This window comes from Tamandua tetradactyla, chromosome 4 (genome assembly GCF_023851605.1).
Source record: "Tamandua tetradactyla isolate mTamTet1 chromosome 4, mTamTet1.pri, whole genome shotgun sequence".
NCBI lineage: Eukaryota > Metazoa > Chordata > Mammalia > Pilosa > Myrmecophagidae > Tamandua > Tamandua tetradactyla.
In genome coordinates, this window is record NC_135330.1 from 79,984,481 (window position 1) to 80,056,569 (window position 72,089).

Genomic DNA, 72,089 nt, shown 5'->3' on the forward strand with positions numbered 1-72,089 from the left:
CATGAAATATTCCTAACAAGCCCTTTACCACAATAAGGTGTCACTAATGAAGAGATGTTGTGGGCTACTTCTTCCAGAGAGATTATAAATATAAGGGGAAAGGACAGCATTAACTAAGGACTAATTCTCTAGCATGGAATCTCAGTGGAGTTGTGCTGGTGGAGACTAGATAGGTTTTCCTAACCCCTGCAGATTATACTTGCAGAATTTTCTATTTCAATAGAAATTGAAAAAACCCTTTTCCTCATCCTTCTCCCTTTCTTGCCAATGACCCTTTACCTCCCTTTCCCAGCCATCTTGAGTGGGACACAGCGGCAGGTAGTAGTCGTGGCCAGTGGCAAACTTCAGGTGCAGCTGCTGTTTCTCCCGATCATGTATGGAGATCTTCACTAATTTCAAGGGCAGGAGCCTGGTGAGGTCTAAGTCAGCCTTGCAGCCTCTTCCTTTGCTGATGTGGCTGTCACAGCTGGTGACCCCAGGCCAGCAGCATGACGTCGGGGAGGAAGAGGTGAGGGCTGGTGGACGTGATGCCCATGGTCACCGTTCCAACACAGGTGTGCAGGTCAGCCAACTCCCCCTTCCTGGTGACCTGTGTGAAGTCACTTTCAAACATGGGGGCATAATTCAGCATGTCGTACTCCCCCTTGTAGAGCTGGCGCTGCAGTTTTCCCATGGTGTTGTTGAACATGTTCACTGCAGGGCCCCTGTTTCCCGTATAACATGGAAGTAGACCGTCGCAGCTCATGGTAAGTTGTTATAGCAGAGCACCACTGGCAAGGCAGGTCACTGGCTCTTCCTTTCTCCTGTTGGCAGAAATCAGCAGTGCCTGGGGTCACAGAGGTGGCTCCCCAGCAGGTCTCAATCCCGGTCAGCCACCCCAAGGGCAGGGTGGGGGTGTGGGCACAGAGGTGGGGGCACAGAAGTGGGGATGTGGGCACAGAGTATTACCGGGGCACAGATGCTGTTGGGACGCTGAACCTCGATGCAAAGTCTGTTCGTTGCTGCAGAGCTAGAGAGTGAGTTCCCGACAGATTCACTGAAGTCCTGGCAAGGGGAGTAACCACTCGGCCTGCAGACCTTGTGCAGCCGTATTGATACTCTGCCGTCCTTTGTGAGCTGTCACTGTCTCACAGCCCTTTGTCCTTGTACCTCAGCTGTCCCCTCAGGGGAGGATCACTGCCCTCCCCCTCTCTCCCCGATCCCCGTGGCCTCCACAGAGGATGGGCTCACCCTGCCAGGGATGAATGCAGGCTGATGCCAAAATGGAATGCTATGTGCAGGTGCTTTTTCATTGTCCCCCAAATGTAAAAGATTTCAGCCACTAAACAATGCAAGGAATGCAAGATGATGGGACAAATTCGAACCGTTTGAAGTCATGATTAATTTTCTTTCTCTTTTGTTTTTGTAGGCTGGATGGCAGGTTCACGTGTCATTATTTTTACAGGTGAGTACCCCAGTATGGCATCACCATTTGTTGAATTTTTCTTTATTTGTTTTTTGTTTATTTGTTTTTATACCGGAGGTTCAGCACACGGAGGTCTGTTGCAATGTACAGTTAAGTCAATGGGACTTTCCCAGATGGGCTGAGCAAAAGCTCTCTCTTCACCACCCTTCACTTCCTTTTGCTAACCGGAAAACGCAGCTAGGACTGGACATTTTATTCCTTTATTCCCCTTTTTCCTTTCCCTCTCCCTCCCTCAGTCATTTTTTTTTTTCCTTCCTCCCTCTCCCTCTGGCCCAGAGTGTCCAAAATCAGCTTTACCCTATGTGCCAGTTTGCAAGGATTCATGGACCCTAGAAAAGCCATGTGTTAATCCTAATCAATCTTGCGGGAGCAAACGTTTCTTTGAACAGCTATTGAGTAATGTAGTTTGGAAACTTGATTCGATTATCCCCACGGAGATGTGGCTCACCCAATTGTCGGTATTTGCCTCTTATTACAGGAAGTGAAATGGGACTCCACCCATTCCAGGTGAATCTTACTTGGTTTGCTGGAATCCTTTCAAAAGGGAAACAGTTTGAAGAAAGCTTCACAATGATGGGAGAGCCACAGAGCAGAGTCACGAGAATGATCAGAGCCAGAGCTCATGCAACTGGAGATCTTTGGATATGAAGAAGTAATCCACCCCTGGGAGAGCTTCATGAAACTATAAGTCTGGAGAGAAAGCTAGCAGACATCCTCATGTTCACCATGTGCCTTTCCAATTGAGAGAGAAACCCTGGACCTCATTGGCCTTCTTGAACCAAGTTATCTTTCCCTGGATGCCGTAGATCAGACATTTCTATAGACTTGCTTTCATTTGGACATTTCCATGGCCTTAAAACTGTCGACCAGCAACCTATTCAGTTCCCCTTTTGAAAAGCTGTTCCGTTTCTGGTATCTTGCATTCCTGTAGCTAGCAAACTAGAACTGCTTGTTAATGCTGCTGGAAACACAATGTACCAGAAATGGGTTGGCTTTTATAGAAGAGAATGTATCAAGTCACAAGTTTGTAGTTCCAGGGCCATAAAAATGTCCATCCTAATGCATCCGGAGAAAGATACCTTGACTCAAGAAAGGCCTGATGATGTTCGGGTTCCTCTGTCAGCTGGGAAAGCACATGGTGCCATCTGCTAGCTTTCCCTCCTGGCTGCTCATTTCCAGTGGCTTCCCAGGGGCATTGTCTTTCTGCACCTGCAGACATCTCTGCCTGTGTCAGATCTGAAGCTTTCTCCAAAGTTGTTCCCTCTTCAAGGACTTGGGTAAGTGACCCCACCTTGAATGGGTGGAGACACATCTCCGTGGAAACTACCTAATTGCATGGTCCCACCCCCAATTGGGTGGGTCTCGTCTCCATGGAAACCACTGAATAAAAATGATGCCACCCAGCACTATTGAATCAGGATTAAAGAACCTGGCTTTTCTGGGGCACACAACAGTTCCAAACCAGCACATTTGTCTCATTCTTTTGGCCATTGTTAGCCAGTTCTCCCATGCCTGTTTATTGAAAGGACTATTCTGCCCCAGTTCAGTGGGTTTGGGGGTCTTATCTCAGATCAATCAACCATAGATTAGGTGGCCTATCTCTGTCCTCCCTCTCTGCTGAATTCTGTTGGTCAGGGTCTCAATGTTTTGTGTCAGTACCATGTTGGATTTATAGTAAGCTGCAAAGCCAGGAAGTGTTAATCCTCACACTTCGATTTTGTAAAAGTATTTGTTTAGGGATTTGAGATCTCTTCCCCTCACAAATAAATTGGCTAACTCGCTTTTCCACGTCTTCCAAGTCTTGGAAATTTGATTGGTATGGCATTAAATCTATAGATCAATTGGGTCGAATTGGCATCTTTCACCACATTCTCCTTCCTGCCCTTGAGCACAGAATGTCTACCTGCTTAGAACTTCTTGGATTTCTTTGAGACTCTTCGGTAATTTTCAGTGTCCTTGACATCCCCAATTCAGTTTATTCCTAGATACTTGATTATTCTAGTGACTTTTTTCAAAAGATTTTTTCTTTGTCTCCTAGTTAGATCATTCCTTGTATATTGAAACATTACTTATTTTATTATTATTTTTTTTAGGTGCCTGTTCCGGGAATCGAACCCGGGTCTCCCACATGAAAGGGAGGCATTCTTACCACTAAACTACCCATGCACCCATGTTACTGATTTTCATACAGTAATCTATTCTCATGCCACTTTGCTGTAGTTGGTCACTAGTCAAGGAGCTTTCTCAGAGTTTTCCAAGTACAGTACCATGTCATCTCCAAATAATGATAGTTTCCTGTACAAGGAGGGAGACAGTGTTGTGATGGATCTTCCCAACTCACAGCCCACCTTTCAACCACCACTTTCTGGAGCCAAAACCAGAAGTGAGTTGTCAACATGGGGCCTCTTATTGAGCCTGAGTATGTGGAGGGACGTCTTTCCCCTTGCTTGGACATAGCTACAGCACAGTTGACATCACAATCCACTGTGAGGTTGTTTCTAGGCTGCAGGACTTGGAAAAAAAGACACAGCATGCCATTCTGAGATCACAGGATTCTTTACATAATTTATTAGAATTGCATTAGGGAATAGGCCCTCTAGGGATACTCCCCTGAGCCTGTGTCCTCTTTGAAGCTATTTAATGGTCTTCAAAGGTCACTATTGTCTCTGGTGTTACAGCACTGTTAATCAGCCCCTGGTCATACTTTGCTGTCTCCAGGATGGCCTCCAGAAATCTTGGACTCCTTTCCCATGGGTGCACATCTGATGCCCTTGCAAGTGAAAGAGTGCCTTCTGCCCCCACGAATTTAGCGTTTCTTATAGAAAAAGTTTGCTGATGTAGAATTCTCTCTACCTTTGTTGTTTTGAGAATGTCTTTATTTTGCCTTCATTTTTAAGGCTGTTTTCCCTCGATGCACAATTCTAAGGCGGTAGCCTCTTTTCTTCTGTGACTTGTATCAGCTCTGGTGAGAAGTTCAGCACTGCTTCTTTTCATTGTTTCCCTGTGCATAAAACACCCTTCCCTCTTCTCGTGGGATATAGGATTAGTGTTGGTGTTAGCAATTTTATGATGATGATCCTTAGGTGTGGGTTTTTTCTGTGTCCATCCTGCTTATGTTTTGTTGAGCTTCTGGGAGGTTGACCTCTTGCATTCCTCTGCTAGATGATAAACTCCATGAGGGCAGAGATCCTGTTTGGGACCTCCATGACCCTGGTCCATACCAGATGCTTAATAAATAATTGTTGATGTGAGTTGTTAAATTTAAATGATCATGCAAATATACAAATATATTTGTAGTATGTTGAGTATTTTGAGGGTATAAGTGTGAGGAAATGGGAAGACTCCGTGGGATCCAGTGGTAAGGCATTTTTCAGCAGTTTTTTTTTTTATATTAAAAACTTCACCCATAGAGGGAGTCAGAGGGCAGAGTGGAGACTGAAGGATTCAGAGTTGAACAGCCAGGAACTGTCTGTGACACTCCTTATAGAGCCTTTGCCAAAATGGAGAGAGAACCAAAAAAATCAGTGTCAGTTTGCAACCCTCCTCATCTCTGGTTGATAAAAAAAAAAAAAAAAAAAAAAAGGAAATTGAAAATATTTGAAGTTCAACCCTTGTCCAGTTTGACCAGGGCCCCAGATAGGTCATTTTATATGCGTAGTACTTCCCTTCCACTTCAGTGAAATTGAAGAGGTAGTCACTGTGTTTGAGTGGACAATGTCCTCTTTTCATATTGAGGGTAAAGTATGCAGTTTATCTTTACATGGAACAGAGCAGAGCATGAGAACCAACTGCTTGATACTGCAGAGATTCTCAAAATGTGGAACAGAACCAAGTAAGGGAAGAAGTTGTGTCATTTGGTTTGATATATAGGTAGTATATATATAATATTAGGTATATGTATATATGTAATGTTAGACACAAACACACACGAGAGGAAAACAAAGCAAATATTGCAAAATGCTTTCAACTGGTGGATCTAATTGAAGGATATATGAGTATTCTTTTACTATTATTATAATTTTTCTATAAATTGTGAATTTTGCAATTAAAACTGCCAGCATGCTTAATAATGGCAGATCATTTTATTTTGAGTATATTATATTTAGTTCATCCAGAGGTTTATAGAAATTTCATTTACTGACCTGCACAATCCTTTCCCCAAGATTCCGGGTCTCTACTAGTACAATGCACAAGAATCCCTGCTGGAGGGCACGTACGCTAACCCTCTCCCCTTCCCACCCTCTCCCTCCATCTGGACAGTCCAGCTGAGAGCCACTGCTCTAAAGGCTGGTGACATTGGAGCCACTTACCTAAACAGGTGCACCTTCATTGTCCTGGAAACTTTTACATGCTTTGAAATTTTAGATATAATCTTTCTTAGAAGGTTGAACAGGTAAAGCCTTCCAAAGGTCCTTTGGATTATAAATTTGAATGGATACTAAGGAGGGAGAGTTTGGATTCTCAGGAGTTAGTATTACGATTCTCTTTCTTCCCCCCTTGAGATTTGTCTGAAGTTTTTTGTAGCTGGCACATAGCTTTTGTTTTGCTCTGCTTTGTTTTCTTTTCTATCTCTTGAAAGAGACATGCTCCAGGTGTGCCCAGCGAACTGCCAGTGGCAGCATTCCCAGAAGCACCTAACTTCAGGTGATGTTAGACCTCATGTGACCCAACCACTACGCATCAGGAAAAATTACAGGAAATCATTCTGGATGTGATTCCTTCTAATGCAGATCTTGCTATTACGGTGCTGCTGTTGCAAGCAGCAAGCCATAACCTCAGGCAGAGGCAGCTTTGTGTAGGTCAGAAACCGAGACAAAAGACTCACCTGAGGGCTATATTGCCCCACCAAAATGCAGTGACCTCTGAAGCAGGCCACACACCACATTAAATATGCATACAGCATTACCCAATTTAAGATAAAGAAGTGTTGCATTTTCTTGGTCTAACATGGTAACATGTGTTACATGGTTTGTTAGATACTTGGGTGTGTCAAGTTTGGGTTATGTGGGCAGATGTTGGCATGCATTGTCACTCTTGAATGGCCAAAGGAAACTGATTCCGAGGGTTGGGACTGATATATGGTCAGGAACGGGATAAGAAGACTTTAGTGGGCATTAAAAGAAGAAAAGGCCTACTTTGAAGACATTTATAATGCTTAGTCACCTCAAAATGATTACAGAGGAAAAGCCTTGAGGGTGGAAGGAAAAGATGAATAAGACAGTAATAATAACAATGATAACAACTTCCTGAGCTCTTGTCGTGTGCCAAGCATGTGCCAAGCAAGTTTGTGTCCCTGCGAACAGCATGACTGGTGAGCAGAGCCTTTACCTTAGAGTAGTCTTAATGATGAGACTCTGAGGTCTCCATACTAACACCCTGATGGGACTCCCACCCATTACCACTGAGCTTTCTTGGATCAATCTCTTGCCATGCAGAGCTTTTCAAATGTATCTGCATTTGGATCTGCTTGAGGGCTTCTTGGTGACACATTCAGGCCCAGGAAACAGAGTTTCAGACAGTCATATAGATCTTAGCCATCCTGAGATCTGGAGCCTGCAGATCCGCTATGTCAGGCCTGAGGAATGTAGGAAACTGGAAGTCCCAGTTCACTTGGCCAGGAACTTCAATTAAAATTACTTCCTAGGTATTCATCTTCTCTAAGCAGTAAGTCTGCAGTTTCTCTCCTATCTACAGAGCCTCATGCAGCATTCACGAGGTGCTTAATCTTAGATTCCTGCCTCTCACCCATAAGCTCTTCCCCAAAATTCCTCTCTTCCCCCACCCCCCCCATCCCACCCTCAGTTTTACTTTAACTCAGCCTTTTAAAACTAGACCAAGAGTTCAGGAGGAGTATTCGCCTCTCAACTCACTCAACTGCTGGGTTCAGTTTCTTAGCATCCCCTACCACCTAAGGCTGGCTTGATCACTGCCTGCTACCTCAGGCTCCCAGTTTCCTAGCAACCCTTGACTCTTCACTGTTTGGGAGGTAGGTTTGACAAAAGGAGTCTGAATGGCAGAGGTGAGAATGTGAGGGAAACTTTCTTCCCCAGGCTTAAAGTACAGAATTGTTGCTTCACTGTAATTAGTATTTCAGAAGAAGGAATTCACTTCCTTAGGCATTATCTAGGAATCAGCCCCAAGGGTAGTATAATTTGCCAAGGACAGCAGGGCTGCACTTTGGAGCCAGAAACAGAGATGTCTAATTGAAAGATACTTAGGGATACTGCACCTGGTTTGCCCTAAGGACTGATTTTTAAAAAAACCCCACAGCATGGTTAAACATGTTAACCTTTTGGCTCAAGAACACTTTGACTGACCTGCCATTCATAGATGATGCACATAAATAGATCTTAGAGAATAATACAATTTTAGAGCCAGAATGATGTCACTCAAGTATTATATTTTTTATAGACTGGTAAACTGAGGCCCAGAGAAGTTAAAGGACTCTCTTGGAGGTCTCCCAATAAGAAAAAGATGGAGTTGGGACTAGAGTCCTATCCCCCAAGGTTTGGGCTATGCTTCTTCTCTGCCCCATGCTGCCTTCTAAATTGAGAGAGATACACACTGACACACTAGTTCACATTTTAGTAAAGGGTCTGTATTGCAAAACAGCTGAATGCTTTTCAGAGCAAGGCTTGCATTGTAGACAGAATCACATGAACTGTGCTTTTTGCTTCACTAGCAATATGTTCTTCCTGTTGAGCGCCAGGTCAGACAATAGTGGGGAAACACAAAAATGAATTGCTTCCCGTGCATGAGACTCATGTTGAAAGGTTGACTCTCAGCCTGACCCTTTGTATACAGGGTAACAGGGAAGGTAATAATATCCTATAACCACAGTGAATATAGAAAATCCACTTATTTAAAATAGGAAGGAGTTTTGGGGTAAGCTTTTTTTTAAATTTTTATTGTAAACAACAAACATATTCTTGACATACAAACATTCTTGACATGGTTACAATCAATGGCTCACAATATCATCACCTAGTTGTATATTCATCTCCGTGATCATTTTTTTGAACATTTGCATCTCTCCAGCAAAAGAAATAAAAAAGAAAAAAGAAATGACTCATACATGCCATACCCCTTACCCCTCCCTCTCACGGACCACCAGTATTCCAATCTACTCAATTTGTTTTAACCTTTGTTCGCCCTATTATTTGTTTATTAATTATCCATATTTTTTACTCATCTGTCCATGCAGTAGATAAAAGGATCATCAGACACAAGGTTTTCACAATCATGCAGTCTGAGGTAAGTTTTAACTGTTATCTTTCCTAGCCAAAATTCTTTGTCCCCAATAACAAAAATTCAACTCAAACTAACTTTAAATCACAAAAGGGAGTTGATTGGCTTGTGTAGCTAGGGATAATAATGAGGATAACCCAGGGAGTCTGAGGAAAGCTGTAGGAGTGAGGGTTTGAGAATTGGAACTGGGACTCAATTCTCCATCTGTTTTAGCTCTAGGTTTCTGCTTAAATCTCTTATCTCCTCCTAGGGCAAGTCTTCCCTATTTGTTTAGAAAAATGACCACAGTCTTCTCTGACTTCTAGTCCTATGGCACCATGTCCACCCTAAACAAGACAGTTGTTCCTCCAATTCCAAACTGAGAATTCTCTTCAAAGGACCCTCAGTTGAACCATCACCATGTTGGCAGGAATGGGGAGCCATGGTTACCCAGACCTGTGTTACTGGCCCACTTCCCTGGGAGTGGCAGGTAGAGAAGGAGGATAGTTATTAAAGGGTGATAGAAAAACTGACTTGGATGACAAAAGACATCAGTTCATTCTGTCCACTACATCTTGTTTTCCACAGGTATCAGCACTCAGCACACTTTCCATGACCTCATGCTACTCCACCCTCCAGCCCCATGTTCATACATATGGATCATTAATAAGCTTTGATGATGACATTATGGTGTGAGGAACTCTTAGTAAGTTCATCAGCCTTGATTAACTTGATCCAGATCAGCATACCCTACAAGAATCCTCTAAAGTCTGGAAGGCAGGAGGCAGTTTGTTATGGTGAAGAGTGCTGGAAGAGAAAGCAAGAGATCTGCATTCTAGTCCTAGTTTAGTCACTAACAAATTCTGTGACAGGCAAACTCCTTCATCTCTGTGTCTCAGTTTTTTCATCTATGAAAATGGAGGAAGTTGGCCCAGAAGATCCACTGGTTCTAATATCCTACACGTGCAATTCAGGTGCCCCCTTTAGTGTCTAATTTAAAAGAGGAGAGGCGCTCAGTGTAGGAGTTAACAGGGTTATTGTTTAACCTAAAGCTTGCAAACACAAGTCTGTGAGGAAATGCAGACTTGAGCTTTCAGGATCTGGAACTTCAGTAGAAGCTGAGATATGCAGATAAAGCACAATGAGGTGTGGAAGAGACTTGCTTAAGGGAAATCAACATCCTAGCGTTAAAAGTGTTTACTCCCTGGAACTTACTTTAGCATTATATAGCTTTTGCATGCAAACAACCTTTATTACCTTTCTTTCTAGTATGTAATTTTGTACTTGGCTGAAAATAAACTTGTCTGAAGAAGGTGTCTCCGGATCCCCTGATCCCAGTCTCTCTCTCGTTTTACTTTAACATTCCTTAGGGTCATAGCTGCGGCCAACAGATGGCGGCCAACAGATGGCGACCACGAAGGGACTCTAAGAAGGGACTACTCCGCTTTTGTGTTAAAGTATCCAAGGAAATTGAGTGTCTCCGGACGCTGAGGATTCACCACAAGAACAGACCTAGGTCATTGCTGTAAGTCTTTTTAGAGTTTAAAGTAATTTTAATCTCCTTGTAGCATCAGGGTAATGGGAAATCATAGTGGGCGAATGGAGGAGTATATTTGTGTGTTGAAAACATTGTTAGAAACTACAGGGGTCTCAATGAAGACTTCAGAGTCACTAGAGCTCTTTTTTTGTTTGTTTTTTTTACATGGGCAGGCACCAAGAATCAAACCCGGGTCCTCTGGCATGGCAGGCAAGCATCCTTGCCTGCTGAGCCACTGTGGCCCACCTTAGAGCTCTTTTCTTTAGTACAGAAGTATTGTTATTGGTTTCAGCCTCAAGGCTGTAATGTTTTCTATTATTATGATAGATTTAAAAGATTGCTTCTTTACCATACCTTTAGCAGAGCAAAAAAAAAATTAATTTCTGAGCTTGTTCTTAATGAGCTGCCTTTCTTTATATAAAAACTCATATACACCTGAGTCAGAAAATATTCAATAGGAACAATACAGAACAAGAAATATTTAATGGTTCCTGTAAGAATTTGAGAATCCGAGAGTTTTGCCACGCAAAGGAGAACTCCAAGAGACGTTCTCTCATGCAACATGCAAGGGGTTTATTTTCCACACATGTGTAGGGCTCCCTGAACACGCAGGAACAGAGAGCCCCGAACTTAAGTTTGCAAAAGCTTTTTAAAGGGTAAGATGAGGGGGGTGGGGGTTGAGCATGGGTCACAGGTGCTGTTTAGCAAAAAAGCAGATAAGAACAGTTTTACAATAAGCATTTCTTAACAGTTTTACAACAAGTAACCTTGGCGCCAGGATTGTTTATCTTCAGCCTGATGGGGCCCATAATTCTTTTCTTTATAATTCTTAACTCACACCAAATGCATAGCCGTGAATATAAAATGACACAAATGCTTTTGCTGGATATTTCAGAAGCTAAAATATATGTAAATAGCTAAATTAAGCAGGAAAAATTAGCTACTGTTAAGCTTTGTAAAATTCCCTTTTACATTCCCCACTCCTTTTCATATATATCTCTAATCTTAGAGATTTTCTGGATTATTTAACACTGAGAACTGTTGTTTGATGAGCATTAATTTGACATTTTCAATCTGCCCCTGTAAAAACTGTATAATTTTATTTAGAATACATGGTCCTATAGTTATTATTAAAAGTAACACAATTAAAGGCCCAACGAGAGCAAATAATAGCGTTGTTAACCAGGGGGACTTAGTAAACCAAGATTTAAACCATCCCTGTTGTGCCTCTTTTTTTTTTTTTTGGTCTTTCACGAAGGTGCTCTCTGAGTTTTGTCATGGACTTTTTAACAATACCAGAGTGATCCGCATAGAAACAACACTGTTCTTTTAAAGCTGCACATAGTTTCCCCTCTTTAAGGAAAAGTAAGCCAAGTTCCCGCTTATTCTGCAGAATTACTTCTGAAAGGGAGGTTAGAGAGTTCTGAAGGGCTGAGACAGATTTTTCTATTTTTTTTAAGTTTTGATTTATCGCGGCTTGTAATTGACTGGTTTGTTGATTGCTACGTACAATGGCAGCAGTCCCTTTGCCTATACCGGCAGCGACAGTTACCCCCAGAGTGGTAAGATTACAAGGGGGTACCAGGAACGAAGGCTCCCCTGCTCCCTCCCAAGTTTTTATAGTCTTCCCATTTTCCCATCTGGATATTGTCCATTTCCAAGGCTTATGCGGGTTGGAATTGGGTTCCCGTGGGGGAAGAAGGAGAAGGAGTAGTAACCCTACGAACCCGCAGCTTGAGAGGATTGTCAGTCCTTTCCAGTTTTCATTGGGACTCAGAGGGCGAAGGCGCAAGTTTGAGATGAGACGCATGGATCCAGGATGCGATGCCATCGACCTTGACTGCGGTGGGGGTGGTCAAGAGTACCTGATACGGTCCTTTCCAGTGAGGTTTAAGAGTCTGTACCTGGTGGCGGCGGGCGTAGATGAAGTCTCCCACCTGATATTGATGCGGAGTTCTGTTGTCTCCTGGCTGGTAGGAGGTGGAGAGCTGCCGCCACAGGAACCGCTGGGCTTTTTCCAAGGCTCGCAGCCTGTCAAGCAAGGGGGTATGAAGGGAACTATTAATTTTTAGAATGGAGGACATGTCCTTGACTGGAGTTGGCGCTCCATATAAGATTTTATAAGGGGTTAGATGACACAAGAGAGCAGAGTGGGTATTTCTGGCTCTGAACAGGGCATAAGGCAGGAGCATGGTCCAATTTTTCAAGCCAGTCTCTATAGCTAATTTGGTTAGGGTCTCTTTAATTGTCCTGTTCATTTTTTTTTTTTTACCTGTCCTGAGCTTTGGGGTCTGTATACGCAATGCAATTTCCAATTAATCCCCAATATCCTGGCCACACCCTGACTTACCTGGGCTACAAATGCGGGTCTGTTATCTGACCCTATTACCTTTGGTAGACCGAACCGGGGAAAAATTTCTTCCATAATTTTCTTGATTATGACCTGGGCTGTTTTTTTCTTAGTTGGGTAGGCTTCAACCCATCCTGAAAAGGTGTCTATAAAAACTAGTAAGTATTTAAGTTCATATTTTGCAGGTTTAATTTCAGTAAAGTCGACTTCCCAGAACTGCCCAGGTTGAGTTCCCCTTAGTCTTTTTCCATTAGGAGCTTTTGTGGGGTAGGCGTTTATAATTTGACATGCCTGACATTCTCTGGCTACGCGATCTGCCAGCTCTTTCCTTTTTGAGGCTGTCAGAGGGTACAATTCCCTCTGGTCTTGCAGGAGCTGCTGTAGTTTCCCTGTCCCCAGGTGAGTGAGCTGGTGGACCTGCTGTATGTAAGCTAGGGCTTCCGATTCTCCTAGGGGTGCAACTTCAGATAGTGTTTCAGGGGGTTGCTGGTTTTCTTTGGTTACTAGGACCAAGTTTATAAGGTCCCTTAATGCTGCCGCTTTTGCTTCTTCATCTGCTCGCTTATTACCCAAGGTTATTGGGTCAGAGCCTCTTTGTGTTTGATTTTTTTACCAGCTGAGGTTAATAGCCCTCTTTGTTGGTAAATTGCCCCATGTACGTGGGCAGTAGCAAAGGCAGAACGGCTATCTGTATAGATAGTTGCTCGCTTTTCTTTTGCTAATTTTAGAGCTTTTGTGAGGGCAATTAGTTCAGCCTTTTGGGCAGATGTTCCCTCCGGGAGGCTAGAAGATCAAATAACTTTTGTCCCACTGACTACCGCCGCTCACGTTCGCCTCTTACCGTGTTGGAGAAAGCTGCTTCCGTCCGAAAACCAGGTTACCTCCGAGTTAGGCAATGATTGGTCTTTTAAGTCTCTGCGGATTCCGGTTTCTTCAGCTAATATCTCTTGGCAAGTGTGCTGCACAGGTCCCGCGGTCTCGTCCGGGAGCAGGGTAGCGGGGTTTAAAGCTGACGGGGCCCCGAAAGTCACCCTGTCTTTGTCTAGGAGGATGCTCTGATAGTGGGTAATTCTGGCATTTGACATCCATCTATCTGGAGGATGGCGGATTATGCTCTCCAGGGCGTGAGGGGCTATTATGGTCAGCTTCTGTCCTAGAGTGAGTTTGTCTGCGTCTTTTGCCAGGAGGGCAGCTGCCGCGATGGCCTTGAGACAGCGTGGCCATCCGCTGGCAACTGAATTTAATCGCTTGGACAGATAGGCCACCGGTCTTTTCCAGGGGCCTAAAGCCTGTGTTAGGACCCCTCTAGCCATGCCTTTCCTTTCTTCTATGTAGAGCGTGAAAGGTTTATTCACATCTGGGAGGGTTAAAGCTGGAGCTGACAGGAGCGCTTTCTTAATGCTGTCGAAGGCTTCCTGCTGTGCTATTCCCCACTGGAAATCAGCGCTCCCTTTGAGCAAGGGGTATAATGGGGCAGCAAGGGCTGCAAACTCTGGGATTCACAACCGGCAGAATCCCGCTGTCCCTAAGAACTCTCGTAGCTGCTTTCGGGTCGTGGGCAGGGGTATTTGTGTTACAGTTTTCTTTCTAGCCTCGGTGAGCCATCGCTTTTCATTTTTAAGAGTATATCCCAGGAAGATTACTTCCCTTTTACAGATTTGGGCCTTTTTGGCTGAGGCTCGGTACCCCACTGCGACTAGCTCACTTAACAGTTTTTGGGTCCCATACTCAGTCTTCCTTAGTGTCTGCTGCCAACAGTAAGTCGTCCACATATTGTAGCAAGGTGACTCTGGGATGCTGAATTCTGAAGGAGCTTAAGTCTTTATGAAGAGCTTCGTCAAAAATGGTGGGGGAGTTTTTGAACCCCTGGGGCAAGCATGTCTAAGTCAGTTGGTTCGAGGATCCCGTCTCTGGATCGATCCACTTGAAAGCGAATAAGGGTTGGCTGTCTTTATGCAAGGGCAGGCAGAAGAAAGCATTTTTTAGATTAAGCACAGTATACCAAGTCTTTTCAGGAAGGAGAGTGCTGAGCAGGTTATAGGGATTTGGCACCGTAGGATGTATGTCCTGCACTCTGCTATTTATTTCCCATAAGTCTTGCACCGGTCTATAGTCTCTAGTCCCTGGCTTTTTGACCGGCAATAAGGGAGTGTTCCAGGCTGATTGACAGGGCTTAAGTACTCCCAAGCCAAGGAATTTCTCTATATGGGGCTTGATTCCTTCCCGGGCTTCCTTGCTTAAGTAGTATTGTTTTACCCGAATTGGAGAGGCGGTGGGCTTTAGGGTCACTACTACTGGGGGCTGATTGACTGCCAACCCTAACCCGGCAACTTCTGCCCAGGAATTAGGGAATTTTTTAAGCCAGGCCTGAGGAATAGAACTGTAGAGCTGTTCTGGTTTTACATACAGCTGATATATATATATATATATTTTCAACTGGCAAGGTGAGGGCAGTTATTACAGGTTGGCTTATTAGCGGGTTTAAAAATTCCACCTTTGGCCCCTTAGGATTGAAGGTGATTCTCGCCCTTAGTTTAGTTAACAAGTTTCTTCTCATAAGCGGGGCAGGACACTCAGGGATAACTAGGAAGGAGTGTTGAACCTTCCCCTTCCCCAGGTCCATGGTTCTTTTGGTAGTCCAGGCGCAGTAGCAACTGCCATTTGCTCCCCGCACTAAGGACCTTTTTGTAGAGAGCGGGCCTATAGGTTCTTGGAGGGCCGATATTACTGCTCCCGTGTTGACTCCAAAATTAATTGGTACCCCCTCCACATTAAATTTTACCCTGAGCTCGGGGAGGGGTGCCGAGCCCTGACTCCCCTAGTCTTCACTTTCTAGAGCCAACGTGGCCGGTTGTTGCCAATTTGGGGGCTTAGTACCCCTCCGTTTTTTGTTTTGTTTTGTTTTGTTTTTCGGACAGTTTTTGGCCCAGTGCCCAGTTTCTTTGCAGTAGGCGCATTGGTCTGGACTAAGAGGGGTATGATAATGCCGACCCAAGGGATTTTCTTTAGCTTGTCCTCTACCTTCAGTGTTTCTTTTAACTACTGTGGCCAGGATCTTTGTTAATTCTTTCGTTCTCCTTTTCTCTCTTACCAACTCTTTTTCCTCTCTCTCTTATAAAACATTTTTTCAGCTTCTTTGATTACATTTCGCAAGGCTAGGTCCTGCAACCCGTCTAAGCGCTGCAGCTTGCGTCTAATGTCTGGAGCTGATTGGCCAATAAAGGCCATGGCCACTGAGGCTCTTTGATCCTCTGATTGAGGGTCAAATGGAGTATACCTACGCTATGCTTTCATTAGTTTTTCTAAAAAGACTGAGGGAGATTCGTCCGCTCCCTGAATAACCTCTCTTACCTTGGCCAAATTGGTGGGCCGGCATGCGGCTGCTCGGAGACCCGCTACTAGAGTCTGGTGACAGATGGACAGATGCTCCCTACCTTCAGAGGTGTTCGGGTTCCAATTAGGGCGGCGCAGCGGGAACCGATCGTTGATGACATGCTGGAGTTGGGTAGGTCTCCCGTCTTGTCCAGGAACTTGCTTCCTGGCTTCCAGTAGGATTCGATCTCACTCCTCCGTGGTAAACAGAGTCCCCAGGAGTTGTTGACAATCATCTTAAGTGGGCTGGTGAGAGAACATAAGGGACTCCACCAATCCAGTCAGCCTAGTGGGAGCCTCGGAAAAAGGAGGGTTATTATTTTTCCAGTTATATAAGTCAGAGGAGGAAAAGGGCCAGTATTGTAGAGCGGGCATTTCTCCCCCGTGTCCATCATCCACTGGAGGCTCGTACGGTCTGAGGGGGAGAGTGACCGCCACATCAGATGGGCTTAGTGCTCGTCTGCTTCATGTACTATGTGCCGGTCCTGGTTCATCTGGGATTGTCTCTTGGTGAACCTGCGAAGAGGAAATGGAAGAGAGCGGGGAGAGAGAACTAGAGGAGGGAGAAGGTGAGCTGAGAGAAGGGGGGTCCTGTACCAGAACTGAAGGGTAGGGAGGAGGGGAAGAAGGACCTGCGTCGAAGAGGAGTAGATCCGATTGGGATTCCGGTAGGACTGCAGGAGGTAAGGAAGGATAGAGTTTCGGAGCTTGAGAAGGACCCGGCACCTTGACTGGGAGTACAGAGGGAGAGTCATGTTGACCAAGAGGAGTAAGAAACGGCTTTACCCATGGAGGTGGGTTTTCACACAGGTCCTGCCAAACCATGATGTAGGGCTGCTGGTCCGGGTGGCCATACGGGTCAGGGCGGAAGATGACTGACTTGATGGCCCGAATCAAGGGTAGATGAAAAGCTCCTTCACAAGGCCATTTCACGTTAAAAGAGGGCCACCCGGCTGAGCAGAACGTCTGCTATTTGCCTTTTTTTTTTTTTTTTTTTTTAATAATAAGAGATAGATTCTGACCTCTTTCCCTGACCTCAGACCAGTGTCTTAAGGTCAGAGAAAGTGGAGTCGACATTCCCTGACCCATCTTTGGTAAAACAAAAACAATTCCCAACACACAAATACAGACAGACACACACAGAGCCGGCACACCACGTTTACAGTTTCAGAGACACAGCTCAGACTGGCCTGATGACTGTGATCGAGTCTCCCCCGTCAGAAGGGAAACAGAATCAGAGTCGGCCCTGTAGGAAGCCTCCAGGCGTCCCCGGAGGTCCCCCAATCCCGAGGCGTCCCTCGGGAGAGTGACCTGCAACCCCGGACACGTCTGTCGGTTGCGGTCGGGGAGTGCTCATGCGACTCTCCGACAGTCACTGCCAGTCTGACAGACTAAGCGATCGCACTTCAGACAAAAAGGCCTCACTTACCCCAAGAGAAAGAGCTGTTGGAGCCTCCCCTTACGAAGAGCCGATCTCGGTGGGACCTCCAAATGTAAGAATTTGAGAATCCGAGAGTTTTGCCACGCAAAGGAGGACTCCAAGAGACGTTCTCTCATGCAACATGCAAGGGGTTTATTTTCCACACATGTGTAGGGCTCCCTGAACACGCAGGAACAGAGAGCCCCGAACTTAAGTTTGCAAAAGCTTTTTAAAGGGTAAGATGAGGGGGGTGGGGGTTGAGCATGGGTCACAGGTGCTGTTTAGCAAAAAAGCAGATAAGAACAGTTTTACAATAAGCATTTCTTAACAGTTTTACAACAAGTAACCTTGGCGCCAGGATTGTTTATCTTCAGCCTGATGGGGCCCATAATTCTTTTCTTTATAATTCTTAACTCACACCAAATGCATAGCCGTGAATATAAAATGACACAAATGCTTTTGCTGGATATTTCAGAAGCTAAAATATATGTAAATAGCTAAATTAAGCAGGAAAAATTAGCTACTGTTAAGCTTTGTAAAATTCCCTTTTACATTCCTATGGAATTGTAACAGGTTGGTCCCCTAAGGGGTATGCAATTCAGGATTGTAGTTCTGACTTGAAGTGTTCTGTTAAGTTACCTTAGTTTAATCTAAATAATTATTCTACTGAAATTTATACCAATGCTACAGATAAAATCCTATGACTCAGAATGGGAATGGCAGCCCCATCTCCTTTTGTTAACTTAGATCCTCGACAAACAGCAGTTTGGAAACTGGCCATGAGTTTATCTCCTATTCATATTTGAAAAGGAAATATATTTTAAGAACTTTGAAACTGAAAATTCTTGTTAAAAACTATATATTGATAGTTAATGCATATTTGAAACATTAACTGAAGTATTTTAAGTATTTAACATTCTAAAATTTAATTTTGAAGGTAATTATATGTGGTAAAATATTTGTTTAAAATAATGATTTAAGTATGAAAAATATAAAAGGTATTTTTATTAATAAAAAAGAATAGTTTTATCTTAAGATAAAATGAATAACTTATGAAATGAGAAAAAAAAAGTAGGACAAAGCCTGAACTAATGTAATAATTGCTGAGGCTTATAAAAATGGAAATTATGGTCAAAGTTGAGAAAGATTTAATGAATCTAAAATTATGTTTCCTTGGACTCTTAATGAAAAAATATAAATTTTTTTTCTAGATAATCAGTGTAAAAGGCAAAGAGCCTGTGTTTTATCAAACTAGCTTACATTAACTTTTATCATGTCATTATCTGTATAAAAAATATACTGATCTTCTCCTGAGTATCATTATACTGGCAAAAACAAAACAAAACAAAAGTTTCTTTTCTTGCCCTAAACCAGGTGGCTTAATCTACTAATCTAAGTAATATTGCTATAAATGAATCTATTACTCACTAAATAATATTCAAATCATATAAATGATTTAATGCCAAAATATTTTAGTGTTTTGTCCAGTGTTTATATAAACTACATATGTATAAACTAAATTTATCCCAAAATAAATTTATCCCATGAGCAGATCAGATTTGAGGGCTGAATGCAAGGAAAAGATATACTTGTGGAGTCTTTTTTGTTCACCTGATGTTGCCATTAAATGCACCCGATGTTGCTGTCACATGACCTTGGTAAGAAACAAAATATGCACTCTAGCTGGGAGGACTGGCTATCCTCCCAGAAGGAGGTGTACTTTAATAAAGATATTTAGGTCCCAGGAAGCTCCTCTTTGTCCCTAGCCAGTTCCCAGAGGACCTTACTGGGCCCAGTCATGTAAACAAATTGGAATTTGGCCACTATGGTGAAAAAATATCATAAAAACTGTATGCAATAAATTTAAAATTAGCAGAAACACACAACCAATTATAAAAAATCCTCTTTCCTGCATTCCTTTTCAATCAATCAAATGAATTCATTTAAAAAATCTGGTTATTTGCTATGGGTATATGTCACTATTGATACTTTATGTTACAAAACCTGTTTGAGATTTTACAAGGAGATTCTGATTTATTAAGCAAAAGGCAGTTAACAGCTGTAGCTTAACAAGAATTAAAATTAATTGAACAATGCATTCAAGAAGGACAGCTTGTTCAAATAGATCTAGAAAATCCTGTTGATTTTATTATTTTCTTTACCGTGCAATCTCCCACAGGCCTATTTTGGCAAAATAATGTTTTAAAATACATTTTTTACCAAATAATTGACAAAAATGTGTAAATAGATATCTGCAAAAAAATCATTTCTTTAATAGCCAAAGGTCACCAAAGATATCAATTAAGAGGTCACAATCCTAATCGCATAGTGTGTGAACCTCACAAAGGAAAAGAGGTTCAAAGTCCATTTATCTTCAATACCTCTTGGCAAATAGCATTTAGTAATTATAAAACACAAACTGATAATCATTTGCCGATGTCAAAACTTTTATAATTTCTTAATCATGATGATGAATGTGCAACTGTGTGATGATATTGTGAATTACTGATTATATATATAGAATGGAATAATATGTTGGAAATGTTTTTGTTCATTTGTTAATTTTTTTTAAAATAAATAAATAAACTTTTACAATTTCTAAAAAGAACATAATGGATTTTGCCTAAAATAGATCAGGCTTCCCCACTAGAAAAAACCATTACCGTCTTTACTAATGGTAATGATAATGGGCAGGCTGCATAGGTCACCCCAGGGAAAAACAAAAGTTAGAAAACACCTTATACCTCAGCCCAATGTACTAATTTAGCAGCTGTAATTCAGATATTGCAAAATTTTCCATAATCTCTTAATATTGTTTCTAATTCTGAGTATGTCTGCCAAACGGTTACTTACATTGAGACAGCTTCTTTGTTTAAAGGAGATGAACTGTCCCAAATGTTTTTACATTTACAAACATTAGTCAGAAGTTGAATTACTCCCCTTTTTTATCATGCATATAAGAGCTCATACTAATCTTAAAGGTCTTTGTCATTACAAAATCAGCAAGCAAGATATTCTTGTGAGGGTAATTCAAGATCCACAGCATTTCACAAATTGACTCATATCAATAGCAAAGGGCTTTTTGGGGGGGGGGAATTTCCATCTTTATCTAAACAGCAAGCTCAGATCATTATTAGGACTTGTCAAACCTGTGGACCTATAAATGCACTCCCATTTGCATCAGGGGTTAATCCTCGAGGTCAAAAAGCAGATGAATTATAGCAAATGGATATTACTCATATTTCACATTTTGGTAAAATGCAGTATGTACATGTTATCATAGACACTTGTTCTCATTTCATCTGGGCTACCACACAACCTGGAGAACATTTCTGCCATGTTCGATCACATTTACTTAATGCTTTTGCTGTTATGGGATGCCCTCAATCTATTAAAATGGACAATGGTCCTGCTTATACAGGGAAGCAATTTTGTAAATTTTACACTACTTTTCATATTACTCATATCACAGGAATTCCACATAATCCCTTTGGGGAAGGAATTATTGAACAAGCAAACCAGACACCAAACTACGTTCTTGAAACAAAAAGGGGGAGATGATGATCAGGAGGATGATGTTGTGAAAATAAGTACACCAAAAGATCAATTAACAAAAGCACTGTTTACTTTAAATTTTTTAAAAGTTTATGATAATTCATCACAGATTCTTGCATAACAACAATTTAGTAATTTGGAAAGGAAAAATGATATAACCCAAACAGAACTGCAGCTGCAGCCGATCTATTGGAAAGATGTTAAAGATGAGTTATGGAAACCAGGCATGATAAAGGTGTGGGGTAGGGGATTTGCTCTTGTCATTGCAGATGACAGAACATTGGTTTGGATTCCCTCGAAGAGAATAAAACCCAGACATGTCAACCTGGATGAAAATAACTAAATGGGTAATGTCTATTATAGGACATATAACTTTAATTGCTGAAGGACAGGGACATAGTCATACTTATTGGGCCTATATCTCTAACCCACTTTTGCTGCAGGCCCTAACATGGGCAGATCCAACTTTACCAAAATATCTGAATACTAGTTTAGGATCCCAGGTCCAGTAGATTCTAGGCTTCCAAAAATAGTTAAGGAAGAAGAAAAATGGTATCAAATTTAACTTTTCCAGTTTTAGAAAGACCCACATGCATAACTCTAGGGAATCACATGATGCTTGCCTGTTAGATGGGAAAGAAAGTTGGTATGGATGGCAGTCATGTCATATGGATCGAGCAGTTATCATAATTAATGATTCCTATGAAATTGTAAGAGATGCAGCCCCTGTGGGGTCGAAGATAACTGAGACTATATGGACGGGGAAGCTAAATCAGAATTTAATACATGGAGGATGATTTGTGCCAAATTCATGGGATAATAAATATAACATTGGTCAAAGAAATTGACAGAAAATTTTCCTAGTACTGAAACCAATTTTTATAGCAAATTCTAGTAACTATAACTTCTCTTTAAGTAGCATCGATAAACACTATATGCAAATATGTACTAAAGATCCATATGTATTTGTTAAAATCATATGCATATAAGAAATCAAACTCTTAATTGTGAGAATTGTTCTCTATTCACTTGTCTCCAAGCATTTATGTTGTAGGAAAATGAAATGATTGTAGCAGCAGGGAAAAGAAGAGGTACGCTGCTGGTGCAGATGTCAAGATCCTGGTAATCCTCTCCAGAAACACAAGTCCTGATCCATTTGGCAAAAGAATATCTGAAAAGGACTGAGAGACTAATTGGACTCATTATTGCAGCTGTTATTGAAATCATTGGAATTATCACAGTGGCTGTGGTCACTGGAACTGCACTGCATTAAACTATACAGATGCAGTATTATGTTAAAGGATGGCATAAAAACACCAATGAACTGTGGCATAGTCTATCTTATACTGATGAGCAAATTAATATAGACTAAATGATATAGAGACAGCATTGGTTCATATTGGAGATCAAATGTATAATTTAAATTTCTTACGAAGTTTGAAATGTGACTGGAATAAGAGCAATTTTTGTATTACCCCTTTCTGAAATAGAATGGGAAAAGATAAAAGAGACATCTTTTGGGGCTTTCAGATAGTTTAAATCTTGGTATCTTAGAATTACAAAAATGGGTATTAGAATTATTTCAGAATAATTTACATGTAGCCTATGGAGGTGATGTTATAGAATCAATTACCCAAGAGCTAAAAAATCTTAATCCTATTTATTGGTGGAAATCTTCTCATTTTCTGACAACATTGGGAAAAGGAATTTTACTTTTTTTTACTATTTCTTTTTCTTTTAAGTGTCCTGAAGCACCGTTTGCTATCTGTCATATCTTCTAATCATAAACAAACACAAGCTCTCAACTTAATGTTTGTAAAAGCTTTGAACTCCTCCCCTAAATAAGCTATAGTGCTTGACTGGTAGTCAATGACGGGTAAGACCCTTACTTCAGAGAATAAGTGCAACCTAAGACAGGCACAGTCACCATAGCTTTACAAAAAAAGGGGGAAATGTAGGAGTTAAAAAGGTTATTGTTTAACCTAAAGCTTGCAAACCCAAGTCTGTGAGGAAATGCAGACTTGAGCTTTCAGAATCTGGAACTTCAATAGCAGCTGAGATATGCAGATAAAGCACATGAGGTGTGGAAGAGACTTGCTTAAGGGAAATCAACATCCTAGCATTAAAAGTATTTACTTTCTGGAACTTATTTTTGCATTATATAGCTTTTGCATGCAAACAACCTTTATTACCTTTCTTTCTAGTATATAATTTTGTACTTGGCTGAAAATAAACTTGTCTGAAGACTGATGTCTCCGGATCCCCTGATCCCAGTCTCTCTCTCATTTTACTTTAACATTCCTAAGGGTCATAGCTGCGGCCAACAGCTCAGAGTACCTCAATTTCCAAATGAATTGAAGAACAACCTTCTCCACAGAGCCTAACAGGCAAATTCCCACCGAACAAGGTTAAAAGGCAAAGTTATGGTGGCAAAAGGAATTACCACTTCATCAGTTGAATCCCCAGAGAAGTGCAAAATAAAAGGGACCACTCTCCTGCTTAGAAATGCTACAGCCTCCCTTATGTCAATTCATCATGGCAACCTGCATCCATCCAGAAGGTAATGGAATTAGAAAATGGACAAAACATAGTGCAAGTTGGAAATAGCTATGAGGAGAATAGAAGATAAGAGGGAGAAAGAAATTAGTCTTGTAAATGCTACTAATCAAGATTCAGTCATTCCGGGCGGGCCACAGTGGCTCAGCAGGTAAGAATGCTTGCCTGCCATGCCAGAGGACCCAGGTTTGATTCCCGGTGCCTGCCCATGTAAAAAAAAAAAAAAAAAAGATTCAGTCATTCCACAGGTTTATGGAGCATCTATCATGTCCTAGGCACTGATTGCAAATTATAGCACTGGGGATAAAGCCATGAAAAGACAATTAACATTCAAGCCCTCCTGGAGCTTATTTTCAAGTAGAGGGCACAAACATTACAGAAATACAAGTATATTCAGCGCCATAAAGTGGTAATGGGGGTGTTCTCTGAGCTCATAACAGGGGGGCCTGGGTATCAGGGAAGGTCTCCCTGAAGGAGTGAAATTTACGCTAAGTTTTGAGGGGTCAATGTCAAGTGTATGGGGTGGGTAGTACAGAGCAGAGTGTGCAAACAGTTTGAGAGCAATATTTAAAAATTTTAAAAGACATTATTAAGCTGTATATTACATGCAAGACCCTAGGGATGCATTCATGAGTAAAATACAGCTTTCTTGCTCTCATGGGCAACAATTTGTAGCTGACAGAGGAAAAGCTCTGGAGCCAATAATAGCTGAAATTCCCAGAGGTGTGTGGTTGCAAATCCAGGGTTGTTATGCTGTTAATAGAAATGTGGAGATAAAAAAGGCAAAGTCTTTCTTAATAGCCACTGAACTCCAGGAGTTCAGATCTTTCTGGATGTGGAGTTGGCAGTGTGTCCTCCTGCAACAGCTGAGGAAGTGGGGCAGCCTGTGTCCTAGACCAAGCTGCTTATGAGGTGCCACATCCTCGAAACTGCACACACTGCTCTTTTTTTTTTTTTTTTTGACCAACAGATATTAGTTTATTACTGAACTCTCACATACATAAAAACACTATCCATGGGTCAATAATCATCAGGCCACATGAGCTTGCCATCAAAACTGTGTCATTGTTAACCTACCAAATTCAAAATATTGGCATGTGCAGCAGGACTTCATCATCAAATGGTAGGTTTAAAGTTTCCCTGGAATTTGGGTACATGTGTGACACTCAGGCTTGAAGGACAGTTCTGCAAGTTTAAAAGACAGCATTGCCACATACAGCAGCCTCTCCATGGGCTTGGATGGGTCCGCTCTCCTGGCCCGAGGCTTCTTGACTTCAGACCTCAGTCCCCATGGTTTTGCCTCTGAAGTTATTTTTCCTCCAATGTGTCCCTTCTCTGAACCCCTCAGTCCAGACTGGCAGCGGCTCTGTTTATACAGGTCCCACAGCACCATCGTTGGCTTTCTATGCAGTAGCCTTGGATCATGCCCATCAGACATAAGGAGTTTCCACAAATCCTTCCTGGAGAACTCCATGTCCAATCCTGGCTTTCTCTGAAATGGCTGACTGGTTCCACATTTGGCCAAGACCTCATGTGGGGCACTATTCTCTGGGGTCTCCCTTTCTGGAGGCCCAGAATTTTCCAGGACCTCAATTTCTGGTTTCTTTTTACTCAAGAGTTCAGTTTTCAGCTTATCTCTCTCCTGTCACATTTCACTATAAGCTGTGAGGAGAAACCAGGCTGCACTTTCGACACTCAATTTGGAGATCTCTTCTGCTAAATATCCAAGTTCATGGCTTTTAAGATCTGCCTTCCAGTCAAAGTCACTAGTCAACTTTGCCAGATTTTCTGCCATTTTAAAACAAGGATCGCCTTCCTTCCAGTCTGTAATAGCACATGCCTCATTTCTGTCTAGAGCCTGGTCAGAGGTATCTTTAAAGTCTACATTTCTACCAACAGTCTCTTCAAAATATTCTAGGCTTTCTCTATCAAGCTTCTCACAACTCTTCCAGAATTTTCCCCTTATCCATTTAAAAAGCCCTTCCAACACGTTTGGTATTTGCAAACTGCAGCAGCACCACCCCACTCTCCAGTACCAAAATCTGTTCTAATTTGCTAGCTGCCAGAATGCAATATACCAGAAACAGAATGGCTTTTTAAAAGGGGAATTTAAAAAGTTGCTAGTTGGGTGGGCCGCGGTGGCTCAGCGGGCAAAGTGCTTGCCTGCTATGCCGGAGGACCTCGGTTCGATTCCCGGCCCCAGCCCATGTAACAAAAACGGAAAAACAAAGTACAATAAAGCAAGAGAGTGTTTGGAAATGTTTCCCTTTCTTCCTTCCTTCCTTCCTTCTATCCTTCCTTCCTTCTCTCTGTCTTTAAAAAAAAAAAAAAAAAAAAAAAAAAAAAAGTTGCTAGTTTACAGTTCTAAGGCTGAGAAAATGTCCCAATTAAAATATGTCTATAGAAATGTCCAATCAAAGGCATCCAGGGAAAGATACCTTGGTTCAAGAAGGCCGATGAAGTTCAGGGTCTCTCTCTCAAGTGAGAAGACACATGGCGAACACAGTCAGGGCTTCTCTCTCATCTGGAAGGGCACATGGCGAACATGGTGTCGTCATCTGCTAGTTTTCTCTCCTGGCTTCTGGTTTCATGAAGCTCCCTGGGAGGCGTTTTCCTTCTTTATCTCCAAAGGTTGCTCGCTCGTGGACTCTCTACATCTAATGGCTACATCGTTCTGCTCTCTCTGAATCTCCGCACACACTGCTCTTGATGAGTAAATGAGGTAAGTGGTTACTCTGAGACTGTCCAGCCTATTCTAGTCAATGCATTCAGCATTAAAAGCCACATGGATATGGGACAAGGAACAGTGAAGGTATTAGGCTGGTGAGGCAAGCTTTGCCAGCAAAGAAGCAGAAGGGCACTTAGGGTACAATTGAAAATGTCTGGAGACATTTCGGTTGTCACAACTGTTTAATTGTGCCATTGGGATCTAGTGTGTAGAGGCCAGGGATGCTGCTAAACATCCCATAATGCACAGGACAGGATAGTCCCAGGAGAAGAATTATCAGGCCCAAAATGTCATTGGTGTTGAGGATGAGAAACCTTGCTGCAAAACATTTTCCTAAATTATATTCTGCGGTGCACATAATGGTTGGTGAGATTACTGAATGTTCCCATATCACTAACGTGCAGTGCAGTGACTAAGGACAGTTTGGTGTTTGGCATTCCTGAGAAAGTCTTCATCCTATCTGAAAATATCAAACTTTAAAAAACAGACAACTAAAGTTTGAAATAATAAAATTAAAATTTGGGTTAAAAAATCTGTCAGCAGACAACATTTCAGGAATATATGTACAACATAAACAGGGGCTATGTATTTCATGAAGCCACATTGATTCTCTTAAGATTTCTGTTCAGAAATCATCCTGACAATCTTTTTGAAGTAAGAAGTCCTAATAAATACAATGAAATCTGACTCAGGGTATGGTAAATACATTTTAGCTGCTGAGTGTCTTTACACTCTTAATAAAGGTACTTCTAAAAAACATTCTTAAAGTGTCATTGTTATGTTTATTAGTGACTTCTGTTTAATATTTTACCTATAGGTTCATGATCAACAAGACTAAATACTTTACATTTTAACATATAAAACATTCAAAGAATTTCACTTCCTAAGATATTAACGTACATTAACCAGGACTCTGTTCAGCACTGAAATATTTATTAACACATTATTGAATTATTCATTCCCTTGTTTTATTCATTGCTTCACATTTCAGCACTTTTGAGATTTAGTTTCTTTGAAGAAACATACACATATCAAGATGGATGGTTTACAAAGCTTAATGCCATACCTTAACAAAAACTTATTTCCTTGAAGGGCAAATTTAATGAGGGAAAGTGATTTAGTTAGAATGGCCGAACTTTACCAGGCCTGCATATAATATAGTTCCATACACACAGAGAGTATACAGTTACTGTGTGAAGGTGAAGTTGATGGAAGTGGGGGGGGGGGGTAGGTAGGCGTGAAGAAGAAGAGGAGAGACGCACGTGAGCAGAGATGGTTATGGATTACAAAGAATTATTACTATGTAGTTCAATTAGCTAATAAAATGTGAGATGAAATTACATATATTTTTAAAAATGTGGCTGGCTCATTCCCACACAAAATCCATATTGATTTTGTGTCATCATTAATGATGCTAATTTTAAAAATTGACATACCACACATTCAGAGTCTGCTTTCCTGTTAAATGAAGGGTGGCAAATCGTTTTCTTATCTCAGAGGATAAGGGGTAGTGGTATATGAGACCTCTAAGGTTACATAAAGCATAATCTAAATAATAAATATCCTTTGTTTTATCCCTGTTCTATCTATAAATTACCACTCATAAAAGTTCGGTTATTATTACTGATCTCTTTCAGAACTACATTTTCAAATTTTTAAATTTTTTATTATATATTATATACTCATATACCATGTAACCATTCAAAGTGTAAAATCACATAGCTGTGCATCATCATCACAATCGACTTTTTTTTCTTTTTAATGAAAAATAACATATATCCAAAAAAGCAATAAGTTTCAAAGCACACCACAATAATTAGTTGTAGAACAGGTTTCAGAAATTTGGTATGGGTTATAGCTCCACAATTTTAGGTTTTTACTACTGGCTGCTCCAAAACACTGGAGACTAAAAGAAATATCAATATAATGATTCAGCAATCATACTCATTTGTTAATGATTCAGTTCATCATACTTCTCGGTATAACTCCACCATCTCCTTTGATCTTTTTCCCCCTCTTTACGGTTATTTGGGCTATGCCCATCCTAACTTATCATGTTGGAAAAGGCTGGCAATAATATGGGATGGGGGATGGAACTAGTCGATGTTCTGGAGAGGCTGGCTGCTCTGTGTTTCAGGACTTATCTGGCTTAGGAACCCACCTGGAGGATGTAGGTTTCTGGAAAGTAATCCTAGCACATGGAACTTGTGTAAAATCTCATATAAAGTCCTAGGTGTTCTTTAGGATTGGTAGAAATGGTTTTGGCAAACTACGATAGGTAGCAACGTCTAGCGGAAGCTTTCATAAGAATAGCCTACAGAGTAGCCTCTCAACTCTGAACTCTCTCAGCCACTGATACTTTATTTGTTACACTTCTTTTCCCCCTTTTGATCAGGATGGGATCGTTGCTCCCTCAGGGCCAGGATCAGGATCATCCTTGGAAGTCATAACCTGCATTGCCAGGGAGACTTTAACCCCTGAATTTCATGTCCTGTGCAGGGTGCGGTGGGGGGAGGGTAATGATTTCACTTCCAGAGTTGGGCTTAGAGAGAGAGAGTCCACATCTGAGCAACAAAAGAGGTCTTCTGGAAGTAACTCTTAGGCATACTTATAGGTAGGCTAAACTTCTCTGCTACATAAATAAGCTTTACAAGAGCAAGCCTCAAGATCAAGGGCTTGGCCTAATGACTTGGGAGTTCCCAGTATTTGACATAGTATCAGGGGTTTCTCCAGTGATAAAGTTTAATAGTTTCATATATTTTTCTCCCATCCCTCAAGGGACTTTGCCAATACTTTTTAATTATCTGTTCAACACACTCTGGGATATATCTGGGCATTACACCAAACCATACAGGATTACAGACCCTCATTCTTATTCTGGTATCCTTGTGTTTGGGTTGTTTAAATGATGTGTCCAGATAAGTTGAGCTAGACTATGTACCACAGAAAATTTAAGTTCTGAACAAAATAAACTTTTTTCCTTTGGACTCGTAGAGTAGATGAAGCTCTAAAATACTCAAAACTAAATTTTTAAAATTCCTAGTCCCAAAGGAAATTTTTGGACAATCTAAAAGTCATAGCATTGGCTTTTCAAATTTTGCAACAACAACAAATGATATTTTATTTCCTACTTACAAATAATTGAACATTTTGTCTTTTAAAACACAAGTCCATATAGGATAAATAGTTTTCACAATGGATTCAATGTTTCTATTTACTTTGACTTTTGATCTCTCATGAAGCAGTATTTATTGCTTCCTAGCCTTTTCTTTTGCTTTGTACATAGTTGCTTCCTTGCTTGAAGTTTTGTTACTATTGAGCCACCCTAAGTTATCTGGTGATCATTCGTAGTTTGAATTAAGTGAACATGCAGTTTATGTAATCTCTGATGCTTGGTCTCCTGAAGTGTCATGCTTTAAATTTTGCCGTTTAAATAGAGGTAGATCAATCACTAAAATGGTTATTTTCCCAATATGCTATATATCTCCTAATTGGTAAGAAAGACAACAAAATATTTAATCTGTGTTTTTCTTCTTCTGTTATCAATAAGGAATTTACTGTGCCTCTCACAGAAAAATTTGAAATCTTCTTATTTTCTGTTACCATTTAAGTTTCACTCAGGGGAGGGGAGAGGGCTTCACTATTAAGGAAGAAGTCATTGGTAATAAACACCGCTTGCAATTTTATGTAAGCCAATTATTAGGTCAGAATAAGTTATTACTTGAGGTGCTAATGCCAATAAACTAATTCATTAAAGACTTTTGAAAATATCATTGGAAAGTGTGGTGTTATCTGCATTTTTTTAAAAAAAATGAAAATGTATATTTGTTCCAGAAGTGTAGAAATAAAAAAAAGAAACTATCATAGAAATACTTAAATAGGAATGTGACAAAATAACTCCAACAAGATCTCTTTTATATGCGCTTCATATTGTCTTTCAATTTCCTGAGTCTCTGCTCATATTTTTCCCTATAGTTTCTGTTTCTTGTCGTATTTCAGATGTTCTGTCCTCCAGTTCAGAAATCCTATGTTCTGTCTCTCGAAATCTACCATTGTTGGTTTCCATTGTTTTTTTCATCTCTTCCACTGTGTCTTTCATTCCCATAAGTTCTGTGATTTGTTTTTTCAGAATTTCAGTTTCTTCTTTTTGTTCTTTCCTTGCCTTCTTTATATCCTCCCTCAATTCATTGATTTGGTTTTTTGATGAGGTTTTCTATGTCTGTTCGTACATTCTGTATTAGTTGTTTCTGCTCCTGTATGTCATTTGAATTGTTGGTTTGTTCCTTTGACTGGGCCATATCTTCAGTTTTCCTAGTGTGATTTATTATTTTTTGCTGGCGTCTAGGCATTTAATTACCTTAATTAGTTTATTCTGGAGATTGCTTTCACTTTTATCTAGGGTTTTCTTGCTGGATGAATTTGTTGTCTATCTGTTCTTTGACATTCCATTCAGCTTTATCTGGACCTTTAGCTTAAGTTTTGTTTAACAGAGGAGAATTTTTCAGTTCTTGTTTTCTTGTTTCTTGCCCTGCTTGTGTGGTGTCTTCCCCCCACACACACACTTAGGAGTGTCTACTTAGATATTATAGACCCCAGCCAGATTTTCCCAGACCAAACTGGCCTCCTATCAGGAGGAAAGAGTCACCTGTGTCAGTTTTCCTGAGGGTGAGACCCAGCAGGTTGAAAGACTTTCCTGTGAAGTCTCTGGACTCTGTTTCTCTTATCCTGCCCAGTATGCGGTACTTGTCTGCCTGCAGGTCCCACCAGCATAAGATGATGCAGTACCTTTAACTTTGGCAGACTCTCCCTGCTGGGGGCGTGGTGGAGACAGAGGAGAGGTTGTAGGCTGGTTTTAATGGCTTCAAATTACCAAGCCCTGTTGTCTGAATTCCTTGATGGAGGGATTCCACCTGGGTGGGGCTTCACCCCTCTCCTGGGGAAGGCACAAGCTCCAGATAACCCCCCAAAAGAGCTCACTTCTGTCTATGCCTGGGGCAGTTGCAGCCTGAAAAGTCCTGCCACTGTATCCAGAGGCAGTCAAACCTTTGTAGATACACAGTCACAAAAACCTCTGTTTCCTTCTTTTTTTCCCCCCCCTTTTTCTCAGTCTTGCCCCCTTGGTGCTGGGGCAAAAATGAGCAACCTCCGCTTTGATCAGGTTCACCTAAGCTGGGGACCTATTTTTAGTAGTCAGAATTTGTTAATTAGTTCCACAGTTGGCGTTTGATTGTGCCCAGTCCCTGCTGCTGGTCAAGTCCTTTCCTTTCCCCTCTGGGATGCTGCCTGTGGGGGAGGGGCAATGGCCTTCGCAGTTTTGGGAACTCACAGTTCTGGGGGGTGCTCCGAGCCAGTCCAGCTGGTCCAGACTGGGGTACCCTGTGTGTCTGGTCACTATCATGGCTCCGGGAGCTGTTCTGTACTGTTTCTGGTTATTTAGTAGTTGTTCTGGAGAATGAACTAAAATGCGCATGTTGTTAAGCCGCCATCTTGACCTGGAACTCCAATAAATTCCCTTTTTAAAAGTCATTCCATTTCTGGCATATTGTATTCTGGCAGTTTACAAACTAAAACACTCTCCTTTTAGCTCCAGGCAGGCTAAAGGAATATTCAATTCTCCAAATCTGACCTCTCACCTCTCGGGTTTTGAGTTGGGTCCTTACCATCTAAAAATGCTTTTACTTTCCTTGTGTCTATCTGACCTTCCACCCAGTTTGTATCTGCAACTCCTACTAAATCCTATCATTCTTGTTTTAGATGTTACTTCCTCCAGGAAGCTCTCCCTCTTGGTTTGCTGAGGTTTGATTGATTGCTCCCTTCTACCATCCCAAAGTAAGATATCCTTCTTATGTGCACCCTTGTACTTTTTCCAATGTTGCACTTTTAAATAGAATGACAATTGCCTGTTTATTTGTGTCTGTCATTGGAGTGTAGCACCATTGGACAGATGCCTGCCTCTTTTTTATATTGGGCATGAGGCAGGTGTATGCTTAGCTTCTGGTACAAACTGGGCATTAAAAATAATGTGTTGAATAAATGAATGAGTGAATGTCACCAAACTAAGCAGGACATAATCCCTGCCCTTTAGTACATCACCATCTAGTGGGGGAGACAGAAATTCAAATAGATAAACCATAGTCCAAAGTATTAAGTTTTAGAATAGATACATAGCTAAGAAGTTATGGAGGTTCAAAGTAACTAATTTTGCCTGGAGACGTTGGGTCCTTCACAAAGAAGGTGATATTTGACATGGGTTTTGAAGGATTTCAAAGTTTGCTGGGTGGAGAAGAGGTACAGAGCAGATGCTCATAATCAACTACTTTAGCATGTTCCAGCATGCTGTAGGCAGGCCCATCGTCTTGAATGCTTCAAATATTCAGGTTCCTTTTGGTGCAAAAAAAAAAAGAGAAAAGAATAGAGCATGGCTACAAAAGAAGGATTCAACTAAGGAGGACAGTGGGGAGGGATCATATTTGTAAAAAGATTTAAAAATCCAAGATGTTGCATATCATCAAATCAGTGGCTGCTGGCAGGGCTGTTATTATTGACTTCATTGGCTGGAAAGCAACTGCATCAGGCAGAGTAAAGCACCTGTTCACTAATGCCAGCCAACTTAATGAAGAGAAATTCGGGAGGCTCAGAGGAGATCCTTAGCTAAACACGGGAGGAAAAGTCCTCAGTTGTGGAATATACTAGCCTGCTAAAGTTTTACCAAGGAAGAAGAGAAAGCCAACACGACACAAATCTAGTCTGGGGTGTAAATTACCAAGAATGTCATCAGGGACCTGATTAACATGTTAGGACACTGACAGTGGACAAACCCTTATCTCCTTCCTGCAGCAAGATGTGAAGAAAATGAACAAAAGGAGACTTTTCTACCTTTAGGCATGTTGAATAGACCTTCATTTCCTGAGTAAATGAAATTTGAGAAGGTTTAAAATCACTCTCTAGTCTGGCCCAGGCCATAGTGCCACACTTCCCATTCTAGAAACAGCTGTGTGTGTTTCTCTGTACATACACGTTATTTCTGGTCCCAAGCCTTCTATCAAGTTGTTTCCTCTGCCCAGGATAATATTCCCCTTTCCCATTCATCCTCATTAGCCAGCTGCAATCTATTCAGTCTTCAAGACTTAGCTCAGAAACAATTCAATTAAAAAATGGGCTGATGTAATATTTTTATGGTTTGTGTGTTGGTAACTGTCATGGTTAGGGACAGGTGTCAACTTGGCCAAGTTGTGGTACCTGTTCATCTGATTGGGCAAGTGCTGGCCGGTCTGTTGCAATGAGGACATTTCATAGGATTAGGTCATGATCACGTCAGCTACATCCACAGCTGATTCCATTTGTAATCAGCCAAAGGGGAGTGTCTTCTGCAATTAGTGATGCTAAATGCAATCATGGGAAGCCTTTTAAGGAGGACTCAGAGGAGACAGGTTCCATTGCTGCTTTGGCTGGCTAGCCTCTCCTGTGGAGTTCATCCAGGCCATCCGTTGGAGTCATCGGCTTCGCAGCCTGCCCTGTGGATTTTGGACTCTGCGTTCCTATGGTCATGTGAGACACTTTCATAAATTTTATATTTGCAAGTGTTCCCTGTTGATTCTGTTTCTCTAGAGAACCCTAACTAATACAGTAACCCACCATCTCCACCAGTACTGGGTCTTACTTATTTATTTTATTTATTGTATACTATAATATATATACAAAGCAAAGAAAGAAAAAAGTAATAGTTTTCAAAGCACTCTTCAACAAGTAATAAGGACAGATCCCAGAGTTTGTCTGGACTACCATACCATCGTCTCAGATTTTTCCTTCTAGCTGCTCCAGAACATTGGAGGCAAGAAGGAATAAATATTTCTTTATCATCACAATCGACTATTTTTTTCGTTTTTGTGTGTGAAAAAATAGCATATATACAAAAAAACACTAAATTTCAAAGCACAGCACAATTAGTTGTAGAACAGTTTTCAGAGTTTGGTATGGGTTACAATTCCACAATTTTAGCTGCTCTAAGATACTGGAGACTAAAAGAAATATCAGTGTAATGATTCAGCAACCACACACATTTGTTAAATTCTGTCTTCTCTGTATAACTCCAACAACACCTTTGATCTTTCTCCTGTTCTTCAGGAGTATTTGGGCTATGCCCAGTTTAACTTTTTCATGTTGGAAGGGGCTGTCAATAATATGGGGTGGGGAGATGGAACTAGCTGATGTTCTAGAAAGACTGGCCCCTCTAGGTTTCAGGACTTATCTGGAGGTTGTAGGTTTCTGGAAAGTGATCCTAGTGCATAGAACCTTTGTAGAATCTCATAAAGAGTCCTAGGTGTTCTTTAGGATTGGCTGGAATGGTTTCGGTTGGAGTATGACAAGTTCTGATAGGAAGCAATGCCTAACTGAAGCTTGTGTAACAGCCACCTCCAGAGTAGCCTCTCGACTCTATTTGAACTCTTCCTGCCACTGATACTTTATTAGTTACACTTCTTTTCCCCCTTTTGGTCAGGATGGAATTACTGATCCCATAGTGCCAGAGCCAGACTCATCGCTGGGAGTCATCTCCCATGCCACCAAGAAGACTTTCATCCCTGGATGTCATGTCCCACGTAGTGGAGAGGGCTATGATTTCACTTGCAGAGTTGGGCTTTGAGAGAGTGAGACCACATCTGAGCAACAAAAGAGGTCCTCCAGAAGTAACTCTTAGGCAGACCTATATAGGTGAGCTAAAATTCTCCGCTACCTACATAAGCTTCACAAGAGTAAGCCTCAAGATCAAGGGCATGGCCTATTGATGCCAATACTTTTGATAATCTGCTTAATATATTCTAGGATATACCCAGGCATTTTACATTAAGCTATACAGGATTAAAGGCCCTCCTTCTTATTCTGGGCTCTTTGTGTTTCGATTGTTTAAATGAGCTATCCAGACAGGTTGAGTTCGATTATGTGTCTCAGAAAATTTAGGTTCCAGACAAAATAAACCTTTCTTTCTTTGGTCTCATGGAGTAGATGAGGTTCTACAATATAGACAATGACTTCCTTGACCCTGTGTTCTGAATTACCTTAATCCTGATCTGATTGGCTTTGTTTTTATCTCTAAATAAAAGGTTATACATATATAAAACAGCCTCTCAAAATCCAGAAATAATATTTACCACTCTAGACTAAATGTGATTGCTATAAGACCTTACAATCTAGGCCCCTGTTTTCTTATAAGCATTTTCTAAAGGAGACCATAGAATAATTGCTTTTTTGCTTCTGGCTTATTTTGCCTCACCAAATGTCCATTGTGTTCATTCACAATGTTGCATGCCTAACAACTTCATTCCTTTTTATAGCAGCATAATATTCGATCATATGTATACACTGTAGTTCGCCAATCTGCTTCTCAATCAGTGCATCCTTCAGCCATCTGCATTCATTAGGCATCATGTAGAATGCCCAAAGTCTACAGTCCATCAACACTGTCAATTTTAGATCATTTCACTGTTCCCAAGAGAAAGGTAACCAATAGGACATCTAAGCCTCCCCTTAACTCTTGTCTCTCCCCCCATTATTTACCCCTGGTGTTGCTATGGTACTGTTGATATTTTCCTGTTAAACATAGCCCATAGCAAGCAGCAGTAGGTTTCCCCCTCTATCCTGAACTTAAACACTCTTTATACAAGAATCATACCTTTGAAGTAGTTCATACAAGCACCTTATTTATTTTTGTATTGTTAAACAGTCACTACACAAAGGTCTATACAACCCCTTTCAATCATCTCCACCTTCATTGTGGTAATATCACTTATAGACCCACTAGAGAATGGCCTTCACTTCTATCTATTCCCTTATAGTTGATTTCAACATCATTAGTTAACTGTTTACCCATCTCTAGCTTCTATGTATATCTAAGTCCCCTATACCCTGTGTTATAAGCCTCCAATTTTACCTTTACCACAGTCACAAAAGTGGAGTCATACAGTATCTATCCTTTTGCGTCTGGCTTATTTCACTCAGCATTATGTCCTCAAGGCTCATCCATCTTGTTATGTGCTTCAGGATGTCATTTTGTCTTACTGCTGCATAATATTCCATTCTATGTATCTACCACATTTTGTGAATCTACTCATCTGTTGATGGACATTTGGATTGTTCCCATCTTTTGGCAATTGTGAATAATGCTGCTATGAATACTGGTGTGCAAATATCTGTTTGTGTCAGTGCTTTCAACTCACAAGTAATGCTATTGCTGGGTCATAGGGCAACTAGATATTTAGTTTCCTAAATAACCACCAAACTGTCTTCCACAATGGCTGTACCATTATACATTCCTACCAGCAGTTTATAAGTGTCCTGATTTTTCCACATCCTCTCCAATATTTATAGTTTCCTATTTGTTTACCAGCAGCCATTCTTATACTTGAGAGGTGGTATCTCATTGTAGTCTTCATCTGCATTTCCCTTATAGCTAATAGAAATAAGCATCTCTTCATGTGCTTTTGAACCATCTGTATTTGCTCCTCAGAAAAATGCCTATTCATATCTTTAGCCCATTTTATAATTAGGTTGTTTGTTCTTCTATTGTTGAGTTGTAGGCTTTCTTTATGTATACAGGATATCAAATCTTTGTCCAATTGTGTGATTTCCAAATATTTCCTCCCATTGAGTTGGCTGCCTCTTCACCTTTTTGACAAAGTCTTTTGAGGGACAGAAGCATTTGATTCTGAGGAGTTCCCATTTATCTACTTTTTGTTTTGTTTCTTGTGCTTTGGGTGTAAAGTTCAGGAAGCTACCTCCTATTACTAGGTCTTGAAGGTATTTCCCTATTTTCCTTCTAGAAACTTTACGGCACTAGTTCTTATATTTAGGAGTTTGATACACTTTGAGTTAATTTTTGTGTAGGGTATAAGGTAAGGGTCCTCTTTCATTCTTTTCACTATTGATATCCAGCTCTCCCATGTCCATTTATTGAAAAGACTATTTTGTCCCAGTTCAGTGGATTTGGTGGCCTTGTCAAAAATCAGTTGACCATAGGTTTGTTGATATATTTCTGTACTCTTGATTCAACTTCTGCATTCTCAATTTGGAAACCATATGTCTGATAAGGGTTAACTATCAAGAACATATAATGAACTCCTGTGACTCAACACCAAAAAGACAAACAATTCAATTTAAAAATGGGCAAAGCACTTGAATAGACATTCCTCTAAAGAAGATATACAAATGGTCATAATGAAGACGTCATGCTAAGTGAAAGAAAGCACACACAAAAGGGCAAATGTTGTATGATCCCACTTACATGAAGCATGTAGACTAGACAAATTCATAGAGACACAAAGTACAGTATAGGTTACCAGGGGTAGTTAGGGGGGGTGAGAATTAATGCTTAATGGATGTAAAGTTTCTGTTTTGGATGATAGAAAAGTTTTAGTAATGGATGGCAGTGAGTGTAATTAATCCCACTGAATTGTATTGAAGTGGTTGAAATGAGAAATTTTATGTGGTATGTACATTTTTTACAATAAAAAAAGTGAGACTAAAGAGATGATGACAATTAAATACAATACATGATCCTAGAGTGGATCTAATAATACAAGAGGAGAAAATGTGAGAAAGGACACTGTGGACTGTGATTGTTTGGAGGTTGTATGTAGCCCAGAAAAGGCAATGTTCTTTTTCTTTTTGGGGGGCAGTAGAGGTGCATGGGCTGGGAATTGAATCCAGGTCTCCCACATGGCAAGCAAGTATTCTACCACTGACCCACCCATGCACCCCAAGGTGCCATGCTCTTTTAATCCATTCCTGTGGATGTAGACCTACTGTAGGTGGGACATTTTCATTAGTTTATTTCAATTGAGATATGACATACCTCATTCAAAGTGGGTCTTAATCCTCAGGAAATCTTTGTAAGAGGATAAAACATATACACAAGCTAAGAAATTAAGTTCATAGAGAAGAGCACCAAAGAAACTGAGAGAGGGAACCATTGAAGCCAGAAGCTGAAAGCAATGAAATACAGAAGAAAAGGACCAGCAGACATTGCCATGTGACTCGCCATGTGACAGAGGAGCCACAGAGGTAGGCAGCCTGTCTTCAGAGTCCAGGTATTGTCCTGTTGATGCCTTGAGTTGGACATTTTCACACTCTAAGACTGTAAATTTTAAGTTAATAAATTCCCATTGTAAAAGTCAATCCATTTCTGGTATATTGTATTTTGGCAGCTTTTACAAAACCAAAAAAGACATTACTGGGACAATTAAAAAAATGGAATATAGACTTTATGCTTTATATCAATGTTAAAGTTCTTAAACTTGATACTTGTATTAATGAGGTTATATGAGTGAATATCCTTGTTCTTAGGAAATACACATGAAGTATTAAATGCTCAATGAACATTTAATGTATGATGTATGCAACCTATTCTCAAATGTTTAGAAGATAGACAAGCAGACAGATAGGTAGGTAGAATGATATAACAAATGTGGCAAAATGTTAAAAGTAGTTAAATCTGGGTATCTGGGTAGAAGGCATATTGGAATTCTCTGTATTTGTTAAGTGCTATTTTTGCAACTGTTCTATAGATTTGAAATTATTTGAAAATAAAAAGTTCTTCTAACAGGTGGGTGGGACAGATAATGGGTAACTAGTTAACCTCTTCTAGAAATGTCAATTCTCATTGTTTAAAGTATGGTGGCTTATTTAGCTAACAAGTCCTAAATTTATTCAAGTCAACAAGATGGAGACTTAAAAGCACTAAGGCACTTACATTTTTTTAAGCTAACTTCTATCTTTGCTTCTTCTGCTATAATAAGTCACATTTTGACTGAAATTATATTTTTTGGTTTCAAAAAAGCAATAAAAGAAATAAACATTTAATTTTTTAATGAAGCTAATCCTTCTATTCACATTGATAAATGCTGACAAAGAAAAAACTCTTCTCTCCCCCTCTGAAAAATTTCTTCCTGAGTGCTGAAGAGAAATAAAGGCATAGCTAGCCTCTCTGGCTGTTAGAAAAATAACCTACTTCTTAAGAGAGGGGTGATAGTTAGATTTAGTTGTCAACTTGGCCAGGTGAAGGTACCTAGTTCTATTGCTGTGGACATAAGCCAATGGCATGTGAACCTCATCTGTTACTGATTACATCTGCAGTCGGCTAGGGGGCATGCCTGCTGCAATGAATGATGTTTGATTTAATTGACCGGTGCTTAAATGAGAGCGCTGAACGTAGCACAGCCCAAGCAGCTCAGCATATCTCATCTCAGCATTTGCAGCTCAGCCCAGGCCTTTGGAGATGCGAATCACCACAGGGAAAGTTGTTGGAACCCAGAGGCCTGGAGAGAAGGCCAGCAGAGATCACCCTATGCCTTCCCACATAAGAAAGAACCTCAGTTGAACGTTAGTTGCCTTTCCTCTGAAGAACTATGCATTTTTTAACTAAATAAATCCCTTTCTATTAAAAGCCAATCCATCTCTGATGTGTTGCATTCTGGCAGCTTTGATAGACTAGAACAAGAGTTAACATTTTTTTCTGCTAAGGAAACACTTTGACTGTTCTGTGAGGGGAAAATCACTTGTGACTTCCTAACCAGCAAATGCAATCATCTCTTCTCAGCCTTCACTGTGCTTAAATTCTTTCTTGGATTCAAACAACAGATTCATCTGTCCATGATATTTTCTTCTATATCCTTGTCTTCTGTGACATGGTTGTACCACATATGGTTTTCCTCTTTGCTTCTTTTCAATCTCCTTTGCTAGGGCTTCTTCCTCCATCCACCCCTAAAAAAAAAGATAGCCTTCCCACCTACCCCTAGCTTCCCCCCAGCTGGCCCAATCCTTCTCTCATCCCATTTATAGTCCAGTGGCAGTGCCTTCAATTTATCCTAACTGTGGATGACTTCCATAAGTAGCCTCTAGCACTGGCCTCTCTAATCCCACATTCCTTACTTCTATCTATGTGCTGGTTTGGAGCTGTTAGGTACCCCAGAAAAAAAAAGTTCTTTTAATTCATTCTTGTGGGTGCAAACCTATTGTGGCTGGGAACTTTTCACTATTAGGTTGCTTTCATTTGAAATATGACCCACCCAATACAAGGTGGGTCTTAATCCTTTATTGGAGTCCTTTATGAGAGAATAAAGGACACAGAGAAGCCCAGAGAGCAGATAGAAAGACTCAGAGAAGTCTGCAGAGGGCTTAAAGAGAAAAGCCCCAGAGATGCTAAGAGAGGATCTACAGAAGCTCAGACAGAGAGGCTGCTGCAGTCAGGAGCTAATAGCAATGAAACATGTGAGCAAAGGTCCAGCAGAAGTTTGACATGTGCCTTGCTAGCTGACAGAGGAACCCTGGGTACCAAAAGTGTTTTTTCAAGAAGGTATCTTCCTCTTGATGCCTTAATTTGGACATTTCCATGACCTAGGAACTGTAATTTGCAAGCTACTAAATCCCCATTATTAAAATCCAGTCCATTTCTTGGTATGTTGCATTTCTGCAGCTTTAACAAACCCGAACAATCTATAAATAGCAACTTTTAAAATCTGGTGTTCTAGTTTGAAAGCTGCTGGAATGTGATATACCAGAAATGGAACAGCTTTTAAAAAGGGGAATTTATTAAGTTGGAAGTTTACAATTCTAATGCCGTGAAGATGGCCAAATTAAGGCACCAACAAGTGCCTTACTCAAGATATGCCGATGAAGTTCAGCATTTTTCTCTCTCAGCTGGAAGGGCACATGGAGAACATGGCAACGTCTGCCAGCTTTCTCTCCAGTCTTCTTGTTTCATGAAGGTTTCCCAGGGGATTTCTCCTTCTTCATCTCCAAAGGTCTAAAGCTTTTTCCAAAATGGTTCCTTCTAAAAGGCTTCAGTAAGCTATCCCACCTTGAATGGGTGAGTTATATCTCCATGGAAATAATAAAAAAATCCTACCCAGCAATATTGAACAAGGATTAAAGAACTTGGCTTTTCTGGGGTACACAACAGATTCAAACCAGCATCTGGCTTTTCCACAGGCACTTCAAATTTAACAAACCCAAGACTGAATTCACCCTATTATGGCTTTCACCTAAACCAATTCTTTTTGTGTTTTTTATCTAGGTTGGTGACATGACATTGCCACCTCCTCAGTCCCCCAAGCTGAACACTTGATCATTTTGGATCTCATCTTCCCTCCACACCACTTATAACTAATTGCATAACAAAAATCCATTCATTCTGCCTCCATAGTGCCTTTCCATCATCATTCCATCTCATTTAGAATATCGGTATGAGGTGTTATCTCTCCCTTCAGTCTTCCCACACATGGCTCCCCTATCATGTCATATCTCTTGTTTAAAAATCTTCAATTGGTTATCCCTTGCTCACAGAAGAAGACCCAGATTCCCCTATGTGGACTTTGAGGTTCTCCATAATCTGTGTCTAATCTAGTGATCTCATTTCATCTCCCTTTCCTGTGACTGTTTTTTCCTCATGAGACAAGCTTAGCAGTCAGAATTAATCTCTGCCTTATTTCTCTCATTGCCCTATAGCTAAAAGTCGCTCATGGTACAATTCACACTCTGCTTTTTGTTAGAGTTATTTGTGTTTGTGTCCCCCATAAGGTGGTGAGTTCCTGGAGAACTCGTCCTTTTCTTACCATAACACCTTTATGTAATGAGCTGTTCATAGATCTTTATTTATTTATTTATTTATTTTTCAATATTCATTATATTTATTTTACTAAATAGTAGGTTTGAAAAAAACACAAACCAGAAGACTTCTACCTAAAATGAGTCCAACTGAATGGATGGGGCTGATTCCATCCCATCCTTTTTACCATGTATATGGAGTTGGAACCATATCAGACAGTAAGCACTAATGAACATTTTGCCTTTCCTTTTGAGTATGAATGACTTCTTTGAACCAAGAGAGACAAACGAAGTTTTACAAGATACAGGCACTTTATGTTCCCAGTTTTAAAAATAAGCCAAGTGAAAAATATTTAATAAAAGTAACTGGGACAGAAAGCTTTAGGAGTCCTAACCATTACTTCTAGAGATTTACACTCAATGCAATCAGATAGCATCAAACAAGTAAAACAAACAAACAAAAGTTAAGCTGGGGTAAAAGGTATATAGGTAAAAAAGAATTCCAATTTGCTGCAAATGGAGAAAAATGGTCATTTGAATCCAACTTAAATTTATGCCAATAATGTGCATTAAATCTCACATAGCTATGCATTTAAATAACATCTGAGAGCTTAATGTGCAGTTAGTGAGAAAAGCAAAAGGTGCTTTAGATTCCACAGTATCTGACTAAACAAAACAAAGCAATTTACAAAAAAGTACCAAATGATACTTAAAAATAAATATTTCATCATTTTGATGAATATATACATGTATAGTCCAGTTTTGGGGGATTTAACTATCTAAAAGTGGCATATCACTATCCAGAGGTGCAGGAGCAAGTTCACATAAATAAAACAGTGTGGCTTCACTAGCTTCAGCTTCAGTCAATGGCTCCAGACTAACAAACTTACTTTGGGTTGGTTCTGGGTCCAGGCTGCTGTCCAGAAGCTCATCCACTTCTATGGGTTTATCTACAGAAGACATAACTTCTGATGATCCTGTGCTCCCCTGTTCAACAGTAGAAGTGGGGTTCCCATCAAGGAATGCAAGAAGTGGAAAGGCAGTGTACTGGACAAGCTGTTTATCTGGTTTGGGTTTAGATTTTCTTCCTTCTTCTGTAACTGGCTGCATTACATTGTTCTTGGTAGTTTCTAATCCCTTATTCTCTGGTTTTGTATTATTGATGTAATCTGTGGGATTCATCTGCACAGAACTAGTGAAAAGATCAACCAGCAGATCTGGGTCTATGCTAAACTGTCTTCCTGACAGCATGGCTTGGAAGTCCTCTAAACTACAATCAATACTGTCAAGATAATCCAACAGTTCAACCTTTCCCAAAAGATTGATGTTATCATTCAAAATGGAATCCATCATGGTCACGGGATCATCTGTGGTCAGACTGGAAGAGCCATTTAGCTGGACAGCACTAGACATGAGTGGGTTGGTGCCATCATTTTCGAACTTAGGGACTCACTGGGTGGTTCACTTTGATCCCCACTCTGAATAACGGGTGCATACTCATCTTCATTGTCGTCTTCAACAATGACAATATCAGGGTACTGGCTACAGCTAGAGGGATCAGATATAACATCCTCATTAGTTTCTGGAATAACTGGAATATTTTCTTCATCTGTATTATCATCAGTGACATCATAAATAATGATGTCATCAGAAATTCGCTCCCTTGGCTTTAAGCCTTCAGTCCTGTTGTGTGGAACTTTATGATGGTGATTATCAGCTGGTTCTTTGACTATGTGCTGAACCAGATTCTTCTTTTGGGCTCCATTCGTGTTTAGAAGTAGAGGCCTTTTACGTTTTAAACTCACAAGTTGGTTATTCTGAACCAATGTCACAATAAACTGGACAATCTTTCGAATAACTTGTTGCTGTTGTGCATGTTTTGCTCGTAATTCCAACACCTCCTTCCAAAGTGACTCATTCTCACTTTTCAATTCAGAAAGCCTAGACTCAATAGTCTCTTGTTTTATTTGAACCTTCTGAGCACTGCTTATAATTTTTGTTAAATCTTCTTGACGAATTTTATTTTCTTCTGGTTTTGAAGAGGAAACCTTCCTTTTAATGTTTTCCAGCAAATCATCCTGGCCTTGCTTGAAGTAAGGATGCTGAAATTCAACAGGACCATCTCGTTCCTGCTTTACAATTCCCGAGTCGATATGTACTACTTTACGGAAGCCATACATATTCAGTTGCCTCACAAAGCTTGCCATGTTATTGTGCTTGAAGTACCTGGGAAGAATTTCTTTTGCAAATCTTTGTTCATCCAAAACCAGAAAACTTCTCCATTCTGGCTCCAGGTGATGAACTCGTTGGTGTGGGCCTCCTCTACCAGAGTCCACAGCTTGCTGAGGAAAGCCGGCACGTTCGAACTCTGCTTCATTGTTAACGAGGCGCAGGGATTCCGAATTCTAGCCCCGCACGTGGCGGCGGCAGCGGCAGCTGCTCGCTGAGAACGCTCATAGATCTTTATTGAATAAAAACTAGTTGTATATAGCCCTTGCTTCTGTCTTCACAGACGTCAATACAAGGATGACCTTCAGCAAAGCCATCAGGTAAAGATTCACTGACCTTCCATTCCCTTTTCTCTGCTCTTTTTTCTTTCACTTAGAGATGCTCTGTGCCTTCAAGTTCACCCCTTCCCACCTGGCACTCTTAATGGGGTGCCTGCATAATCTACTCCTTCTGGGCTACTCCAACCATTCTGGGTAACTCCAACCAGACTTTTTCCTTCCTTTCAAAATCTACACATCCTTGGGATGGACCTTAGAGCCCAGCTTCTTCATTTTTTTTTTTTTTTGCCTTTTTTTTTGTTTTTGTATGCTGTATGGCAGGGTCACATTTCATTATTTTCCATGTGAGTATCCTGCTATTGTAGCACCATTTGTTGAATTTTTTTTTTTACATGGGCAGGCACCGGAAATCTAACGCGGGTCCTCTGGCATGGCAGGCGAGCATTCTTGCCTGCTGAGCCACCGTGGCCCCCAGCTTCTTCATTTTATAGATCAAAGAAGATAAGGCCCAGAAAGGCAACATAAATGAGCCTGATTAGTGGCAGAACTTGGGACAGCCCTAAGTCTCCTGAGTCCAAGTCTGTTGCTATTTCTTTCACACTTTGCTTCCCATTCTGCCTCTCGACCCCTTTGGCTTTGGGGTGCTGTTAAAGATTAGCAAGGACCTGATGTTAACATCCTCAGAAAGCCTCTCTCAAATTAATGACCTAAATTAATAATGAATAATGGAGAAATTCCATGATAGTGTCAGCAACTCTCCAGTTATTATTTTGGACAAAACCCTTTTCCTAACTCCTGAGCTCACACCTCAGAGAGACACTGTCTACACTGGGATATATAAAGCTTGCGTGTTTTCTGCAAAGTCCTTTCTAAAGACACTGTAGTTGGCGAGGTTCACTGTCTGACACAATCCTCCCACACTCCCCTGAACCATGGCAGCAGAACTCCAGAAGCAGCCCCTGTAGCTTTACAACTTCCTGAAGGCTGAGTTCAGTTCATGCTTCATAATTTCCGTGAAGGGTATCTTAAAGTCCTTAAAAACATTCATGAATGAATCTTTTCAATGCCTCTTGGAAGGACGTCAGGGACTTCACCATTGAAACTGAGCTAACGCAATAATGAAACTCAATGACTGCCACATCAGAAATAAATGAATGCTTCCAGGCAGAACAAAGGGCAGCAGAATTAGCCATGGGGAGTTATTTCCACAAGATGCATTTACCTGAAGAGGGACTTGAATGATTGTCAAGGAATGACACTGTCTTCTTCTAAAAAGTGTCCTGTATTCCTATTCATCCAGTAAGGCTAAAGATCTAAATTTAAATTTTATTTTAGTTCAGTATTTTGCACATATTTTAGGGGATCATCATCAGAACTGGATTATTCTACGGAGTGGTGATCTAAGAAAGCACTGCATTTTTTCAGGTGGAAAAAAGGAACACTGGAAACTTGCCTTTCTGCATGCTTTGATGATAGAATTACAGAGCCCTCATGCTAAAGAGGACCCTCTAATCCAACCTGTAATAGGACATATAATCCAACCCTGTAACCCAATTTAAAAATTATCTACATTCTTTTGTGAAAATCATTTTTTCTACAAACAGGAATTAATGGAGTAGGTACCTAAGTATTAAATATAGTTGTTATGTGAATAGGACTAAGTGTGTACACAGGCTTGACAGAAAAGAATGCTCCAGACCCATCTATTTGCCTGCAGTTTATCCCTGTGTGATTTTCTCTCTCATAAAAAGTAGATTATCTCTTTAGGTTTCCTTTACGAAGAGTATGAGTGCTTATAGTCCTTTGTACTAAGTAATTTCTTTTTTGGTTTTTACTTTTCAGAAAAATAACTTAAATGGGTTCAAGAATCCTCTCAGACACTTAGATCAATTTCCTCATTTAAAAAAGTAGGATAATATACATTGTTTCACAAAGGCAATGTGACCATATGATGGAACAATATACAAGGAAGTACTTTAAAAGATATAAAGAGTTTTGTAAAGGAAAGAGGTTTTTACTTCATGCACAGATTCCATTTCATTTATTCCTTCAACAAACTTTTATTGAGAACTGGCTATGCAGCATGCCCTATGCTAGATATTAGGGATACAAGGTAGAGTTAAATGAGAACCCGACCCTCCAGTACTTTACAACAACAAAAATCTGTTCCTGATCCTGACATCCCCCGCCAAAATCAAATCAAAACAAATAAAACAAAGCGAAAGCAACTAGGCAGGCCTCCCTGTTATACCGTCATAACACTTCAGACTTTTCTTTCTCAACTTTACCACAATTTCCTTTAATTTTTTTTATTAATTAAAGAAAAAAAGAAATTAACACATTTAGAAATCATTCCATTCTACATATGCAATCAGTAATTCTTAACATCATCACATAGATGTATGATCATCATTTCTTAGAATTTCCTTTAATTTTAATTTAATTTCCATTAATTGCTTAGTGCCTGTGTCAGTCACTAGAATTTTACCTTCACGAGAACAGGTACTTCATCTGTTCTGTTCCCTGCTCTACACTCAGCACCTTGCGTGGCTGACATAAAGAGACTAGCCACAAACATTTGTTGAATGGATGGATGAACGAACAAATGAAAAAGCAACCAGAGTATATAACACAGTACAACACACACCATATCGGGCATGCACAATACTAGGGGAATTTATAGGTGGGTCATTTAAAGCCAGTCTGGATGGAATTGGTTTCCGGAAGATAAATCAGTCTTGTTAGAATTCCATACTTGTATGATACCGTTCCCCACTGTACTGTCATTGACTTAACCCGAATTATTTTCTGTGAATTATCACGATCGTGCCAATAACAGGACATCAATAAGACTGGTTGAATGACTCAAAAGCTCTTGTGGCCACCATCCAGGGAGCTCAACTCTGGCTAACAGCTGTGTTCCTGGGTCACTTCCCGGCGTAGGCGGAGAACGGCCACGGAACGTCTGCTCCCAGCCGTCACGTCCACGTGAGACCCTCGGGAAGGACGCCCTCTTGTCACGTGACTCAGACCTCGCCTTCCGGGGGGCGGGCCTCGGCGCTTTGCGCACGCGCAGTGCTCCGGGGCGGTAGCCGGGGAGTGCGCCGACAGCTTCCGGTTTGCTTTCCCCGCCTCCTGCGTGGCCCGAGTTGTCCGGGCACCGAGGGAGTAGCCGAGGGGTGTTGGGGGTCGTGGGTAGGTGAAGCAGCGCCAGAGCGCGGTTTCCTGGAGCCATGGCCTGCTCCTTGGTCCAGTTCTGCTACTTCCAGGACCTCCAGGCCGCCCGGGACTTCCTGTTCCCTCACCTGCGGGAAGAGCCCCCCAGCGGTGGAGTGCGGAGGGACCCCAGTAAGTGCCCCTCACCTGGCCACTCCTTTTCCCGTCGGCCACCCCCGCCGCGCCCGCGGCCTTTGCTTGAGGGATTCGGGTCTCTGTCCGGCCCTGCGCCGCCCGCCTCTGCCCTCTGGGCCTCCGGGCCTCCCCCCTTTCCCCCTTCGCTCCTTGATAATCTCCTGCCGCCGCGTCTTCAAGCCCCGTCGGACTGTCGGCGTCGGGCTGCTCGCTCGCTTTTTTCAGCTTTTGTCCGGAACCGCCTCGCCCTCTGGCCAACAGCTGCGCCTTGCTTCCTGCTCTCGCCTCTGCCTAGCCTGCTTCCCCACCCCCTACTCCAAGCTTTCTCTCCAAGTCTCCTCTTCCTCTCCCCCTCCCTTCAAACCCAGGGTCTCTTGTTCCTTACCGACCCCTCCGTGGTCACATCCTTCTCCCCATCACTTGCCAGCTGTCAGCGCACGACCCTGGCAGCACTCCAACCCAGAGGCTTCTCCATTCCCGGGGCTGTGGCTTTCTGCCACCTCCCTTCTGAAAGTGTCGTTATCGGCCCACCCTCGCCGTTCTTCTATTCCCTTTACCCCATTCAGATTTAGAGAATAAATGGTGGCCAAGTGATGACTCCTAAGGCGGTGAGTGTCTCCCAAATAAGGAGAATAACCTGTTAGTTTAGAGGAATGAGAATTTACATCAGGAACATAAATTACAGTAATATGACCGAGAAAAGTTGATTTACTTTATTGACGTGAAAAACCTTTCACTCATCGCCATCCAGTTGTGTTCAATAAACACTTGCTTGTTTGAATGTAATATAAAATTCCAAGGCTGGTTTATTAGATACTGCGTTCCTGAGAATTTCCTGCATTTCTCTTTTGCAAAGGAATGTTTTCTGTGTTTTTCTTCATATTTCCATTCTGAATGTTTATTTAAACAAATAAGGTTGGAGGTCCCTGGCCTCTAGTAGGGTTAGTGGGGAAAACAAACAGCAGTTACCATATAATATGATTGAGATATATGTGAGGTGCTACGGAAGCCTCCCTTGAAGTTGTGATGGTTAAGCCTTACCTTTAAGTTGTAGTTAAATGAATAAGGGAGAGATAATAGCATGTGCAGAGGTAAATGAAGTGATATATAGAAAGCTAAGAAAAGCTGCATGGGTGGAGAGGAAGATGAGGGGAAGAGTGTGGGAGGGAAAGCTGCAGTTAGTAAGACTCTAGATCATGGGGAGTCCTGTGAAAGTTGTGGGGTGTTCTGAAAGATTTAAACCAAAAAAGACTTAGATTTGTACTTAGTGTAAGCAACAAAAGTTTACTGATACTTATTATGAGCCCTGGCAGCAGTGTGGAGGAAACAGGGAGATGGTTGTGAGGTGCTCTCAGTAATCCTAGGAAAAGATAGGATGTGAGCTTGAACTAAAATAGCCGCAGCAGGGTTTGAGAGGACAGGTCTTGATTAGAGAGCGATTAAGAAAGTAGAATCTGCAGGACCTACCTAGGGAAGGTCTGGTGTGGAGTAGGATGGGGAGGTATCTGGTAAGTGAGAAGGAGTTTAGCATTCCTTTACTTTGGCAAGGGTATACAATGAAGAAGACAGACTTGGACCCTTTGCATTTTAAATGTTTTGGCCTGTTCAAATGAGGAGTTCAAATAGAACATTAGATATAGAGGTCTGAAACTTGGTAGGGAATCCAGGACCAGAGCTTTTAATTTGGGAGTTACAAGCAAAGAAGTGTCAGTTCAGTCTCTCAAGGATTATATATACCATGAAGTGAACCGAGCCCTGAAGTTGGAACCTCCGAGGAGCACTGAATTTTAAGGGTCAAGTAGAGGTTACTGGGAAGGTGAAGGAGGAGGATCAGAGAGGAAAAGCAGGTGAACGTAACATTCCAGGTGCTGAGGGAGGAGAGAATTTGCTGAAGGTGAGGAGTGGTCAGCAGTTGTAAATGCAGCAGAAAAGCCGGGTGAGTTAAAGATAGAAAAGTGTTCCTTGACTTTGGAATGTTGGAAGTGACTGGGGCCTAGGACGGTTTCAGTGGAATGTTGGGGGTAGAAGGCATATTGCAGGAGTTTGAGGAGTTAAAATGAAGGTGATTGTTTTAAGAAGCTTGGCTGTCAAGGAGAGGATTTATAGGAATGTAGATAGAGGGAATTTAGAGAAAAGGAACACATTTTCTCTATCCTCCTGCTACTCCCCTGGTCCAAATCATCTTCTCTCACCTGTGCTATTGTACCAGTCTTCTGACAGGGCCTCCACTTCCACTCTTGGTTCCTTGTAATTATTACAAATTAGTCACAGTGACTATTTAAGACATTAATTAGATGACATTTCCCTGTTTATGACCCTCCATAGCTCTCCATTGCTCTTAATATAAATCCAGAGTTCTTACATAGCTTAAAAGGTCCTTGAGATTCTGCCTCCTGCCATTTCTTAGGCCTCATCTTTCTTTTGTGTCAGGCACTCTTCTTGTTTTTGAAACAGCTAAGCTTATTTGTATGAGTCCTTTGCTGTTGCTTCTGCTTTGGATACTCTGCGCAAATCTTTGCAGCCTCAGCTGCATCTTGTCATTCAAATTTGAGCTCAAATATTGACTCTTCCAGGTGATCTTTTCTGACCTTCTTTAAAGTCAGTTCTACCCCACTGACTTTGTGGCTCTCTTTTATTTCTTTATTACATCACTATATCTAGTACTGTCAAGTATGAGAACCTCTAGCCGCATGTGTGTATTGAGCCCTTGAAATCTGGCCAGTGCAACAGAGGAACTGACTTTTAAATTTAATTTAATTTTAATTTAAATAGCCACATTTGGCTACCATATTGTATGGCACAGTTATAAATGTTAAAACTCAGACACACACCTATTTGATACTTCTCCAAGATCACATAATGAAGGGTGGACCTGGAATATGAATTTAGTGCTGGCCAGTGAGAATGTAATCACACCCCAAACACCAGTGTTAATTAGCAGTATGTTTACAGGTTTGGAACTGTTTATTACTCTCTTAAGTCAAATTCTTAGTTTTAAGAGTTTTGGTGTTATTGGGGCTACCTATTGATTCAAGAAGAAAATAAACAGGAAGAATCTCTTAATGAGCCCCTTTGCAAAACCTATATTTTGCTGTTAAAATGGTGGTTTAATTTATGAATAAAAATCAGAAAAATAGCCTGTCCTGCTGTGGATAGTCAACCGGAATTCTTGGAATCACATGGCTATGGATTTCTTTAGCCATCCCTGGCCATCTTTTAATTTTCAAGGTTTTTTAAAGAGCTGTCCATCAAGTGTTTTAGTTGTCTGGCTGCTAAAACAAAGACCATGCTTAAACAACAGGAATTTATTGGGGCATGGTTTTGAGGCTAGAATTCCAAAATCAAGAGTCCTTCAAGGCAGTAGGTGACTTCCTTTCACTAGAAGACAGTGGCATTCAGGGACTGACTACAAGCAATCCTTGGTCCCTTGGCTTCTCTGTCACATGTCAGTGCAGTAGCAGGCTCTCCTGGCTTTCTGAGTTCTTCGCATGGCTGTCTCTCTCTCTGGTCTGAATTTTATCCTGTTTATAAAAGGACTCCAGTAATAGACCCATCTTGATTCAGTTGAACTACACCTTAATTAAAGTAACCTCATCAAAAGGTTCCTATTTACAATGGTTTCACACTCACAGGAATGGATTAAGATTAAGAACATGTTTTGAGCACCACATTAAGAAAACATAGATTTTTCTTAGGGTAAAGTTTTACTGAGTAAAAATAAAGTTAGAATGGATAAATACTTCCTGCCTACATTGAATTGTGATGGTGTTTGGCATTGTTTTTCTTTACTTTATTAGTATTATACATGGTTATTTGACTGAGAATCAAGAATCGTGAGATCACTTTTATTTTCCTAGTTTTTGTAGTTTGAGTTTCTTATCCCAGCTCATTCCCTATCCCAGGGAATATGTAAAACAAACAAACACCTTAATTACTTGCCATGAGTTATTTGTGCTAGGTAAGTGGGTAATTTTTTAGTTTAATAGCACTTTGCTTTTTGGATTTTTTTTTTTCATGGGCGGGCACCAGGAATCGAACCTGCCTCTCCGGCATGGCAGGTGAGAACTCTGCCTGCTGAGCCACTGTGGTCTGCCCAGTAGTACTTTTATTTTAATGTGAGCAGCTGCCATAGGTAGAGTGATAACTGGACCATGGGTACCTAGAATTTGTTACTACTTTCTTTCATATTTTAATTGTCAGAGAATAACAGTATGAGTTTATGTTACTGTATATCTTTAGTTATAAAACGAAACTGTCTTGTATAGCTTCAGGAGAAACCTTGAGCCCTTCTATTTCCCAATGCTTGCAGTAGTGATAATTATTAATAATTATTTCTATTTGGTCAAATGCCTTCTATTTGAGACATGAAATTTGGTCTCATTACTTTGAATTTGGTAGAATGGGTAGTAATATGGGCCTCCGCTTAACCTGTAGTGACATAATTTCGAGTAAGACTGGATTTCTGAAACAGAGCAATCTGAAATTTATAATTGAGTTGGACAGTCAGGTAAATAACTATAAACACAGAGTGTGACTGTTTAGAGATCATTTGAGTATTATAATATTGTGAATCTTTCTAATTTGCCTAACAGTAAAGTAATTTCCTGTTGACATACTGCAAAGATAGAGCTGCTTTCCTTCTTACCTCTTACTAGAGGAATTATGTTTTAGTCATCAAAGTCATTTTACTGAGAAAAATATTCTTTTTTAGGATAACGTAATTTCAGGGAATAATTTTGCATGATAGGATATTACAAAGGTATAAAATGTACTTTTTATACTTAAAGTATTATTTACCGGGGAGGGAAAAGTAATCTGAAAGTAGAAAATTTAAGAGGAATTTCAGAAGCCATATAACGTTATTGGATTGCTTTAGCTAGTTTAAGTTGGAAGAGTATTTTATGGATACAACTTTATAAGGAAATTGAATCTGGATTGTTCTTTAATTTCTTTGTTCAGCTAATACTTATTGAGCACCAACTATGTCCTAGGCCTAAAATGGGCTGATAGGTAAATAAAATAGTTCATTCTTCTCAGGAGCTTTCAGTTAATAAAGGGACATAGTATATAAACAAATAAGTACGTGAGTGTTATTGGTGATAAGCTGTAATTGGTATAGGGTAAACAGAGAACGAAGGAGTATTGGTCAGTTCTATAAGGGGACTCAGGAAACTCTTCATAAAGAAGGTGCCATATCCACCAACTCTTGGCAGGTTAGTAGATGTCATCCAAAGGAAGAAAAACTTGTCATGCAAGTGTTGTGAAGCAACTAGTGGCAAGTAGGAAAATGTAGTGGGAGGGCGGAGAGTGGTAAAAAGCAAAGCTGGAAAGGTCTGTAAAGGAGGATTTTATTTTATACAGTTTCTTCAGACTAATGGAATGGTTTTCTTTGGGATACACGGGAATTTGCCAAGGAACAGATTTGAAAACAGATAAAGTGAATCAGTTTCCAGATAGGCTTGTGAAAGTGGCTTCTTTCCCACCCTGCCTTCTTCCACTTTACTAAAAAAAGGCTTACCTATTCCTGATCTTACTATGGTAAGTTGCTCCAAGATATAAAAAGAGCTCCTTTGGGATGCTATCTTTTCTAGGCATCATACATTTCCCCATCCATCTCATTAAGAGATTTCCAAATAATTTTTACTTTTCGTGTTGATAATTAGTTATCAAAATGTGCTTATACATTTTGCATAGTGTGTTATGTCGTATGTTATATGCATGACATATTGTACAGTGAAATATTTATATTTTTCTCAGTGATCCAATAATAATTGCAGTAATTCTGGCAAGAAAAAGTCTTATGATCACAAGAAATAGTCATTTCTCAATTTATGCCCTTTTTTGCAGATAATTTTTTTTTTTTTTTTTTTTTTTTAATTTACATGGGCAGGCACTGGGAATCGAACCTGGGTCCTCTGGCACGGCAGACAAGCGTTCTTGCCTGCTGAGCCACTGTGGCCCACCCAATGCAGAGAAATTTTTGAATCAAAAATAAAAATCTGTGTTAATTAGGAAACATTCTGTGGAGGAAGTAAATTGGAAATAAGAGATCAGGGAGAAAAAGAATTCATAAAATTACATATAAGAAAGGATGTTGTTGGTGAGTCTCATTCTCCTGTAGTATGTATACCCCGTGAATAAATTCTAAAAGGCGATGATAGTTTTATTCTTAAATGTCCATGTTTACAGAATATCAGAAATTATATCCTTTCTACAGGGATACATACTCTTTAAAAATTCTTTTATGGTATATATGAGCAAAAAGTTTGGAGACCATTCTCCTTGGGGCTCAGTGCTTCCTAACCATTTTTGCATTTTAGCAAACATAGACAGTGAGATAGCTGCTCATGGTGGGAAGTGACCTATCTGAGATTCCAGTGCCCTAGGCCCTAACTCACTGCCCTGAAGTGGAAGGAATCACTGTCTTGGCTCACCTGTATCAGATTTGCAGTATACTGGAAATCTCTTTTATGGGTAGTGAGTAGCCATTGAAGGTTTTAAGCAAAAATATAGCATTTCAGAATTTGAATTTTAGACACATGGATCTGGTTGCCGTGTGTGGTAGTTAGATTCAGTTGTCAACTTGGCCAGGTGAAGGCACCTAGTTTTGTTGCTGTGGACATGGGCCAATGACACGTGAACCTCATCTGTTGCTAATTACATCTGCAGTCGGCTAGGAGGTGTGCCTGCTGCAGTGAATGATGTTTGACTTAATTGGCTGGTGCTTAAATGAGAGAGTGCAATGCATGTAGCGCAGCCCAAGCAGCTCGACATACCTCATCCCAGCACTCATAGTTCAGCCCAGGCCTTTGGAGATGCAGAAAGGAATCACCCCCGGGAAAGTTGTTGGAACCCAGAGGCCTGGAGAGAAGGCCAGCAGAGATTATTACCCTGAGCCTTCCCACGTAAGAAAGAACCTCAGGTGAAAGTTAGTTGCCTTTCCTCTGAAGAACTAACAAAATAAATCCCCCTTTTATTAAAAGCCAGTCTGTCTCTGGTGTGTTGCATTTCGGCAGCTAGCAAACTAGAACACCGAAACAGTTCAAAATTAAAGCAGGTGACCAGTCAGAAGATGCTTGTAGAAGTTCAGGTCAGGGCAGAAAGGCAGAACAAAGACAAAATGGGTTGGAATTTGGAATTTAGTAGATTTAAAAAGTGGGATTCTGTGAAAGGAATTTGAGCTGAGAAATCAGTTCATTAGGCTAGTATTTTATTTTTTTATTTATTTTTTAAAATTTATTAATTAAAAATAAAACAACACACATAATCAGTAATTCTCAATATCATCACTTAGTTGCATGTTCATCATTTCTTAGAACATTTGCATTGATTTAGAAAAAGAAATAAAAAGACAATAGAAAAAGAAATAAAACGAACACAGGAAAGAAAAAAAAAGATTATACCTACCATACCCCTTACCCCTCGCTTTCATTGATCACTAACATTTCAAACTAAATTTATTTTAGCATTTGTTCCCCCTAATATTTATTTATTTATTTATTTATTTATTTTAACTTTTTATTAATTAAAAAAATAAACAAACAAAACATTAAGAGATCATTCCATTCTACATATACAATTGGTAATTCTTAATATCATCACATAGTTGCATATTCATCATTTCTTAGAACATTTGCATCAATTTAGAAAAAGAAATAAAAAGACAACAGAAAAAGAAATAAAACGATAACAGAGAAAAAAAAGATTATACATACCATACCCCTTAACCCTCGCTTTCATTTACCACTAACATTTCAAACTAAATTTATTTTAACATTCGTTCCCCCTATTATTTATTTTTATTCCATATGTTCTACTCTTCTGCTGATATAGTAGCTAAAAGGAGCATCAGACACAAGGTTTTCACAATCACATAGTCACATTGTGAAAGCTGTATCATTATACAATCATCCTCAAGAAACATGGCTACTGAAACACAGCTCTATATTTTCAGGCAGTTCCCTCCAGCCTCTCCATTACGTCTTGAATAACAAGATGATATCTACTTGATGCTTAAGAATAACCTCCAGGATAACCTCTCAACTCTGTTTGAAATCTCTCAGCCATTGACACTTTATTTTGTCTCATTTTGCTCTTCGACCCCTTTTGGTCAAGAAGGTTTTCTCAATCCCTTGATGCTAAGTCTCAGCTCATTCTAGGGTTTTTCTCAATCCCTTGATGCTGAGTCTCTGCTCATTCCAAGATCTCTGTCCCACGTTGCCAGGAAGGTCCACACCCCTGGGAGTCATGTCTCACGTGGAAAGGGGTAGGGTGGTGAGACTGCTCATTGTGTTGGCTGGACAGAGAGGCCACATCTGAGCAACAATGAGGCTCTCTTGGGGGTGACTCTTAGGCCTAAATTTTAAGTAGACTTGACCTATCCTTATGGGGTTAAGTTTCATACGAACAAACCCCAAGACTGGGGGCTCAGATTAGGGTAGTATTTTAGAGACTTTATTTTTTGTGAGTGAGGAGAATGGACAGCATCATACATGGATTCAAAGACCTGTATATCAGACAACTTAAGTAGAACTTAAGATATTGTGCTCTGGAACATGGTTAGATGTCTCCAAAAAAAAAAATACATGGGAATATCTTCTGGTACTAGCTTGCCTGGATCTGAATCCCAGGCCTGCCACTTATCAGTTAGTGACCTTGAATGAGTTACTCAATCTCTCTGAAACCTCATCTGTAAAATGGAGATAACAGTAGTTTGTACCTCATAAGGAGGGTTGCTCTGCTTAGAATAGTGCTCTGCATGTAGTAAATACCGTATGTGTTTATTATTTTACTACAAAGGCATTGAGATTGAAGGTGCAGTAGTGAAGTTTTGTTTCCTGAAATAGGAAAATGAAGAAAGCATGAAATCTAAAATGTAATTTTGAACATTTTTGTCTCCCAATTTATAAATCCCATATCTGTAAACATTTGATTTTATCTAAGTATTCTCATTTATAATGTGTATGTTCAGATTGTTTACTGCCCCACCAGTTTTTTTTTTTTCCACTTTTGGAAAAATAGATGATGCCTTATATTTGAAGCCATCTTTTCTTTACTTATTTTAAAAATAATGGTTTTGAAAACTGTTTAGCAAGGTTTGGAAACAACTTACAAAGTAAAAAAAATCAGTATACAGTTGTTTAATGTTAAGAATGGGTTTTGCAATTGTATTTGTAACTGCAAAAAAAAAAAAAAAAATTGAAGCAAGTTAATGCCCAGTACTAGGAAATTGGCTAAATAAATTACGCTATATTTATACTGTGGAATAATGTAGAACTGTGGAAAAATAATGACAAAAATCTGTAGTTATTGCCATGGAATACTTTTTGCTGTGGAGTATATATGGGTAATTTTTTCCCCTCTATTTACAACTTTTTGGTAATATCAGAATTATGTGGTATTTGCCTGTTGATGTTTCTGTATTCTGCATTGGATTTGTGAGCCATTTTAGGACAGGGGACAAGCAGTATATCCATGATATCCTCAACAGTAGCACAATACCTGAGATGTAATAGGGACTTAATAATGAACAACTGTTGTGAGTAGGATTATATCTGAGTTGGTATTTGGCCTTGTTTTAAAAATGCTGTGATAAAACATGCTATCTGCGTTTTTTTTTTTTTTTAATATGGGCCCAAAGTGTTCCAGTTTCTCACGTAATACTGTTCAGATGATCAGGCTTTCTCTGTATGCTAAAAAAAAAACTACAAGTAATAGCAGAATTAAGCTGGTAATTGGGGGGGAGACTTAGTTTAAGTATAAGGAAAGTTTTCTCACAGGGACAGTAGTTGAATATTAAAATGAGTTAGGGAAGGAAGATGTAGAATTGGCTTCTTTAGAATATGTCCATTTTATTCACTGGCAATATTTATATACTTTCACTCACATTTCATAGTTGCATATCCTCCCTCACCTTATTAACCATGTTTATCTTTTTCTGCTGCTTTGGATATCAGTAAACCAATAACACAGAAATATGAGATTGTAAAGAGTGAAATTATAAATGTGGTGTAAGCTCTTATCTACAGAATATATATTTGCTTTCTAGTCAGTGACTTCTTTTGAAAAACAAAGGAAAAAAGAATAAGACATTAAATTTCTTTAGGTTTCCAGATTGTTTTGTCTTTCTCTTTGTTTATTTTTAAAAGGTGGGCTTAAAGATTTGTTAGGTTTTTAGGTGAAGAAACCTTATTTATTTTTATAAACTTTTTAGGACAGTCTTACCTGAGGACAGGAAAATGAACTTTATTCCTGTTTTAAGATGTTTTCAACTTTGCCGTTTTGTGAATTGATTATCAGAATGTATGTTGTTGTTATATGATATGAAGGGTCACTTATATGAATACAGGAGTCGTTAGAATTCTAGAACTGAAAGGGTCCTTAAAGATCAATCTGATTTAATCACGATGATTTGGAAGAAATAAACCCTGGGTGTTGAAATTGAATGGCCTCTTCATTTTCGAATGCTAGGTATTTTTATGTGCTCAGAGGAATATTCTGATATGAAATGATTTTTGCCTTTCAGTTTCCCTAGAAATAGTAAAAGGTTAGTAATTCTGAGCCATGAAAAATAAATAAGTGAGTTCTCTATCCTTTAATCTTTTTTTTCTTTGTACTATATGATGCTTTCCTTGCCTACCCAGAAATATCCAAGTAAAAGTTGTTGAACCCCCATGAATTATTTACAAGTCATAGGTTCTAGAGGTTCTTGCTTTTTATAGAAACAAGTTCATTATCTCTTTTTCTTGCCTCAAAACGGAAATGAATTTGCTTCTGTGTTAATAGGATCTTTTATTAGATAATGGGGATTAAATTAACTTTCTTTTCCTCACATTTAATGGTTTCATTTTCTTACTCAGTTTTTGATCTCGACATACTCATATTGGAAAAAGCAAATACTGTCAAATTAATTGTTCTCATCTAGAATTCAATTTCCTTTCAAGCTTCGGGTCTTCATAAACAGACTCTTCAGAAGCAAATCAGAATAATGTGTTTTGGAAATTAAATAAGGCTGTGGAAAGCAAAAGTTGAATTTCTCATTTGAGCTTTTGTTGGTAGAGTTATTCTTTAACTGGAAATACTGCTACAGAAGGCATCTGAATATATATATTTTTAATGAGTGAATTAAAATGTTTTCTCTGTGATTTGAAAGTTTCAGTGACTGTATCACCAGTTAAGTGAGAGGCTGACAATTTTTTTTATATTAGTATAATTCAGTTTGTCCGGGGAAAAAACCCTCTCTAGAAAATAATGTGGTTTTATTTTACATTTTTAGGTTACTGATTTTTATTCATTCAAGCAAAATATTTTACTTGATAAGGGTAATTAAAAAGAGTTTATATTTGTGCTACCAACTATTCTAGACTATTCAAAATAGACCTGTTAGGTATATAGGTATAAAAAAGTTAAGGAATGTGAAGTCAGGTTACTAATAAATAAGGAAGTAGTTGCCTTTTTGTACTATTATGTATAATTTCATCTTGCTCCTCTTTGTTATTCTCCATATCACATAACGTGAGGAGCAACTTATTAACTTTATGTGTATATAGAGAAGAAGATATGATTCAGCAAGTGAGATGGACTGACAAAATATTTTAATCTGGCAAACCTGACAGACTCAAATTGAATCCTCAATACAATCCTTAATTTTCTGTGAATTTTAAGGAAAAATGGCTAAGAATATGAGAAGAATAGATTTTAAAGGATGCTAATTCCACCAAAAAGGTGTGGCTAAAATAAAATAAAAAATAAAGGTTAAAAACTAAGTAGAAATGTCTCTTGGGCCTAGAAATGTTATTTTATCGGTAGGTTGTACAAAAAATGAGATGAGAAAGAAAACCCAGTTAAAACATGAACGTTGAAGATATTTTACTTACATCTGGAATGCTGTTCTGATGTAATGTAATAGTATAATGACTGCTTTAGGAGCAACATCTGGCATGTGGCTTATTGTATGAAAGTAACAAAGACTAGCGAAGCATTCTTAAGATCTATTTTTAGATTTCTCCAGTAGGCAGTATTCGCTATTTTTGAGATATTTTCACTTACAGCCTGTCGTATCTCTGTCAAAAAAAATATTTGCGTAATGGAGTACAGACAGAATTTATGAATGATATGGATGATTTCTTTCTTTTTTCATTGCCACCTTCAATATCACTTGTGTTTATTTGGAAACTCGGTTTCCTTTGTAACTGTTTTTTTCTACCCTTACCAAGAAATTAAGTAGTTGAAAGTTTCACAAAATTGAATAAGTATATTAGTTTTCCTATTATTGATACAGGATCTTTTGTTAGCTCAGGTACAAGTTTTGTTTCAAAATGTTGAAAAATACTTTATGTGTGTGTATGATGAAATATGAAGATCCATTAATTTCTATCAAGCCATTTATTCTGAACTAGATTTCTAGAGGAATTTTTCCTTCTTAATCAAATTCTGTCATTTAGACTAGAGGTAGAACAAAAATACTGTATTTTTCCTATTATTTTTCAGTCAAAACTAAAGTTAGAAATTGGTACTTTTTAATCGTTCTATGTAGTTAAAATGGAATGGAATAGAAGAGAATTGTCAATACTATTACAATTTTACATAGGAAAGTTTTTTGTAAAGATGTCTTTGATCTTGGATATATAGTCTATGTATGTAAAGTTTATAAAAATAAAGTTCTGTCTTGCATTCCTATTGAAATGCAAATTATAGAATAAACAGCTAATTTTTAAAATATTAATTTAAACCCAGCTGCTTTTAAGGAGATTGTATGTGTGGGGGGAGCATTTTGAATATTTTAATTCAAAGACTTTTTCATTTAGCATTTTAATTCAGAGACTTTATTCATTTCAAGAACACAAGTACTTATTGTGTTCTTGAAAATATTTATATATGTGTGTGATTTAAGTGTATGTACACATATAGAAGATACAAACTTGCCTCTAATTGTTTAGTTGTCTAGACAGGTGTACATTCATGATAAATTAGATAATTACCAATTAACGATGGACCAAAGATCCAAAGCAGTGTATGATTAAGTTCTGAGTGAAAAACACAGTCAAATGCTTTGGCTTCACTGTTGAGGAAAAGATCCTTGATGGATGAAAGAAAACTTCATAGAGGATTAATGTGAGTCCTGGAAGAGAAGTTGGGTTTGGAGAGGTAGAGAGAAATGGGAAGCCATCAGTTGAGAGGTACAGGATGGGCAAATGCACAGAGTAGGGTGAGGATGATGTATTTGGAGAGTGATAATTGTAATAGCTATTGAGGGCATCTATGTGCCAAGTATGTAACATACATTGATTCATTTAATCTTCATAACAATTCGGTGAGGTGACCACAGTTGTTACCTTTGTTTTGTTAAAGAGGAAACTGAGGTACTAAGAAATTAAATAGTTTGTCAGTGGTCATAGAACTCTTTAGGGGTAGAACTGGGCATCCAACCAGGCAGGTTAACACCAGAGAACTAATGTTGCTCTAGAACTGTACTGCTTTATATTGCATATGTGACTTGCATTGTGTTTCAGTTGCATAGTGCTATATTGAAGGCTGCCCGCAGTGAGTGAAGGACCCACCCGAGTGAAGAAGAGAAAGGAGAGGGGGGGCACACGAAGGAAAAAAATATTTAGGATTGGCTGAGACTGGCATTTAAGTTTGTTCTTTTTTTTTTTTTAAGTTCTATAATTTATTTTATTTTTAAAACTTTAAATTAATTTTTAAAAAATATAACAAGAAATAAAAACATTCTTAACATATGATCGTTCTGTTCTACATATATAATCAGTGATTCACAATATCATCACATAGTTGCATATTCATCATAATCATTTTTTAGAACATTTTCATCAATTCAAAGAAAGAAAAAGAAAACAGAAATAAAATTCATACATACCATACCCCTTACCCCCCTCCCTTTCATTGATCACTAGCATTTCAATCTACTAAGTTTATTTTAACCTTTGTTCCCTGTTATTTATTTTTATTCCTTATGTTTTACTCATCTGTTTATAAGGTAGATAAAAGGAGCATCAAACACAAGGTTTTCAGAATCACACAGTCACATTGTGAAATTAAGCTTATTCTTGAAGCTAGTGTTGCTCAGAGTGTGAACTGTGGACAGCCTTCCTTAGATTTGGGGAGTGGGAGAGTTGATAAATGTAAATTCCTGGAGCCATTACAGACTTCATGAAACAGATTCTTTGAGAGTGGGTCTATCCCCGAAACATCAGTCATCCCTAACTGTTTTAATCTCTTCCTTGCAAATGTTTTACGGTTCTGTAGAGGGGGGAGGGGGATTTGCAGGAGAAACTAACTGTTGTTTTGTGAAAGCAATAAATGAGAATGCACTTTTATTAATTTTCCATTTTTTAACTTTTTTATTAATTTTTAAAATTTTAAAGTATTACAAGAAAGAAACACAAACTTTCTTAACATATACTCATTCCATTCTACATATGTAATCAGTAATTCACAATATCATCACATAGTTGCATATTCATCATCATGATCATTTCTTAGAACATTTGCATCAATTCATGAAAAGAAATAAGACAACAGAAAAATAAAATGAAAACAGAAAAAAAAATTATATATACCATACCCCTTACCCCTCCCTTTCATTGATCACTAGCATTTCAACCTAAATTTATTTTAACGTTTGTTTCCTCTATTATTTATTTTTATTCCATGTATTCTACTCGTCTGTTGACAGGGTAGATAAAAGGAGCATCAGACACAAGGTTTTCACAATCACACAGTCACATTGTGAAAGCTATATCATTATACAATCATCCTCAAGAAACATGGCTACTAGAACACAGCTCTACATTTTCAGGCAGTTCCCTCTAGCCTCTACATTACATCTTGAATAACAAAGTGATATCTACTTGATGCATAAGAATAACCTCCAGGATAACCTCTCAACTCTGTCTGGAATTTCTCAGCCATTGACACTTTGTCTCATTTCACTCTTCCCCCTTTTGGTCGAGAAGGTTTTCTCAATCCTTGATGCTGGGTCTCAGCTCATTCGAGAATTTTTCTCACTCCCTTGATCCTGAGTCTCAGCTCATTCTAGAATTTCTGTCCCACGTTGCCAGGAAGGTCCACAACGCTGGGAATCATATCCCATGTAGACGGGGGGTGGGGGGTGGGGGGTGGGGGGGTGGGGGGTGGGGGGTGGGGGGGGGGGGGGAGGTTTGCTTGTTGTGTGGGCTGGAGAGAGAGGCCACATCTGAGCAATGAAAGAGGTTCTCTTGGGGGTGACTCTGAGGTCTAATTTAAAGTAGGCTTGGCGTATCCTTTGTGGGGTTAAGTTTCATATGAACAAACCCCAAGACTGGGGGCTCAGACTATAGCTTTGGTTGTCCACACTGCTTTTGGGAATATCAGTAATTCAACTTGGGGAGGTTGAATTTTTCCCCGTTCTCATCATTCCCCGAAGGGGACTTTGCAAAATACTTTTCCACTCACTGGTCAAATCACTCTGGGATTCACTGGGGCATCACTCTGGACAAACCAACAAAATCTCATGTTCTACCCAAGGTTCCATGTACTTATGTTGTTCAGCCAACTATCTACATAAGTTATATTAGGAAATGCACTATCAAAATATAAATTTTGTACCAAATAAACATTTTTTTGCTTTAGTCTCACACATAAGTTGAAATTTTAAAATATTAATTACCATCTATTTTCAGTGCCCTGGAGCAACGACATTCCTTGGTTCTTCCTCATGCAAAAACATTTTTAAACTTTGTATATTTAGTCACTGTCATTATACACTCTAGGCATTCCTGGATTATAACATCTCAATCTTTATCATCTATCTTTCTATCTGATTTCATTTATGCCCCCAGCCCTCCTCCCTCTATCATTCTCACATTCAGCTTCATTCAGTGTTTTAATATAATTATACTACAGTTAGGTAGTATTGTGCTGTCCCTTTCTGAGTTTTTATATTCAGTCCTGTTGCACAATCTGTATTCCTTCAGCTCCAGTTACCCAATATCTTGCCCTATTTCTGTCTCCTGATGGTCTCTGTTACCAGTGAATTCTCCAAGTTTATTCACTAATCTCAGTTCATATCAGTGAGACCATACAGTATTTCTCCTTTTGTTTCTGGCTAATCACACTCAGCATAATGTCCTTAAGGTCCATCCATGTTGTTACGTACTTCATAACTTGATTCTGTTTTACAGCTGCATAATACTCCATCGTATATATATGTCACAATTTGTTTAGCCACCCGTCTGTTGATGGGCATTTTGGCTGTTTCCATCTCTTGGTAATTATAAATAATGCTGCTATAAACGTTGGTGTGCAAATGTCCGTTTGTGTCCTTGCCCTCATATTCTTTGAGTAGAGACAGCATATAGATGGGTCCTGTTTTTTAATCCGTTCTGCCAGTCTATGTCTTTTGATTGGGGAGTTTAATTTGTTAATATTTAGTGTTATTACTGCACAGGTAGTACTTTCTTCTACCTTTTTGCCTTTTGGATTTTATATGTCATATCTAATTTTCCTTCTTTTTACCTTGACTCATAGTCTTCCTTTCTACACTCTTCTCTGCATCTCTCTTCTGTCTTTTCCATATCTGTCTATAGTGCTCCCTTTAGTATTTCTTGCAGAGCTGGTCTCTTAGTCACAAATTCTCTCAGTGATTTTTTTGTCTGAAAATATTTTATTTTCTCCCTCATTTTTGAAGGACAATTTTGCTGGATATAGAATTCTTGGTTGGGAGTTTTTCTCTTTTAATAATTTAACTATATCATTCCACTGTCTTCTCACCTCCATTGTTTCTGCTGAGAGATCTACGCATAGTCTTATTGGGCTTCCCTTGTATGTGATTGATTGCTTTTTTCTTACTGCTTTCAAGATTCTCTCTTTCTCTTTGAGCTCTGACATTCTGATTAGTAAATGTCTTGGAGTATGTCTACTTGGATCTATTCTCTTTGGGGTATGCTGCGCTTCTTGGATCTGTAATTTTAAGTCTTTCATAAGAGTTGGGAAATTTTCGGTGATAATTTCCTCCATCAGTTTTTTTCCTCCTTTTCCCTTCTGATCTCCTTCTGGGATACCCACAACACGTATATTTGTGCACTTCATATTGTCCTTCAATTCCCTGAGGCCCTGCTTGTATTTTTCCATTTTTTTCCTTATATTTTCTTTTTCTTGTCGAATTTCAGATGTTCCGTCCTCCAGGTCACTAATTCTATGTTCTGCCTCTTGAAATCTACCATCATAGGTTTCCATTGTTTTTTTCATCTCTTCTACCATGCCTTTCATTCCCATAAGTTCTGTGATTTGTTTTTTCAGACTTTTGATTTCTTCTTTTTGTTCATTCCTTGCCTTCTTTATATCTTCCCTCAGTTCATTGATTTGGTTTTTGATGAGGTTTTCCATGTCTGTTTGTATATTCTGAATTATTGTTTCAGCTCCTGTATCTCATTAGAATTGTTGGTTTGTTCCTTTGACTGGGCCGTATCTTCAATTTTCCTAGTGTTATTTGTTATTGTTTGTTGGTGTCTAGGCATTTAACTACCTTCATTAGTTTATTCTGGAGATTGCTTTCCCTTCTTTTACCTAGGGTTTTCTTGCTGGATGAATTTGTTGTCTATCTGTTCTTTGACATTCAGTTCAGCTTTTTCTGGACTTCTAGCTTAGGTTTTGTTTAACAGAGAATTTTTCAATTCTTGTTTTCTTGTTTCTTGCCCTGCTTGTATGGAGCCTTTCCACCACCACCCTCAGGAGGGTCTACTTAGATATTATAGACCCCAGCCGGGGTTTCCCAGACCAAACTGGCCTCCTATCAGGAGTAAAGAGTCACCTGTGTCAGTTTTCCCTGAGGGTGAGACCCAGCAGGTTGAAAGACTTTCCTGTGAAGTCTCTGGGCTCTGTTTTTCTTATCCTGCCCAGCATGTGGTGCTTGTCTGCCTGCAGGTCCCACCAGCATAAGAAGATGAGGTACCTTTAACTTTGGCAGACTCTCCCTGCTGGAGGTGTGGTGGAGACAGAGGAGAGGTTGTAGGCTGGTTTTAATGGCTTCAAATTACCAAGCCCTGGTGTCTGAATTCCTTGAGGGAGGGATTCCACCTGAGTTGGGCTTCACCCCTCCTCTGGGGCAGGTGCACAGGCTCTAGACAAGCCCTGAAGCGAGCTTGTTTCTGCCTATGCCTGGGGCAGTTGCAGCCTGAGAAGCCCTGCCCCTGAATATTAAAGCAGTCAAGCCTTTGTAGAAACACAGCCACAAAAACCTGTTTTTTTTTTTTTTTTCTTTCCTGTTTCCATCTTTCCTGTCCTTTGGCGCTGGGGCAAAAATGATCGATCACTGCTTTGACCAAGTTCACCTGAGCTGGGGGCCTATTTTTAGTAGTCAAAATTTGTTAATTAATTCCACAATTGGCATTTGGTTGGACAGCCCCTGCTGCTGGTAAAGTCTCTTTCCTTTCCCTTCTGGGAAGCAGCCTGTGAGGGAGGGTTGCCGGCTGCTGCGGTTTTGGGAACTCACGGTTCTGGGGGGGCTCGCTGCCGGTCCAGCTGGTCCAGACTGGGGTACACTGTGTGTTCGGTCACTGACGTGGCCCCAGGAGCTGTTCTGTACTGTTTCTGGTTATTTCGTAGTTTTTCTGAAAGACAAACTACAACGCGCACGTTGTTAAGCCACCATCTTGGCCTTAATTTTCTATTAATTTTGTTGGATTGTACTTTTTCTGTAAAATGAAGGACATGATTGGTTATGATTGTCATTTAAAGAATTACCTTTTAGAAACTGGGTAATTACAGCCTATTTATTTAAAAAATGAGAAAGAATATATACATTAACCCTGTAGTTTATAGTTCATCCTTTAACTTAAATGGTGCCACATAAGGCAGACAATTGTCAGTGGTTATGTGATTTGGTAGTTTGTAGACTCAGATCATCCTAAGGAGGAAGGTGATTTTCCTGGCTTCCTTAATCTAAAATATTCTTAGTTAAACTGTTTTATCTCTTAAATTGTGCTTTGAACTTTCCTTTCAAATTGTCCTGGCCTAGTTGGCAGAGGGAGTTCAAGTAGAGTCAAGAGGCTGCTCTGGAGGTGGCTCTTAACGCAAGCTTCAGGTAGACCTTGCTCCCTATCATAGCTGCCAACCCCCAACCAGGACCATTCCAGCCAATCCTAAAGAACACCTAGGACAATATATAAGATTCCACAAGTGTTCCAGGCACTAGAGTAACTTTCCAGAAACCTACAACATCCAGATGGGTCCCTGGTCCAGATAAGTCCTGAAACGTAGCCCAGCCTCCCCAGAACATCGGATAGTTCATCTCCCTACCCCGTATTAGTGACAGACCCTTCCAGTATGAAAAAGTTAGAATTGCCATAGCCTAAACACCCCTAAAGAGAGGGATGGAGAGATCAAAGGTGATGGTGGTGTTATACAGAGAAGATAGGATTTAGCAAATGAGTATGAATGCTGGATCATTAAATTGGTATCTCTTTCAGTCTCCAGTGTTTTACAGCAGCTAGAAGTAAAACCTAAAATTGTGAAATTGTAACCCATGTCAAACTCTGAAATATGTTCTACAACTGATTGTGGTGCAGTGCTTTGAAATTTATAGCTTTTTGTATGTATGTTATTTTTCACAAAAAAAAAAGTAGGAAAAAAAGTTGATTGTGATGATATAAAAAATTTAAGCCCTCTGACCTCCTATATTCTCAGAGCAGCTAGAAGGAAAAACCTGAGAGGGTCGTATTTTAGCCCATGACAAAATCTGGGATGTGTCCTGTAACTACTTGTTGAAGAGTGCTTTGAAAACTATTGCTTTTTTATTTCTTTACTTTGTGTATATGTTATACTATACAATGAAAAAGTAAAAAAAAAAAAAAAAAAAAAAATCCAAGTTAAACATTCATGGTTAGAGTACACCCTAGGAAATGTTATGTATTTTATGTTGCCTCTATTGACGAAGTATTTGTCCCTAACATCTTGCATTGCAGTGTTTATCATTACAATGCATAGTTTCCATGTTAAAAAGAAAATGTCTTGGCCTAGAGGAGACTGATTTCTTTATTGTTCTAAAAGACAGTCATGGTGAATTATTTTTTAGTTTCTTTATAGTAATTTACAGGAAATTAGGTTAAATGAGTCTTATTTCTCATTAACCATGAGTCTATGGTTACGTATATTTATAAACTTCAAGGCCTTGCAGTAGTCTTTTATATTAACCTAGAACAGTGCAGAGTTCTCAAATATATAGGTTAAGTAAATTGCTATGGTTATCTATCACCTTAATCTCTGATTAGTTAATAAACACACCAATGATATTGACCGAAGAACACCATCCTTCATAGAAAAGTTACCAGAAGGAAAGACTGTATGTGAATAAAATTGTTTACATGAATGCAGCTTTATTAGACATTCACCAGCTAACTTTTCAATCTAAACCATCTCCCCACCCGGAACAAGGAACTTGGCCTGCTTGCATGGTTTGAAGGCATGAGGAGGAACCTTGGTAAAGTGCTGGAATTCTGACACAGGCTGACGGTAGCTGTCAAATGGTAGCCTATAACAGTATCAGGTGATTTTCAGTAGAGATCAGGAGACAGCAAAGATTGTATCACTGGCATTGAGCAGATAGACCAACAAAAGCAATGCCTAGTTTGCAAATGTTTCCCATTTTTAAGTTGAACTTGAAATGCATTTTCTAACAGTATTGTAAATATACTTGGGATTCTAGACCAACCAGGAAAACATCTTTAACCTGTCTGATTGATGGTACTGTTTTACCTTTTCCTAACCTCTGTTCATGCCATGATTTATTTGGGAAAATATATTCCTGTGATTGGGGGAGATGCCCAATTGAATTTTTCTCTCTTTTAGATGGGAGCTCCTTGGTGAAAGGCAAGTGAGAAGTGGGTAAACCCTAATGAACACAAATATCTTATATAAAGAAAGCATTTGTCATGTTCTTCCCCTTATTGAATGTTTTGAATTGTGACATAGAGAGAGATTGGTTCTCTGCAGGGGAAGAAAGTTCAAATAACTGTTTGTAGGAGTCATTTGTGAATTGAGTCACAATTCTTATACTGATATAGAGGAGAAATAATATGTTTTCATAGTTTTGTACAGCATTCAACAAGGTTATATGCACAAACTAAGGTCTTGGAATGCTCATTTGTTTTGTATCTCCAGTACTCAGCCCAGTGCCCAGCACATAGGAGATGCTGTGTTTGTTGAACAAATGAATGAAGAAATGAATGAACAAATGAATTAACAAGTGATTAGCTAACTTCCCTGAAGTGTTTTAAATTCTGCATGATCTTTCTGAGAATGTGGTAATTTGATAAATGCATTATAGCAATTTAAAAATTGAATCATGGACTTTAAGAGGGTAAGTTTTTCTAGGTACTTTGCTTTCTCCTACAAAAGAGGATGCGTCTTCTAAAGCTGTGTAAATGGATGGCCAAGTTGCATCTAGGCCCACAGCAAGGCAGTTGTCTTTGGTGCAGTGGAAACGAGCAGAATAAAGAGATTACCTAGTCGAATTAGATTGTCAGCGACCAAATTGTCATTTTCCAAGTTAAAAAAAATAAAACAGTCTCCAAATCTCACTATTAAGGAAATGTTCTGTTCTAAGATAAGTACTCTCTTACTTTTGGCCTTTACTGTAAACCCCACTATCCCCTAATCTTGTTCCTCATAAACCATACTGTAAGTAATTATAGCATAATACTTTAAAGAACATGGGCTTTAGACCTGAGTTCAAGCCCCACTCTGCCACTTACTACTCTCTGATCTTAGTTAAACTACTTAAACTCTTTCTCAGTCTAGAGTAGGAATGATAAAGGATCCTTGTGATGTTTAAATGAGTCATTGTCCGTAAGGCACTTAGGCATATACAAATACTTAGCTGTGGTTGTTATGTAATAATCCCTAAATGTGCATTGCATCGTTTTGGTTCTGTTTTTGTTCTTGTTGACCTTTTTATCCAGGTATATTCGAAAATTTCCTTGCTACTTTTTCAAGGCCTCATTTAAATGATATCTCTTCATTGTAATTTTTTCATCTTTCCCTCACTCCCTTATCTGAGTTCCCATAGTAGTCGATTACAGCACTCACCATGTTTATAGTTACAGGTTTGTCTATCTCCTGTACTAGATTACAGATTATTTAAGGGCAAAGGGTATATTTTTGTTTTTCTCAGCTCCTGCCACAGGGTTTGGTACATGGTATTTAACAGAATGTTTGTTAAATTGTTTAATTGATTTGTATATGAAAATTTGTGAGTTGTATGGTGTTAATCAAATGATAATACTATCTTAGGACTTAATATATGCCTAGCAGTCTGTTGGTATTTTAGAAAGTAATTATTTGATATTTAAATACCGAAGATGAGAATATTGTCACAAAGCTAAGTTAGCAATGAGTCCAAGTATCAGACTGTAAAAGATTTCAAAATCTATTAATAATTGATTTCAGCAACTTTTAAAACCTTGTATATAACCTTGTATAGTTTTGTATTTGCTTCCTACTGTAAGCCACATATTAACATATTAGGTTATAATATAAACATATAAACATATTAGGTTTAGTCCCACTTTTTTTTTTTTTTTTTTTTTAGCTCAGATGCAGCTTCATTCAGTGTTTTAACATGATTACTTTACAATTAGGTATTATTGTGCTGTCCATTTTTGAGTTTTTGTATCTAGTCCTGTTGCACAGTCTGTATCCCTTCAGCTCCAATTACCCATTATCTTACCCTGTTTCTAACTCCTGCTGGACTCTGTTACCAATGACATATTTCAAGTTTATTCTTGAATGTCCGTTCACATCAGTGGGATCATACAGTATTTGTCCTTTAGTTTTTGGCTGGACTCACTCAGCATAATATTCTCTAGGTCCATCCATGTTATTACATGCTTCATAAGTTTATCTTGTCTTAAAGCTGCATAATATTCCATCGTATGTATATACCACAGTTTATTTAGCCATTCTTCTGTTGATGGACATTTTGGCTGTTTCCATCTCTTTGCAATTGTAAATAATGCTGCTATAAACATTGGTGTGCAAATGTCCATTTGTGTCTTTGCTCTTAAGTCCTTTGAGTAGATACCTAGCAATGGTATTGCTGGGTCGTATGGCAATTCTATATTCAGCTTTTTGAGGAACCGCCAAACTGCCTTCCACAGTGGTTGCACCATTTGACATTCCCACCAACAGTGGATAAGTGTGCCTCTTTCTCCGCATCCTCTCCAGCACTTGTCATTTTCTGTTTTGTTGATAATGGCCATTCTGGTGGGTGTGAGATGATATCTCATTGTGGTTTTGATTTGCATTTCTCTAATGGCCAGGGACATTGAGCATTTCTTCATTTGCCTCTTGGCCATCCGTGTTTCCTCTTCTGGTAGGTGTCTGTTCAAGTCTTTTTCCCATTTTGTAATTGGGTTGGCTGTCTTTTTGTTGTTGAGTTGAACAATCTCTATAAATTCTGGATACTAGACCTTTATCTGATATGTCATTTCCAAATATTATCTCCCATTGTGTAGGCTGTCTTTCTACTTTCTTGATGAAATTCTTTGATGCACAAAAGTGTTTAACTTTGAGGAGCTCCCATTTATTTATTTCTTTCTTCAGTGCTCTTGCTTTAGGTTTAAGGTCCATAAAACCACCTCCAGTTGTAAGATTCATAAGATATCTCCCTACATTTTCCTCTAACTGTTTTATGGTCTTAGACCTAATGTTTAGATCTTTGATCCATTTTGAGTTAACTTTTGTATAAGGTGTGAGATGCGGGTCTTCTTTCATTCTTTTACATATGGATATACAGTTCTCTAGGCACCATTTATTGAAGAGACTGTTCTGTCCCAGGTGAGTTGGCTTGACTACCTTATCAAAGATCAAATGTCCATAGATGAGAGGGTCTATATCTGAGCACTCTATTCGATTCCATTGGTCGATATATTTATCTTTATGCCAATACCATGCTGTTTTAACCACTGTGGCTTCATAATATGCCTTAAAGTCCGGCATCGCGAGACCCTCCAGCTTCGTTTTTTTTCCTCAAGATGTTTTTAGCAATTTGGGGCACCCTGCCCTTCCAGATAAATTTGCTTATTGGCTTTTCTAATTCTGAAAAATAAGTTGTTGGTATTTTGATTGGTATTGCATTGAATCTGTAGATCAGTTTAGGTAGAATTGACATCTTAATTATATTTAGTCTTCCAATCCATGAACACGGTATGCCCTTCCATATATTTAGGTCTTCTGTGATTTCTTTTAGGAGTTTTTTGTAGTTTTCTTTATATAGGTTTTTTGTCTCTTTAGTTAAATTTATTCCTAGGTATTTTATTCTTTTAGTTGCGATTGTAAATGGGATTCGTTTCTTGATTTCCCCCTCAGCTTGTTCATTACTAGTGTATAGAAAAGCTACATATTTTTGAATGTTGATCTTGTAGCCTGCTAC

The 72,089-nt window shown here is 39.5% G+C and overlaps 2 protein-coding genes, 1 long non-coding RNA gene and 1 pseudogene across 5 annotated transcripts in view; 2 read left to right on the forward strand and 2 right to left on the reverse strand.

Annotated features, from left to right (window-relative positions):
- The first annotated feature begins 943 nt into the window (after positions 1 to 943).
- Positions 944 to 9,992, forward strand: LOC143681111 (uncharacterized). The gene is made up of 5 exons (XR_013174364.1): positions 944 to 1,280; positions 1,409 to 1,444; positions 1,944 to 2,742; positions 8,670 to 8,719; positions 9,281 to 9,992. It is a non-coding gene; the product is annotated as an uncharacterized LOC143681111 (long non-coding RNA).
- A 793-nt stretch (positions 9,993 to 10,785) lies between these two features.
- LOC143681108 (uncharacterized) lies at positions 10,786 to 14,190 on the reverse strand. Of its 2 annotated transcripts, none has more exons than XR_013174363.1 (2): positions 13,421 to 14,190; positions 10,786 to 12,713 (listed from the first exon to the last, which is right to left on the reverse strand). XR_013174363.1 is itself a non-coding variant. In XM_077157876.1 (2 exons), the coding sequence occupies exons 1-2, from the start codon at positions 13,890 to 13,892 to the stop codon at positions 12,085 to 12,087; spliced, it is 648 nt and encodes a 215-aa protein (XP_077013991.1). In that variant the 5' UTR covers positions 13,893 to 14,157; the 3' UTR covers positions 10,786 to 12,084. The 2 variants fall into 2 exon arrangements, 1 of the variants encoding a protein (XP_077013991.1); XM_077157876.1 differs by having other exon boundaries at positions 10,786 to 12,260; positions 13,421 to 14,157.
- Positions 14,191 to 41,475: 27,285 nt separating this feature from the next.
- On the reverse strand, positions 41,476 to 44,251 carry LOC143681106 (heat shock factor protein 2 pseudogene; annotated as a pseudogene).
- The window catches only part of RAB3GAP2 (RAB3 GTPase activating non-catalytic protein subunit 2), a 159,543-nt gene continuing 131,363 nt past the window's right edge, over positions 43,910 to 72,089 (forward strand). The window contains exon 1 of one of the 2 annotated variants that reach the window (XM_077157874.1): positions 43,910 to 44,353. Coding sequence is in view for 1 of the 2 variants with exons in the window: in XM_077157873.1 (XP_077013988.1) it covers positions 47,545 to 47,659 (115 nt within the window). In the remaining variant the exon portion in view is untranslated. Of the gene's footprint in view, positions 44,354 to 47,422; positions 47,660 to 72,089 lie in introns of those variants that run through there. The other variant, XM_077157873.1, reaches the window with a different exon arrangement.

Coding starts and splice junctions, on each gene's coding strand:
- LOC143681108 (XM_077157876.1), bottom strand. CDS start 13,892: ATGGCTAGAGGGGTCCTAACACAGGCTTTAGGCCCCTGGAAAAGACCG. Junction 12,261..13,420: donor AAGCAGCTTTCTCCAACACG/GTAAGAGGCGAA, acceptor CTTGCTTGACAG/GCTGCGAGCCTTGGAAAAAG.